Here is a 71,830-nt window from a genome sequence, read left to right as displayed (position 1 = left end):
ACCACAAGGCACTACAGAGGGTAGTTCCTATGGCCCAGTATATCACCGGCGCTAAGCTTCTTGCCATCCAAGGACCTCTATACCAGGCGACGTCAAAAAAAAGACTCCAGCCACCCTAGTCATAGACTGTTCTCTCTTCTACCGCACAGCAAGCGGTACCAGAGCGCCAAGTCTAGATTCAAGAGGCATCTAAATAGCTTGTACCCCCAAGTCATAAGACTCCTAAACAGCTAATCAAATTGCTACCCAGACTATTTGCATTGCCCCCCCCCCTCCCGGAACGCTGCTGCTACTCTGTTTATTATCTATGCATAGCCAATTTAATAACTATACCTACATGTACATATTACCTCGACACCGTTGCCCCTGCACATTGAAATTGACTCTGTACCGGTACCCCCCGCTATTTTTATTTACTACTGCTCTTTAATTATTTGTTATTCTTATCTCTTATTTTCATTAAACTGCATTGTTGGTTAAGGGCTTGTATGTAAGCATTGCACTGTATTCTGCGCATGTGACAAATACAATTTGTGTTGGTCATCTACATGTCGCTAGCTATACAGCTATCACAGTGAGGTATCTAGCTATAAGTCAACCCTAATCAATCAAATGGATAGGTGTAAACAATTATGGTAACTCCAACTGCCCTTAACTAGGTGTCACTAGGTGACAGAGAGACCCATACAGAAAGAGGTAGAGGAAGAAAGTGACAGAGGGGGAGAGAGTGGTGGAAGAGAGATGGAGAAAGAGAAACAGCAGTGCAAATTTACTTTGCCTAACAAGTTGGAAGACAAGTCTACCACATGAACCTACATGGGAAGGATGGCCAGCCACACAGGAGGGTGATTTTCACTAAGGAGAAGGAGGCCATGCTGACAGAGATGCATGTTGGACATTTTATTATGAAATATATTTGCATTTATTTCTGTTATCAATCAAGGTGAGACTGAACATCAACAAGGTGCAGGATAAGCAGAAGGAGAGCTACCGGAGGAGAATCGAGAAGGGGACCAAGTGCTTCGACATCCGGGCGAATGGCTTGGTTTGGTTGAAGGACGAAAGGAAGTCGAGACCTGGGAAATCTTGCTGCTCTTTCGCTCCTAGCTGGGGTCATCATCCGTCAGGATTGATGAAATATAAAAAAATCTCATAACCATTTGAATTTGCGCACAAAATAACCTGAAGCTAGTTTTAGTTTTCCTAGCATTTTTCTCTCTTTATGTCTTCATAAGGGTTACCTCGGTGGAAGCCAACTATCTTCTCCAGTTGGAGCAGTTGGACACTTCCAACTGTTCCGTCACACTCCTGGTTAGACTATTTTACAGTTGATCATGCTCAAGCTCTTTTGCAGGTGCAGCATCCAGAAGTAGGAGGCCTCATGGTGGGCGGCATCGCCATGCTGTCAGCAGTACCAACACTGGCCCAGGGGTTTGTCCAGATAGTCAATCTCAAGGCTAACTACTCCGTCACGGTAAGTAGTATGACTCCAGTGGTCAGAACACAACCCCAGAATTTCTCTCACAACTGACAGTTCAGTTGCCCAGTTCCTTACTGGTCCTTAACCCCTTCTCCCTAACCATTAATCTCTCCTTAACCAAATCAAATTTTTAGGTCAGGTATGGAATTGCACGTTGGTTTCTAGTTAGTGTTTACATATCTGGAGGTTCTAGATTTGTGTATGTAATATGGCAGAACTATACCAGAGTCCAATACACAGCAGGGTTGAGTCATCACCATATTGCTGCACCTATCCAAGCCCCATCAGGTCAAACCCTACAAAGATAGAGTCGGGGGTTAAAGTCCTTAATTAAAAACAAAATCCTTCTCTCGGCCTATACCTTGACATGGTGAGAGAGCTTCCAAATAAACCAGGCCCATGTTATTGAACCCCTGACTGAGACTGGCTGCCTGTCAAGGACAAGTGACTGGAAAAACTAGCTGCAGCAGTTGATCGAGCATCTCTTGATTCTGTCTGTTTCCTCTCTCCTCATCCTTTAACTCTTTCTCTTCTCCCCCTCCAAACGAAATTCTGCATGTAGTGACGTCTGATTGCCCAACAATCTGCCCACTCATCCCATCCCCTCCATCTCATTACATTATCTAAAGCTACTGTTATTGTCATTATCTGCTAATAAAGTTTGCTAGCCATATCACCCTGGGCATATAATATGTGAGATACATAGATGAACTAAAAACCACTAGCACTCAGAACAAAGAGAGCCGCAATGCCTGGACTTTGCAGTCTCCCTCTTCAAATCCCCCTTCCGAGACTGCCTGTTGAGAACAAGTGACAGGGAGAACCTCCTAACCACACAGCAGCCACCTCTTTAGTCCACACACCAGAGTGATGTATTTCAGTCTGATTGCCATGTGAGTGTACCCCCCAAAAACCTGTGAAAATAAATTAAATGACACAACTGTTTCAAACAACTATCAAATTTGATGTATTCAAATCTTAAATATTGCCAGGATGGTTTTCACAGCTGTTTCACAAGGTGTTCATCATTGTAAGTTGTACGGTATTTATTTGTTCCTCATTATTCATTGTTGTATCCTAGGACCTACAATACATACATATATATTCAACCACACAAATGTACTAATGAGCTATGCGAGATAGAACAAATAAATAATCATAATAGAGGAGTATTGAAATTAGATGATTTCAGTGTAGACAAGGGAAGGGCAGGTTACATTAAAAACATGACAGCCAGTCAAGCTGGGTATGAATCAAACACATTTGCATACGAATGGAGTGGAAATTAGCTGACTTCGTGATCTGTAAGGTAAGTCACTTTAGTGTGTCAAGCAGATGACACGTTTTCGTTGCCATTTCAGACACGTAACAACGTTTTAAGACATGGATTTCATGTAATGTTAACAAGGGACCAAAAAGTAGTTAATTAAATGTTTTCATTTTATTAGCCATACATAACTTTGAAATTGTCAAAGACATCAGCCTGGTTTGCATAGCGATGATGAAAATAAAGTAATTTAGGCTGTAATGATCTCCAAAATTCTAATCATTAGGTCATCACACCGTTGATATAGCAATGGATGCTAATAGTTTATCGAATCCCATTGTGACATAGTGGGGGACACTATTAGGTCGGGGGACATTATTTGGGACGACAGGTCCCCATGTTGTTACCTACCCATACCACCTAGGGACATCCTGTCAGGAAGTCAGGATCCAGTTGCAGAGGGAGGTGTTTAGTCCCAGGGTCCTTAGTTTAGTGATGAGCTTTAAGCCTGTCCCAGACCTGCTGTTTTCAACTCCCTAGAGACAGCAGGAGCGGTAGAGATACTCTCAATGATCGGCTATGAAAAGCCAACTGACATTTACTCCTGAGGTGCTGACTTGTTGCACCCTCGACAACTACTGTGATTATTATTATTTGACCATGCTGGTCATTTATGAACATTTGAACATCTTGGCCATGTTCTCTTATAATTTCCACCTGGCACAGCCAGAAGAGGACTGGCCACCCCTCATAGCCTGGTTCCTCTCTAGGTTTCTTCCTAGGTTTTGGCCTTTCTAGGGAGTTTTTCCTAGCCACCATGCTTCTACACCTGCATTGCTTTCTGTTTGGGGTTTTAGGCTGGGTTTTAGGCTGGGTTTCTGACAAGGTACAAATCTGTCGTTCTGCCCCTGAACAGGCAGTTAACCCACTGTTCCTAGGCCGTCATTGAAAATAAGAATGTGTTCTTAACTGACTTGCCTGGTTAAATAAAGTTAAATAAAATAAATAGCAGCTGATGTAAGAAGGGCTATATGAATACATTTAATTTGATTTAAGGACACTATGGAGTTGAACGCTGAGCTGTAGTTAATGAATAGCATTCTTACGTAGGTGTTCCTTTTGTCCAGGTGGGTAAGGGCAGTGTGGAGTGCAATATAGATTGTGTCATCTGTGGATCTTTGTGGTGGTATGCAAATTGGAGTGGACCTAGGGTTTCTGGGATAATGGTGTTGATGTGAGCCATGACCAGCCTTTCAAAGCACTTCATGGCTACCGATGTGAGTGCTACGGGTCTGTAGTAATTTAGGCAGGTTACCTTGGTGTTCTTGGGCACAGAGAATATGGTGGCCTGCTTGAAACATGTTGGTATTACAGACTCAGACAGGGAGAGGTTGAAAATGTCAGTGAGGACACTTGCCAGTTGGTCAGCACATGCTCGGGGTACACGTCCTGGTAATTCATCTGGCCATGCGGCCTTGTGAATGTTGACCTGTTTAAAGATCTTACTCACATCGGCTACGGAGAGCATGATCACACAGTCATCCGGAACAGCTGGTGCTCTCATGCATGCTTCACTGTTGCTTGCCTCAAAGAGTACTTAGAAGTCATTTAGTTTGTCTGGTAGACTTGTGTCACTAGGCAGCTTGCAACTTTGCTTCCATTTGTTGTCTGTAATAGTTTGCAAGCCCTGCCGCATTCGACGAGCATCGGAGCTGGTTTAGTAGGATTCAAACTTAGTCCTGTTAGTTCCTGTTGAAGCTTTGCCTGTTTGATGGTTCGTCGGATTTCTTATAAGTGTCCGGGGTAGAGTGAGTGGTGCAGCGGTCTAAGGCACTGCATCTCAGTGCTAGAGGCATCACTACAGACCTTGGTTCGATTCCAGGCTGTATCAGAACCGTCCGTGAGTCCCAAAGGGTGGCACACAATTGGTCCGGGTTAGGGTTTGGCCGGGGTAGGCCGTCATTTTAAATAAGAATTTGTTCTTAACTGACTTGCCTAGTTAAATAGTGTAAAAATAATAAAGAGTCCCGCTCTTTGAAATGAAAGCGGCTTCTGGTTGGGGTATGTACGTACGTTCACTGTGGGGACGACGTCATCGATGCACTTATTGATGAAGCCAGTGACTGATGTGGTGTACTCCTCAATGCCGTCGGAGGAATCCCGGAACATATTCCAGTCTGTGATAGTAAAACAGTCCTGTAGCTTAACATCGGCGTCATCTGACCATTTTCGTATTGAGCGATTCACTGGTACTCCCTTTTTTAAGTTTTTGCTTGTATACTTACTGTAGTGTGTATATTGGTTATCTTTATCCAATACACTATACACTAGAACCTTTCATGTAACTACAGATCATATAGTGTTTAATATTGATCTTACAACACATAAAGACAGCAAGTATGCTATCCAAGTGGTTTATGAGTGAGTGAATGAGTGAGTGATTGTCTTGCTTGTTGAGTAGTGAGCGCCAAATTGTACAAGGTCAAGCAGGACTAGCAGATTAAATTAGAAACGTTCCTGTTTATTCTAATTAATAAAATGTCCTTGAAATGGAAGTGTGATTTCCAATGTAATCTAATATGATGTGCTCTGGACTGTCAAGAGGGAACTCTCTCTCTGTGTCTCCCTTTCTCTCTCTGTGTCTCCCTTGCTCTCTCTGTTTCTCTCGCCCTTCTCTCTTCACCACTCTCTCACTCTCCTCTTTCTTGCCCTCTCACTCTCTCTTAGGGGACATGCATGATCTGCTGTGATGTGTGCTCAATGTTGAGATGCTGGAAATTCTAATCCAGAGACACAGCCTGTCAGTAAGGGGGACAGTCCAAGGTCCAGACAGACCCACCATATCCCTCTAATAAAAGCAGAGCTGATGCTGTGGGTTATTCCATGGAGGTGGTTATGGATGAGAAATGCATTGTGTGTAATTTATGGCATGGTTTATAGCTCATTGTTTTTAAAAACTCAGCAATAGGGCAACAATGATTTATTGTACATGCAGCCATTTTTTATAGTACTCGTATGCACTCATGCATAACGTATAGGGTTTAAACCATTTTCTATGATCACATTTTTTAAAGCCCACCATGGTAACTGCATTTATGACCTGTAGAATGAATAGTAGCTTGAAGAGTTTTATGTACCGTGTTGTTATGGAATATGTATGCGGTTAGGAACTACGGAGCAATGGCAACACCCTGTATAACAGTGGTGGGTGTTGGAGATGCTGTGTTGTCTGAATAACCCTGGCTAGGTTGATTAAGTGGGCTGGGAGTAAAATACTTCACCTTCACTCTTCATTGGACCTACAAAAACAATGAAACAGCAGACTTCACCTCGAGGCGTTCTCTGTCTCCCATTGTTTTGAAACGCTGTGTTGAAAGTCGTCAACTCACTCAACTCAGCTGTGTTGTATCTTCCATCCTGACGGGGGTTTCTTCTTTTCAAACAATGTACACTGTGATCAGTCAACAGAGAGAGAAAGAGAGAGATGAATTACCTCAGAAAGAAAGAGATAGAAAGAGAGGGATACAGAGAGAGAGAGAGAAAGAAAGAGAGAGAGGGATAGAGGGAGATGGCTAGAGAAAGAGAGATTGAGAGAGAGAGGGATAGAAAGCGAGAGAGAAAGAGACAGAGGATGAGAGAGAGAGAGAGAGAGACAGAGAGAGAGAGAGAGAGAGATGAAAATACAGAAATGGATAGAGAAAGAGAAAGAGAGAGAGAGAGAGAAAGAGAGAGAGAGAAAGAGAGAGAGAGAAAGAGAGAGAGAGAGAGAGAGAGAGAGAGAGAGAGAGAGAGAGAGAGAGAGAGAGAGAGAGAGAGGGAAAGAGAGAGAGAGGGAAGAGAGAGAGGGAAAGAGAGAGAGGGAAAGAGAGAGAGGGAAAGACAGAGACAGAGAGTGAGAGAAGGGGGAGATGGTGGCAGCTCTGATAGGCTGATAAAACATGCATTGGCACTTAATATAAACCAGAGGGCCTGGCAGCAGCAGTTAGAAGGGAGGGGGATTCAAGGTAATACATTACAAATGGACGTTATGCCAACAGCAGGGTTTAACACAGGTCTGTAAGAGATGGAAAATTGTATGTAAAAATAGAGAAAAGTAAATTGGAACAATAGATCAATATCAAATAGGGATGGTTCATTTTACAATGCAAGATGACAAACAAGTAAATAATAAAATATGTATGTAGAAGTATGTATACTCTGCACGATTAAACCTAGCCTTGATTTCCAGGCTTCATCAACAATGAGACTTGGAAGGATGGCATCGCGAGACTAGCTTAACCAAATGTCCTCATTCTCTTTGGTCTGCTATGTGTATTAAGCCAGTCATGCATGTCCTTGTGACAGTGAGAGCTAGGTCACCACTACAGAAGTCTACTGTGCTGGCGTCCAACCACACAACCTTGGCCGCATTGATCTGCATTCCTATTCCCTTAGCAACAAGCCAACAACGTTGCACGTCAATGTTGTATCCGACCAACTCATTAAATAAACATGGATATTGATTGATAGGGTCTGTTGCACATAAGGGGTATCTGAGCTCCAATTGTCACGTTTATGGAGATTAACATGTCTTTGAACAAGTATCAGCACAGCATGTGTGAAGCATACTCACTGTGACTGTAGAATTAGAATATAGACCATAGAAATTAGAATAATTCTGTGGCTGGGAGCCTGTGACAGCATTTCTGAAGAGATGACAGAGTATTGATGTGGAAAACTAATACTTGAGAATGAAAGTGTGACCTGACTTAGGGTTTCCATCAACACAGCCCTCGTCCTAACCAAGGACGAGATGAATCAAATATACCGTATTTGCCACCTTCCTCATTAGTGAACTATTTCAAGTGTTATAGCAGTAGGTCTGAGAAAACATCAGCTTGAGTGTTGAAGGGATATCAAAGTTCAGACACACTTGCACGCATACAGGCTCTCTCACACACACACACACACACACACACACACACACACACACACACACACACACACACACACACACACACACACACACACACACACACACACACACACACACACACACACACACACACACACACACACACACACACACACACACACACACACACACACACACACACACTCACACTCTCTCTAACCCTCACCCCCTCACACACTCTAACGTGCGACAATTCCCCTCAGAACATCCGCAGCCTCTTTGAAAAGAGAATTTGGCGGTTTCATAATTCTGATTTGTGCTTCATGGCATATTTACTGTATGTGATCTTCTGGGATCTATAACTTGGATGCTTCCAACAGTCAGGAAGAGGCCTAGCAGAGGATGTTCCCATTGGAAGAGCTGCTTCTAACGCTGATTGATTCATGCTGCTTCCCAAATGGCACTCCTGGTTAAAAGTACTGCACTCTATAGGGAATAGGGTGCCATTTGAGATGGAGCCTCAGAAGAGTATGTTTCCGAAGAGTAGGTAGCCTAACCCACAGATATTGATAGACTTTAATATCACATGATCTCTGGCCTCTCTACATTTCCATTATGCCTATCAAATTTTAGGTGATCATAATATTGTAGGTATTGAAACAAAATTGGCAGAGACAATCACTGAATTAGTTGCAGATTGTTATGAATTATGAATCCAACTCTCTCTGCCTCCTATCTAATGGCATCTTCGGAGAATCACTCATTAGTTCACACAAACAAACCCGGACCTGTTACGGTATTGACAATATGAAGACAAAACGTGAGTCTCTGCCCTTGCCTCAATGGTCTTTGTTTACGTGCCACAACCAGCGTTTTACATCAAAAAGGAAACAAATGTAGTTCTTTGCAAGCATAGTGGAATAGAGTCAGAGCTGTCCTCAGGAGAGATGAATGATGAAACAGCTGGGTGCCTGGTTTCTCTCCCCTCTCCTTCCTATAATGCTAATGATGTGGTTATACACATCAGGTTTGTACAAGGCTTATGATCCACTGCCAGTTACCTCATTAAACACTAGGCTACTTTACTCTACATCAGGTATTCCCAAACTGGGGTACTCGCAATATCGTCGGGGGTACGCCAAATAAAAATGTGATTCACAAAAAAAAAGTACATTTCTATTTTTCAACGGAGCTATACATTTGGGTGAGTTTTTTTTCTCGCCCGAGTAGCCACGTTTCACTGACAAAAATAAAATGAAACCATCTAGTATTCAGCGAAATAACTAAACAATGTCAAATACAGGTAGCCTAGTTAAATAATTAACATCCAATCACATTAACCGTTACTCTCTCGTGGGAATTCCACTAACAGTCCATATGTAGCCAAACGTAGCTGCTGCTCATGTTGGATGTGCGTGCAAGCAGTTGCCCATGATGCCACTTGGGTACACTGCAGCATCCACCAAGAGGCTCTTGGTGCCAAGGGAATGCCTGACAGCTTGAAATACATTTTGGACACTACAGTGAAAATGGTTAACTTTGTTAAAGCAAGGCCCCTGAACTCTTGTGTATTTTCTGCACTATGCAATAATATGGGCAGCGACCATGTAACGCTTTTACAACATATAGAAGTACGCTGGTTATCAAGGGGCAAATTATTTACATGTGTTTTTAAATTGAGAGACAAGCTTAAAGTTTTCTTTACTAACAATAATTTTCACTCGCCTGTCCGCTTGCATGATGATGAGTTTCTCACACGACTGGCCTATCTGGGTGATGTTTTTTCTCACCTGAATGATCTGAATCAAGGATTACAGGGACTCTCTGCAACTATATTCAATGCGCAGGACAAGATTGAGGCTATAATTAAGAGGTTGGAGCTCTTCTCTCTCTGCATTAACAAGGACAACACACAGGTCTTTCCATCATTGTATGATTTTTTTTGTGTGCAAATGAACTCAAGCTTACGGACAATGTCAAATGTGATACAGCGAAGCACCTGAGTGAGTTGGGTGCGCAATTACGCAGGTACTTTCCAGAAACGGATGACACAAACAACTGGATTCGTTATCCTTTTCATGCCCTGCCTCCAGTCCACTTACTGATATCTGAACAAGAGAGCCTCATCGAAATTGCAACAAGCAGTTCTGTGAAAATTGTATTTATTCCGAAGCTACTGCCAGATTTCTGGATTGGGCTGCGCTTAGAATATCCTGCCTTGGCAAATCGTGCTGCTAAGACACTGATGTCCTTTGCAACCACGTACCTATGTGGGGGTGGATTCTTGGCCCTCACTAGCTTGAAAACTAAATACAGGCACAGACTGTGTGTGGAAAATTATTTAAGACTGTTGGGTGAATTTTGACCCATTCCTCCTGACAGAGCTGGTGTAACTGAGTCAGGTTTGTAGGTCTCCTTGCCCGCACATGCTTTTTCAGTTCTGCCCACACATTTTCTATAGGATTGAGGTCAGGGCTTTGTGACGGCCACTCCATTGACTTTATTTGCACTTAAGCCATTTTGCTTGGGGTCATTGTCCATTTGGAAGACCCATTTGCGACCAAGCTTTAACTTCCTGACTGAGATGTTGAGATGTTGCTTCAATATACCCATATAATATTCATTCCTCATGATGCCATCTATTTTGTGAAGTGCACCAGTCCCTCCTGCAGCAAAGCACCCCCACATGATGCTGCCATCCCCGTGCTTCACAGTTGGGATGGTGTTCTTCAGCTTGCAAGCGTCCCCCTTTATCCTCCAAACATAACGATGGTCATTATGACCAAACAGTTATATTTTTGTTTCATCAGACCAGAGGACATTTCTCCAAAAAGCATGATCTTTGTCCCCATGTGCAGTTGCAATAATCTGTCTGTAAACAATTGTTGGACAAATGACTTGTGTCATACACAAAGTAGATGTCCTAACCAACTAGCCAAAACTATAGTTTGTTCACAAGAAATGTGTGGAATGGTTGAAAATGAGCTTTAATGACTCCAACCTAAGTGTATGTAATCTTCTGACTTGAACTGTACATGCTAGCTAGATTGTCTATTTTTATAATTGTTCACTTTGTCATTGCTCAAAAGCCCTGTTTTACAGTAATAATATCGCTGTTGTTAGACAGTCCTAAAGACAGTTAATTCTGAGTTATTGATAGATATGTCAAGCACCACTGTATATACGTCAGCACCAGAGGCGTGTGTGTTCATCGATTTCTACATGATGTGCTGTCAGGCATCTGAAGCCTGGCCAGCTCAGCAAAGGACAAATGGAACAAAAGTCATTAGTTAGTCACAGTTATAATTAATTATTTAACCTACTAACAGTAGAGTGCAGCTGTTAGTTTTAGTTCAGTATGCAGTGGTCTAGTAAACATTTATATCGGTTAATCTAGGAAAGTGGGCCGCCCACAGGGTCTTTCAGACAAAGGTGGTGCATTTTGAGAATATACTATAACATGGCAACACTTTCAGGATTCCACAGTGTGACTAGTTGTGTCAAACAGATTGTTCTAGTTGGAGAGGAAGAACAGAAATGTGTCTGCCTGCTGTCTTAGTAAAGTCCTGCATTTGTGTGAGATTTAAGTAGTGGGACTGTGGATCACACTGTAAAAACAAATCTAGTTGTTTCAACTAAATATGATTAAGTAACTGGTTCTACAGCCTTTTTTTGTTTACTCAACTTTTCAGTCAAAGTGTTACCTGAACGTAACTTTTTTAGTTGTCCCAAACTTAGCTCCAACATGAGAAAACAAACAACCCAGTCAACTTAAAATGATGTGTTTGCTCAAATTGTCTCAGATGTTCATTCAACTAAAAAAGGCTGTGGAATTAGTTGCACACACACAGTGGTATTAACAATGTTTCCAACTTACATATTTGACACTCATGATTAGAAGGGGAACGTTCATATCGAGTCATTTATATTCAACATGTCCTCAACTGGGATTTGAACTCACACCTCTTGGTTCATAGCACATCAAGCTTCTTGCTATGCCACCATGTCTGTGTCAATAATTGTCCTCACCTTTATTGCTGCACTTTATCTTCAAAGTAAATATCAGTTCTGCTAAATTACACTCCAGACAAACTATTTTATTCATCATAGTGATTCAGGAGTAATATTCCCCTCCAGACAACTATATGATAACAAGGAGGAGAGAATAGTCAGACTAACTGATCGGTTACACACGCAGCGGAGTAGCAGGGAGATTGGAATTTCATTCATCCAAGAGGTTACAAGTTCAAATCCCAGGTGAGAACGTGTTATATAATCAATAATGTTTAAATGAACATGCACACTATAAGAACGTTGAAAGTGTGTGGAACCAGTTCCACAGCCTTTTGTAGGTCAGATACCCAAATAATAATTTATAGTTGAATGAACATATGAGACAAATTGATTAAACACATTATTTTTATTTGCTGAAGTTTTCTCAAGTTGGAGCTACAGTGCTTTCATAAAGTATTCACACCTCTTGGCTATTTCCACATTGTGTTGTGTTTCAACATTTACATTTTGTGGCAGTGATCGGCACACAATACCCCATTTATGGGCAGCAGTTATAGCCTAGTGGTTGAGAACATTGGGCCAGTAACTGAAAGATTGCTGGTTCCAATCCCTGAGTTGGTAAGATGGAAAAACCTGCCGTTATGTCTTTGAGCAAGGCTGTTGACCTTCAATAACAACTTCTCCCCGGGTGCCGATGACATTGATTAAGGCAGCCCCCTGCACCTGTAATAACCAAAGGGGTTGGGTTAAATGCAGAAGACACATTTTTTAAATTTAACTAGGCAAGTCAGTTAAGAACAAATTCTTATTACAATGACAGCCTAGGAACAGTGGGTTAACTGCCTTGTTCAGGGGCAGAACAACAGATTTGTACCTTGTCAGCTCAGGGATTTGATCTAGCAAACTATTGGTTACTAGTCCAATGCTCTAACCACTAGGCTGCGTGCCGCCCACTAGGCAGTTGTGCAACTGACAAGGTATCCCATTTCCGCATAATGTCAAAGTAGAATTATGTTTTAGACATTTTTACAAATTAATATAAAATGAAAAGCTGAAATGTCTTTAGTCAATTAGTATTCGACTCCTTTGTTATGGCAAGCCTAAATAACAAGTCAGTGTCATGACGTTGCCCTCTTTGGGGATAGCGAGTACCATCCCCCTCTCACTGCAACATCCCTCTCACTCTCTCACCCCCTACCAACAGGCTCTGTTAGACAGGTCATACATTCCTTGAGGAGTTCTCTCCTCATGGCCAGAGTATAAGAGAGTGAGTTTTCATAGAGAGAACAAAGGAACTTCTTCCACATCACAGAATTTGAGAACTGAACAATATTCATGTTCTGGAGAATGTATAAACGGTCGGTGAAGTAGCCAGCTACGAACTGGTCCGTTTGGTACAATGTTGTGAAACTCAGGAGAGACAATACAGCCACATTACCATAACTCAGTGTATACAAGTGTTTCAGTTGTGAGGCTTGCATCTAATTGTTGTATAAAATGAATGGGTAAAGATGAAACTTTTTGTGAAATGATGTAATGTGAGTTTAAACTGTTTAATGAAGGAAACTCCAATTCCCTTTGGAGTTTAAATAAATCATGGGCCCGCCCCTTGAGCACAGACATTGATCTGGCGTCGTGGGACGGCCCCATTCTGCTGTTACGAATATAACCCCCACCTACGAAAATCCTCTTCAGACTAAGCTTACCTCAATTACGAGAAGGCTAAGGTTTGAGTAGAGACCAGTACCTCATCACAGAGGGAGTTAAGGTTTGAGTAGATTGTAATAATAATTACAGATAATTTATTTCTGTAATGTCTTTTTATAAGTATTTTTATTGATGCCAAAGACACAACATCAGATAATAAGTTGCATGGACTCACTCTGTGTGCAATAATGGTGTTTAACATGATTTTTTAAATGACTACCCCATCTCTGTACCCCACACATACAATTATCTGTAAGGTCCCTCAGTCAAGCAGTGCATTTCAAGTATAGATTCAACAACAAAGACCAGGGAGGTTTTCCAATGCCTCGCCAATAAGGGCACTTATTAGTAGATGGTTAAAACATTTGTAAAGCATACTGTACATTGAATATCCCTTAGAGCATGGTGAAGTTATTAATTACACTTTATATGGGGTATCAATACACCCAGTCACTTCAAGGTTACAGGTGTCCTTCCTAACTCAGTTGACAGAGAGGAAGGAAACTGCTCAGAGTTTCAGCATGAGGCCAATGGTGATTTTAAACCAGTTAGAGAGTTAAATGTCTGTGATAGGAGAAAACTAAGGATGGACATTGTAGTTACTCCACAATACTAACCTAAATGACAGAGTGAAAGGAAGGAAACCTGTACATTTTTTTAAAAAATACTCCAAAACATGCATGCTGACAGCAACAAGGCACTAAAGTAAAACTGCAAAACGTTTGGCAAAAGAAATCCTCAATACAAATCAATATGTTTGAGGAAAATCCAACACAACACATCACTGAGTACCACTCTTCATATTTTCAAGCATGGTGGTGGCTGCATCATGTTATGAGTATGCTTGTCATTGGAAAGGACTAGGGAGTTTTTGGGATACAAATACATGAAATAGAGCTAAGCACAGGCAAAGTCCTAGAGGAAAACCTGTCTCATTCTCATTCTGAATTTTTTTCCCACTTTGACATTACAGAGTATTTTATGTGGATCGTTGACCAAAAAATGACAATTAAATCCATTTTTATCCCAATGTGTAACACAAAATAATGGGGAAAAATGGGTGTGAATACTTTCTGAAGGTACTGTAAGTTTGGGTAACACTCAGCTAACACTTGGACTGAAAAGTTGAGTAAACAAAAAAAAGGCTGTGGAACCAGTAACTTAATAATACTTAGTTGAAACAATTAGATGCAGGCTGCTGAGGTATTGGAGATGGAAATCAAACTACTTGTTTTCAAATGGAAGTAAGACTGGGAAATCAGTCCTCACGTTCAGTGGTTAGTTCAGGCTCTGTAGAAAAGGCCCATGGAGTTGGTGGAATACTCCTTTAATTCATTGCCATTTACTCAGCTGGGCCAGGGGCGCTTTAATTAGGTCAGGTGGAAATGTGCTACAGATCTCAATTCCATAAAAGGAGGAAATTGCCATCGCCTGATCTCGCTGCTTTCTCTTCCCTAAATCCATCTGATCCAGAAGTTCTGTGCGTCCATGAATCCACCACAGACTACTCAGTAAATATACCACTTTATGGTTAAAGGAATTCCTGCCTCAGTCTCATACATTCCTCTGTCACCTGACACGTGACCACCTGTTCACCTTCACTGTCAGTCATCCTACCTGTCCAGCAACCCACACAGATTCCACTAATCTTTCAGGCTCTGTGTGCCAAAGGTCAAATAGGGGTTGCTTATATTTGTCCTGCTTCGCTGCATGTACAAGTGGGTAACCTGTACGTGTGTGAGGTGTGAAATGGAAATGTATTTTTTTGCATATCCCAACTCCCCCTGAGACACCCTTGGAGTGTGGGGTTCATGGCCAGGGATCAGCCATTATTGACCGCGACCCTGGGGCTAAGTGCCTTGCTTAAGGGCAGAACGATACATTTTTTAAACTTGTAATTTTGGAGATTCAAAATATAAACCTTTTGGTTACTGGTTCAACGGCCCAACGCTCTAACTTCTGCCAATCAAGGGAGTATTTTGTTAACTTTGATGTTGATGTTCTTAATGTTAAATCACCAAGCTGTTACAATGTTCAATATTTAATATATTTGTGTGTGTGTGTGTGTGTGTGTGTGTGTGTGTGTGTGTGTGTGTGTGTGTGTGTGTGTGTGTGTGTGTGTGTGTGTGTGTGTGTGTGTGTGTAGTACTGCTGCGATCTTCATTAATGCACAATCCTGGTCTGTGCTTCAGTGCTCATTTTTGTTGACAGTCTATCACATACACAGCTCTGACAAACAGCTTAAGGCCTTGTGTGTCTTTCACGGCTTCGACCTAAACCCTGCTTGTGAGCATTGAGGTTTAGCCACCCCACTGTGAAAACCACAAAACACCCTCAGATATTTGACTGGACAGCACATAATACAACTCTCCAAAATAAATGGCTTCAAATACACATCGATAGTTGCTGTCCACATATCTGGCATTTTCTATCTGCCCACACCCAATCATGCTTATTTTTTATATATTTGTTCTTTATAGGGATGTAAGTTCTCATAATTCCAATTAGATTTCATAGAGGTTGTTTGATTCCAGTTCAGATACGGCATAACTGTGAACTAAATCAAACACTCCAACCATCTGTTGTGGTTGCGGCATGACCGGAGGGCTGCAGACAAATGAATGCACGAATCAAATGTTTTTCGCTGGCTTGAACATCAAGTGAAACAGACCCTTTTGACTGCGCTGTGAAACCACTTGAACGGTTTGTCCCGGACTTTTATTCTGATAGTCATGTACATGTCAACAGGAAGACAATTGTTATCAGTTGCAATACATTTTTGGAAAATGTATGATATACCCTCAAAAACATTATAGTCTCATCAGGGTCTACCAAAGGCAGAGAAACTTAAGAGCATCGGATACCCAATTTATTGTGATAGCTACCAGTGTGAATGAATGCAGAAGTATGGAAATATCTCTGCATATTGCAACAAACATGAAGGATCATTATAGAAATAGAATCAGATATAAAAAATATAATTTTGTTTTTAGAAATTTCTCCACCCTTTGTGATCAAAGGGATTTGAAAGAGCATGAATGATCAAAGAGAGAGCATGAATGACAAGATCGTATGTTTTCAATATGGCGACATGTGAGGATGCCAACCATGAGGATTCCTGCAAACGTTTCTGAGTCATGGATGTGTACCGTAAGAGATAACCACAAACACTCTACCTCACCTCTCGGTCTGTCACCACCATGAGTGAGGGATGCCAGAGCTGTTCCTATTCAGGTGTGCTTTCAATGACCAGTATGATAAGATCTTGATGGGGGTAGAGAGAGAGAGAGAGAGAGAGAGAGAGAGAGAGAGAGAGAGAGAGAGAGAGAGAGAGAGAGAGAGAGAGAGAGAGAGAGAGAGAGACAGAGAGAGACAACAGAAAGAAAGAGAGACAACATAGAGAGAGACAACAGAGAGAGAGAGAGAGAGACAACAGAGAAAGAGAGAGAAAGAGACAGAGAAAGACAGAGAAAATGAAAACAAGAGATGCACAACCCTAACCATACCCTGAGTCTGTTATCACCCTGGGTGGGCAGGAAGGACCCCAGAGCCAGTAGGAGGAGAGGCCCTCAGGGGCTATAGACACTCTTACAGGTCATCTGTTGTCACTGAGACCCAGTCATGAACTATTCACATATCACATATCAAACGAAACCTGGCCCAGGCTGATAGGGGGAGGCCTGGGGAAGTCCTGGACCTCACAGGGTGATGAGTGAATGAGACCCAGACCCAAAGAAATAGAGCTGCATATTGGGGTCATCTTGGGGGGAGGGGCATGTCTGCAAGCCACATTATGAAGAGTTTGTCTTTGAGTATCAATCAATCACATGTATTTATAAAGCCCTTTTTCAGCAGATGTCACAAAGTGCTACACAGAAACACAGCCTAAAACCCCAAACAGCAAGCAATGCAGATGTAGAAGCACGTAGAGGAGAGTTTGTCTTTGACAGAGGCTGGTGAAGCCGCCAGAGCTCCATTAGAAGAGGAAGACATAAGCTGACTCAATGGCAAACACAAAATAAATCACTGCATACTGTGGTGAAGTTGTTTTTACACAGCTCTGCTGTGCAATGCTGCTCCCTGCTGGTGACATGTCCATACCACGTTGAATATCAAAATAGAAGACTACGATGCAAAGTGCACAATGTGCATTTTTTAATAATCATTTTTTTCCTTCTAATATCAGCAACATTACCATTGTTTATACACAGACTCAATAAGAACCGATACAAATGCTCCAATCACTAATTAACACAGCATCAAAGTGATGTTTTAGTGAATGTAGAATGACTGTTCAGGTTCATCACTCTCCTGATTTACTGTGTTGTCAGACAGCTAGTGTATAATCAGCCTAATTACAGCCTAATTACAGACACTTTTTCTGGTCTGGAACTCGATTCCCTGTGGTGCTGTCGTGTTACCATCAGGCCTGTGATTCTGTGAATTGTAGTACACTGGATACACCATAGACAGAACTGGTTTCATCTCTATGGGATGCACATTATGTGAACAATGTACAATGGACACACATTCAGAAGAGACTCTCTCTCTCTCTCTCTATTTCTGTAGATGAGTGTACCTTGAATTCATGAGTGGCTGCCACCAAAGCTGTGTGTGGATGCATGAAGAACAGAGATGATCACAGAATCCGAGGAGCTCAAACCTGGGCTCACATACAGCTTAAAACTGACAATATCATATAGGATTGGAGTTGTACTGTAGGTGCTTTTACATCAGCTTGAATTGGAATACCTTTCATAAACCATGGTGTGTCTTTTTGTAATGGGAGTGGACATGATCCTATCAGTAATTGCTACAGTCTCATTGTACTGTACATACTGGGGCCAGAGAGAAAACCGCTGTTAAAAAGAGGTCTGTGACAGTGATTGTGTCTTTTTTAAATATTTTTTAAAACTTGACCTTTCTTTAACTAGGCAAGTCAGTTAAGAACAAATTATTTCAATGACGGCCTAGGAAAAGTGGGTTAACTGCCTGTTCAGGGGCAGAACGACAGATTTGTACCTTGTCAGCTCAGGGATTTGAACTTGCAACCTTCCAGTTACTAGCCCAACACTCTAACCACTAGGCTACCCTGCCGCCCCACTTTGACAAGGCCTTGGATAGGAAGAACAGGCATAATGCTTTGATACTCGCTTCTTGCCGCGTGTTATGCTGCTTGGACTGTGGGGGCCAGACAGCCAATAGGATGTCCCCTGAATGCTCATGAACACAGCTAATGGTGTTAGTCCTAAGGCAGACAATATACAGAGAGACAAACCTGTCAGGGCCTAGTTCACGTATGCATGGCATACAGAGTGATTTATGACACACCACACACGCCTTGCAATTTATACATCTACCATTGGTGGAAATGCGTTGCACTTGGATACTTACAGGAAAAGTAGTTTGAGATGGTACAACCTTCACAGCAGTTTGACTGTAAGGACTAAAGAACATATCTGTTGCTGTTCAATATCTAAGTGGGCAGGAAAATGTAGAGTTTTACTGGGTAGTGGGTAGGACAGGCCTATTAAATGATCAGTTAACAGCTTCAAACATCTCCTAGTGTAAACATGCCTATCGTGCATATAGATCCCGACTCAGTCCCCTGATCTCTGCAATATATGGCTTAGACAACAGATGACAGTATTTATCCGTATGAGACCAGACCTGGGAGAGAGGCGACAGAGGCATAGTTCTCTCCTAGGAATAGGTTGCAGATCTACAGAAAAAATAAACGGATATATGGAAAATCCCTTAACAGATTTGTATTACAAACGGCTGTAAAAAAATAAAAATTCAATGAAAAGCCGTGTAACAAACCAACACCCCCACCCATCCCCATCATCTAAATCTCAGCTATCTTTTCATAAGGGTATATATTCCAACGGAAATGTCGTATTACCATTTCCTCAAATGCCAATTTCACATGGTTGGAATATTTCCATGACAAGCAATTGAGGTGTTTGTAGGATTTCACCCCTCTTTTCTTTTCACTCAGTCATGTGCTTCTCCTGTGGAATATGCAGCTCAACATCAAACGACTAATCAGCTTGCAAGCATCAATACAAAAATCACACCCGAAAGCTCTACATTTTGTAATGAGTATTTAGACTTCAGGGACACTCATCTGCAACCATGCATACTAGTTAATCACTTTGCTGAGGGATTTACAGTGGGAATAATTCATATTTGATAGACCAAAAACAGCACAAGTGTGAATATTCAATATTACTCATATCACAGTGTGATCAGAGTCTGTCATGAGAATCAACCATGGATAATTTGAATGTGAAGTCATGCCAGAAGTAATAGAATTTAGAAGTCATTATAATTATATGGTCAATCCTCTGACCAGTGTATAAACCAGACTTGACCTACCATCACAGTTTCCTCTTTCAACAGTATCTAAAAGATAACTGGTCAATGCCTGTAGACCAGTTCAGTTCATCCAACCACAGATGATGATAACATAATTTGGTTCTACAGCACATCTAGGGCATTTCCATTCTATGCCTCCTATTTATGTATGAGACAGTCATGTCCTATTCTGCTAGAGGGGCATCAAGAACATACACCTGGAACTTTGTCTTCAAGGCAGGGACAACAGCATTGGTCGGAAACTGAAAAGTGAATATTGTGAATGTAGGCAGGACATAGACCACGATGGAACCCCTGGTTGCAGTGTTCTACTGTAGGCCTATGCCAGAGTAAATTACATTTACTAAAACATGAATTGTAAAGGTGTAATCTGTAATGAACCAGCGTGTGAAGAATATTGTCTCACTTTATTAATATGATCCACTAGCTTGGGCTTCCTGACCTTATGTTCCTGACTCAAGGGGTATCTAAACATGTTAAATAAATTAAGGCTGCACATTGGATTGTAGGATTGCACCATAGAGGGTTGAAGTCTACAGTATTTTAGTCTTGATTGCACTACATTTAGGCAGCTCACAGGTCACCTAAAATATTTGGATTAACCATAATCCAATGAGACTGCTTCATTCCTAGTCACATGACAGTTGACAAAAAAACCGCACTTCCTGTTTCTAGTAAAACATTTCGAGACATGTATATCCACGAAGGTATGATTTGAACGACTTGCCAACAACAAAGTATTCTGTCTTAATTCAACAGATATCTTTATGTTGGTATTTTAGGAAATTAAGAGTATATGGAGACAGCAGGCATGTACTGTCTGCATGTATGTTTGGCTTTGTAGTTTAGACACATCATGTTATTGGTTTCTGAGCAAGATGGTGAGCGATTTCAGACATGGTGAAGAAACAGCATGATTCAGTAAACAGGCATGGTATTATATCATCCTTTATTGATTAAGGCACAGAAGGGCATAGCCTTTACCAGGGATCATCAACTAGATTCACCCGCGGGACGATTTTCTTTATTGAGCTGATGGTCAGGTTGCCAGAACATAATCACAAATAATTTGTATACTGCAGATTGATAGCAAGAAGCCCAAACGCATATAATATTTGTCTAAAACATAATCATTTCAAACCTGGCTTACAATTGTATACGATCAGATATATATCTCTATTATGGTTGGGAATACTTCGGAGCAGATTTCCAAAATGAAAATGTTTTCTTTTTTTACAGTCTTATGTCCAAATAAATTCACCCGCAGGCCGCCAGTTGGGGAATCCTGGCCTAAACTGTAGCTATCTATGGTTTCTAGGGCTCTAAAATGTCTATTTGCCCTGTTCAAAAGTAGTACACTATATAGGTGTATATAGTGCCATTTGGGACGTCGCATTAGTAACATTTGCTCTAGCTTTCTTCAAATCAAAGTTTATTGGACCCGTACACAGATTAGCGGGTGCAGCAAAATTCTTATGTTACTACCTCTTAAAAATGCAGTAAAATGTCAAACAATTCAAATGTAAGGAGAGAAAAAAGAAAACGGCGGGGCAAATCTGATTAGCAAGCCAAATAGCCCTGTAGCAGTAATCAAATGCGATCTATACCTATATACACAGGATTCACACAAGATCAACTAAGAATTATATGTACAGCAGTATACAGTGCATTCGGAAAGTTTTCAGACCCCTTGACTTTTTCCATATTGTGTTATGTTACAGCCCTCTACTAAAATGGATTGAAATGAATTATTTTCCTCATCAATCTACACACAATACCCCATAATGACAAAGCGAAAAAATAAAAACAGAAATACCTTACTTCCATAAGTATTCAGATCCTTTGCTATGAGACTCGACATTGGTGCATCCTGTTTCCATTGATATCTTCCTTGAGATGTTTCTACAACTTGATTGGAATCCACCTTTGGAAAATGTAATTGATTGGACAAGATTTGGAAAGGGGCACACCTGTCATGTCCCAGAGTTGACATTGCATGTCAGAGCAAAAATCAAGCCATGAGGTCAAAGGAATTGTCCATAGAGCTCTGAGACAGGATTGTTGTCGAGGCACAAATCTGGGGAAGGGTACCAAAACATTTCTGCAGCATTGAAGGTCTCCAAGAATACAGTGGCCTCCATCATTTTTAAATGGAAGAAGTTTGGAACCACCAAGACTCTTCCTAGAGCTGGCAGCCCGGCCAAACTGAGCAATCGGGGGAGAAGGGCCTTGGTCAGGGAGGTGACCAAGTACTCGATGGTCACTTTGACAGAGCTCGAGAGTTCCTCTATGGAGATGGGAGACTTCCAGAAGGACAACCATTTCTGCAGCACTCCACCAATCAGGCCTTTACTGTAGAGTGGACAGATGGAAGCCACTCCTCAGTAAAAGGCACATGACAGCCCGCTTGGAGTTTGCCAAAGGGCACCTAAATACTCTCAGACCATGAGAAACAAAGTTCTCTTGTCTGATGAAACAGCTCGGATTTGAACCTGATGTCTGAATCTCTGGAGAGACCTGAAAATAGCTGTGCAGTGACACTCCCGATCCAACTTGACAGAGGTTGAGAGGATCTGCAGAGAATGGGAGAAACTCCTTAAATACAGGCATGCCAAGCTTATAGTGTCATACCCAAGAAGACTCAAGGCTGTAATCGCTGGCAAAGGTGTTTCAACAAAGTACTGAGTAAAGGGTCTGAATACTTATGTAAATTTGAAATAATAATACTTTTTGAATACATTTGCAAAAATGTAAAAACAACTTTTTTTGCTTTGTCATTATGGGGTATTGTGTGTAGATTGATGAGAAAAAAGGCTGTAACCTAACAAAATGTGGAAAAAGTCTAGGGGTCTGAATACTTTCTGAAGGTACTGTGTGTATATATATATTATATTTATATATATACATATATATGAGTAAGCTATGTCAAGAATCCACTGTATAAATACATACATCGTGGCAAAAAAGTATTTAGTCAACTTGCACAATTGGTGGCTGACTAAATACTTTTTTGCCCCACTGTATGCCCTGTGTATAAACAGTAACTGAAAAACAATGTACAGTAGGATAAATACATATTATGATGTGCTACGTCAGGGATAAAATATTTAAATAGACAGTGTGAAATGAGAGGTGACCAGTGGTTCAATGTGTGTGAGTGCGTGTATGTGCATTTGTTTGTGAGTATGAGGTGTGTGTTTGTGTATCAACAGTCTGATGGCCTGGTAAATAGAAACAGTTTCAATCTCTCTGTCTTAGCTTTGATGCACCTGTACTGTCCCTGTCTGTCGGACGGTAGCCGAGTGAACCGGTGGCTGAGGTCCTTAATGATCTTCTTGGCCTTTACTTTGACTTCGGGTGCCGTCGATGTACTGGAGGGCAGGCAGCGTGACCCCGGTAATGCGTTAGACTGCCCACACTACCCTCTGGAGAGCCATGATGCGGGCAGAGCAGTTGCCCTACCAGGCGGTGATGCAGCCCAACAGAATGCTCTCAATGGTGCATCTGTAGAAGTTTTTGAGAGTCTTAGGGGCCATGCTGAATTTCTTCAGCCACCACGATGTCGGTGTGCCGAGACCATTTCAGGTCCTCAGTGATGTGCACGCCGAGGAACTTGAAGTGCTTGACCCTATCCAATCTCTCGTATTGCCTCTGTCTTTGCTTCTCCAGTGTTCATTTGAAAAATGAAGTCCCCATGGATCCCACGCTGTCTAGGTTTACTGTTGTTGTTTGACGTGTGCTATGCCTTGAATGGTGACAAAAGGCCAAATTTTGTCCTGATGATGGTCGATGACTTGGGGATTGGAGACTTGGGCTGCTATGGGAACACAACCTTGCGGTAAGTCACAGTGATATAAACTGCAACAAGACTTGTTTTTAATGTTCTTTCCCATGTTTCTAAGCATGGCTTCCTGCATTACATAGACTTCTTCTCACTTGTAGCTGTGATTCCAAACAAAAATGTACATCCACGGAAGACAACGTTCTATTATATTCCTTTTATTCTGACTTCTAATTCTTGCTGTGCCTCTGTGCTCACCTTTTAAAACACAACTAAAACGCCTCCTTCCAGATGATGAGCCCAGCTGGGTGGTAATGTGCTGTGTCGTTGTGTCTGCAGGACCCCCAACATCGACATGCTGGCTCAGGAGGGGGTGAGGCTGACGCAGCACATCGCTGCGGCCCCCCTCTGTACGCCCAGCAGGGCAGCCTTCCTGACGGGCAGATACCCGATACGATCTGGTGAGGCGAGTCATAAACAACAAATCAAATGTTATATGTCACATGCGCCGAACGGGTGTAGACTTTACTGTGAAATAGTCAAAATAGTAACACAATAGCAATAAAATACTACTACAATACTACTAAAATACTACAACAACAACAACAGCAAGAGCTCAACGTGTAGCCTATCCTGCTGGGGTTTGACACAAAGCTTTGCCTAGTACTATAATTTGATCACTTAACAGATCACTAGCTTGTATTGATAGGCCTTACTAGTATTATGTGGTGTTAGGGATGCATTAGTTAGGCTATGTGGAGAGAGCAGTTCATAGGACAGGATAACTAGCATGTTGACCACAATGCAGCAGGTTAAATAGTACATCATCATTCGACTGTATAATTTTATACTTTGTTACTCTCCCCACTTTGTGATTTGATATCCGTTTTTGATCCTATTTTGTTTTGTCTTGAACAGGTATGGCCGGCCTTGGACTGTTAGGGGTTTATATCATCTCTGCTGCATCTGGCGGTCTTCCCAGTGAAGAAGTCACCTTTGCCAAGGTGGCCAAACAACTGGGCTACGAGACTGCTCTCATAGGTGAGCCAAAGTCCTCTCCTTTGTTACTACGTAAAGCGTCTTTAGGTCCATGAAAAACTCTACATATAACCCATTTATTATCGTCATGAGTATGTATCAATACTTCTCACTTTGGGAATAGGGAACACGCAGAAGCAGTGACAGTTAATTTGATTGGTTGCAGCAATGTGTCTGTTTTGTTTGAATGTCTTTAAAATTCTGACTGTATAGCTATAGCTACATGATTGATTTGATTTGAACAGTATAATAATAGCTTTCGTACTCGTATTGGCTTCTCAATGGTTGCCCAGACAACAGCCTACAGCACATTTACATGTGAGTTGACATTCAAGGTCTTGTTCTTTGATGTGCAATATGCCTCACAGGCTTTTCAGTAACCCAAGTTGACATATTATTAAATGTAATAATTGGCTTTATCGAGCTTTTTTCTCCACTGTTGAAAACACTTTGTGTTGCCTTTCAAGGTCGTTGTTTTTTTGAAGATGCCTTAAGTTGCCAGTCTATATGGTCCTGGCCACTTCTTTCCACTGTAGGAAAATGGCACCTTGGTCTTCACTGTGAGAGGAACGACGACTTCTGTCACCACCCCAGTGCTCACGGCTTCGACCACTTCTACGGTATAACCCTGACCAACCTACGTGACTGTCAGCCCGGCCAGGGCTCCATCTTTACCAATGTCCAAGCACACATACCATTCAAGGTGATGTACAGTGTACGATACATGTTTATGACATACACTATTTTGGTTTAACCTTTTTAAATTAAAATCAAAAATATATGTTCTGCTGACAATAATGACAATTCATGTTTGTCTTTAATGCAGGGTTTAATCTAAACCGCATGTACAGTGGGGCAAAAAAGTATTTAGTCAGCCACCAATTGTGCAAGTTCTCCCACTTAAAAAAATGAGAGAGGCCTGTAATTTTCATCATAGGAACACTTCAACTATGACAGACAAATTAGAGAAAAACATTGCCCCACTGTATAGAGAATCGTTCTGCTACATCTGAATTGCTTGCCGCTTGTGGTTTTAAGCTGGATTTCTGTAATAGCACTTTGTGACATCTACTGATGTAAAAAAAAAAGGGGTTTCTAAATGCATTAGATTTGTCTACAGTTTACTCTCCGATAGTCAGCACCTCTACAGACATTTTGGGATGTGCTTCAGCTCATGCTTTTTACTACAGTGTTGCGTTGAGTATTTGAACTTTTATTTATGTATCCTGGTGTAGCATGCGGTCCCGGATCTGTTTCTGCTCTTGCCAACTCCATTGCTGTCACTGTCAAGCCAAACACAGTGATAAGGAGTTGGCATGATGGCATAAACGGACTGGTAATCAGACTAGTTTTAATGTTTGTTGTATGTAGTTTGGCCTTTTAGCTATAAAGAAACTTGTCCCTCAGGGATATAGGATAGTAAAGATTCTCAACTCTACCCTACAAGACCCTGGGAGTGGGTGTGGCTACCGTGACCCTCCTGCATGCGAGGGGTGTGGTCACCGTGCGGAGGAAGTTGGTGCTGAGCGCGGTGGCGTTGGTGGGCGCGGCTGCGGCCATCTTTGGCACATTCGTCGCCACGTTCCCCTACTTCAACTGCTTTCTGATGAGGAACCGGGAAGTGGTGGAGCAGCCGTATGTCTCGGAGAACCTGACCCAGAGAATGACAGATGAAGCAGTGGACTTTTTAGAAAGGTGTGTGTTGAGTTTTTAAAATGTATGTTTCCCCTACTACGTGATAGACTGAGACGGAATAGAAGCCAAATCAAGTGTTTGTGTGTGCGTTTGATTATTGATGTTTGTTTGTGTCTTGCATGTGGGAAGAAACTCTGAAGGGCATGTAAGGAAAGTGTGTGTAAAGGTCTGGTGTCCTAGGTGACTGTGTCTGTAAAATGAAAGCATATTGTACACAGTAGTTTGCATTGTTGTCGTACAATTATTTTCTTCCATTTACACTGTGTGTGTTGACTATTTTGACAGGAACTCTGCACTACCCTTCCTGTTGTTCTTCTCCTTCATCCAAGTGCACACGGCCATGTTTGCATCGCCAGCCTTCCAGGGGACCAGTCAGCACGGTATCTATGGAGATGCTGTCCACGAAGTAGACTGGAGTGTAGGTAAGACTTGATATTTACTTTATATTGCTGTATGTCCTTCTTTTTTTATGACCAATAAGTTATAAGGTTGGAAGATTTAAAATGTCCACACTAATTATATTTGAAAGGTTGGAAGATTTGATTGACTTTTACCTAAACGTAGCAAAAAAAAGTCACTGTCAACTGTGTTTATTTGCAGCAAACTTAACATGTTTGAATATTTGTATGACCAAAACAAGATTCATCAACTGAGACATGAACTCAACAAGTTCCACAGACATGTGACTAACAGAAATTGAATAATGTGTCGCTGAACAGAATCAAAAGTAACAGTCAGTATCTGGTTTGGCCACCAGCTGCATTAAGTACTGCAGTGCATCTCCTCATGGACTGCACCAGATTTGCCAGTTCTTGCTGTGAGATGTTACCCCAGTCTTTCATCAAGGCACCTGCAAGTTCCCGGACATTTCTGAGGGGAATGGCCCTAGCCCTCACCCTCCAATCCAACAAGTCCCAGACATGCTCAATGGGATTGAGATCTGGGCTCTTCGCTGGCTATGGCAGAACACTGACATTCCTGTCTTGCAGGAAATCACTCACAGAACGAGCAGTATGGCTGGTGGCATTGTCATGCTGGAGGGTCATGTCAGGATGAGCCTGCAAGATGGGTACCACATGAGGGAGGAGGATGTCTTCCCTGTAACGCACAGTGTTGAGATTGCCTGCGATGACAACAAGCTCAGTCTGATGATGCTGTGACACACCGCCCCTGACCACAATGGACCCTCAACCTCCAAATCGATCCTGCTCCAGAGTACAGGCCTCGGTGTAATGCTCATTCCTTCGACGATAAACGCGAATCCAACCATCACACCTGGTGAGACAAAACCGTGACTCGTCAGTGAAGAGCACTTTTTGCCAGTCCTGTCTGCTCCAGCGATGGTGAGTTTGTGCCCATAGGTGACATTGTTACCGGTAATGTCTGGTGAGGGCCTACAAGCCCTAAGTCCAGTCTCTCTCAGCCTATTGCGGACAGTCTGAGCACTGGTGGAGGGATTGTGCTTTCCCAGTGTAACTCGGGCAGTTGTTGTTGCCATCCTGTACCTGTCCTGCAGGTGTGATGTTCAGATGTACCGATCCTGTGCAGGTGTTGTTACACGTGGTCTGCTACTGCGAGAACTATGAACTGTCTGTCCTGTCTCCTTGTCTTAGGCGTCTCACAGTACAGACATTGCAATTTATTGCCCTGGCCACATCTGCAGTCCTCACGCCTCCTTGCAGCATGCCTAAGGCACGTTCACACAGATGAGCAGGGACCCTGGGCATCTTTCTTTTGGTGTTTTTCAGAGTCAGTAGAAAGGCCTCTTTAGTGTCCTAAGTTTTCATAACTGTGACCTTAATTGCCTATCGTCTGTAAGCTGTTAGTGTCTTAACGACCATTCCACAGGTGCATGTTCATTAATTGTTTATGGTTCATTGAACAAGCCTTGGAAACAGTGTTTAAATGGTTTACAATGAAGATCTGTGAAGTTATTTGAATTTTTACGAATTATCTTTGAAAGAAGGCTCCTGAAAAAGGGACGTTTCTTTTTTTGCTGAGTTTATTATGTCATGTTTCATAACATCTGTTCTTAGGTCAGCTCATGCAGACTCTGGACCGTTTGAACCTGAGGGAGAACACACTGGTGTACCTGACCTCAGACCAGGGTGCACACCTTGAGGAGATCTCAGTCCGAGGGGAGGTGCACAGAGGCTGGAACGGGATATACAAAGGTACGGTCTGTTACAGCTACAGAAGAACAGGTCAACAGAGACCGAACAGCCAGATGTCGAATTTTCGGTTAAAACATTTTTTTTTAATAGGAGAAAAAATACTCAACCTAGAAGTGCATGTGCAGAGAGGCTTTAGCTTGCATCTGCAGTGGTTTAGTAGGGTATATTAATAAGAATGTAAATGGGAAGTCAGAGCCAGTCAATGTATAGAATAATAGATCACTAGATAAATAGCTCAGATTATCTAAATATCCTAAGAGACGAGATGTTTCCATGAAAGGTTCTGGCAAGCCTTATATTTTGGGTCGAGTGATAAAGGACTTCCCATATTCTCAGTCCTCACAAAGTGCTTCGATCTGTCTCTGAGCAGCCGGGAAATCCACCAATTGGGAGGGGGGGATCCGAGTTCCAGGACTGCTCCGTTGGACTGGGATGTTACCTGCAGGGAAAGACATTGATGAACCCACCAGCAACATGGACATCTTCCCTACTGTGGTGAAGCTAGCCGGAGGGACGGCACTGGGGGACAGGTGAGTGCTGTGAATTTGCTGAGGTCTGAGGGGTTTCGTTTGTTCATTGACTACTATTGCTATGGGTAAGCCCAAAGCACTTGGTAGGTTTTCTAGCAGCCTCGTCTGTCAGTCAAAACTACAGCGTTTGGAATCTAGGTCACCATAGAAATGATATGCACTCTGTGCTCTGAATCACCCCCTAGCTAGAGACATTATATTCACAATAGGTGTCACAAGGGACCTGCTAGAAAAAAAAATCTCAGCTAATGAAAAATCTCTCAAAACGGATCAGGCAGATCTAAACCTTTGATCAAAGGTTTTCATGGCCCTTTGAGGTCTCGCTGCCTACCCAAAGGATCATTCCTACAGTGTGCTCCATGTCTGTGTCTCAGAGATAATCATCTATTGTGTTGTTTGTGTGTGTCTTCTCTTCCTAGAGTGATAGACGGTCATGACCTCATGCCCCTGCTGCAGGGGAAAGTTGAGAGATCAAAGCACGAGTTTCTCTTCCATTACTGTAACGCCTACCTCAACGCTGTCAGGTGGCAGCCTCCCAACAGTAAGTCCACATTTCCAATGTAATAGTTTTAAGAATGCAATTGAATTAGCAGTAGCAGTGCTGCTAATAATGATTTGAGTAATAATTCCAATGGTTTTTGTAAGCAAGTAAACTTGAAACGTAAACTACTATGGTGGTTGTAATTCATTGTAAATCTTTAAGGTTATTCAATATGGAAGTTGTTCATTTTCACTCCGGACTTCTACCCCGAGAACGGGACAGCCTGCATGCATACCCATGCCTGTTTCTGCACCACATCCTACGTGACCTACCACGACCCCCCTTTGCTCTTTGACCTCTCCCGCGACCCCTCGGAGACCACACCCCTGACCCCAGACACGGAACCTGCCTTCCACTCGGTCCTGGAGAAGATCCTGGCCGCGGTGTCTCTCCATAAGGAGTCCATCACCCCCGTTCAGGACCAGCTCGCCCCGGGACACGTCCTATGGAAGCCCTGGTTGCAGTCCTGCTGCTCCTCCCTGTCCCAGCTCTGCAGGTGTGAGAGAGATGGTGGGAGACACGGCCACCGGAGCACTGCGGCGGCAGAGGCAGACTCTCCACAGGACCAGCACATCATTGCTTAACACTAGGGGAGGGTAACGTAGGAATCCAGAACCAATCTTTTAGTGGGTATGTAAACAATCTGTTTAAATGTTTGATTTAACCTGGTAGGCCATTTGAGAACAAGTTCTCATTTACAACTGCGACCTGGCATTTTAACTGGGCTTGTGGGTAGAAGTGACTTGTAAAGTAGATCCGTGTGTATGTGACTTCACTGGGTGAGCTGTAATAACAGACATTTTAGTATTTGGCCTCTCAGCAACACATCCCGTATAATATCCAGTAAATTGCATTGCCTACGCTTGCTCCCTGAGGGGTTTATGCAGATGCTGCTATTTGGACTAAAATGTATTTTAAAGCACTTTTTGACAAATGTATTTGTAAAAAGAGCAATATGAATCAAAGGTGATTGTTGACGCCAGTCCTTAAATATATAAAGTAACCAGTATATATAGAGGAGAAACCTAGCACATTGTACAGGAGAGGAGAGCAACTCGATGCACTGATTAGCACAAGGTCCACCTCAAGTTGGGGCATTTCGGGTCTTATTCTCCGGGGCACTACAATAACCCTGTGTTACCCTTGCAGGGTACCGATGATCATTTAATCACTGTTCATTATTTAGACTCTACGGGGTCTCTGTAAAAGGCATCTGCACATCCAAGAAGCAATGAAACTGAGTGGACAACCGACATGAAAAGACATGGCTGTATTAGCAAATAGAGCTGTATTAAGATGTTCAGTAGAGCTGCCGTGTCTAATGCCAGCAGTCAGTACAGAGTCACTGAGTCACACACGGCTCATCCCCCTGTGGCCACAGCCAGCAGCAAATCTTCATCACCCAGACTAGCTTTAAGCTTAGCTCTTCATTTGATCTCAGGTTTTCAGTGATATTTATTTTAATATGTATCTTATTCTCCCTTTAACTCCTATATCCGTCATCCTATTTGTCATAAACTACCATTAGCAAATCTCTGAATATTAAGGAGTACTCCCTCTCCCCTGTTCAGTCATTTATATGATGGATGGTGATTTATTTTTGCGTGTTCCCACACACCCACTATGCGTTGCATTTTATACCATGTGTTATTTTTGTTACCACGTGTTAATTTGTTTCAACACATTTTTCTAATGTAAACGAATAATGATCTGATTTGTGTGGGGTACCAGCTACAACAACACTACTGTTGCTACCAATAACTACCAGAACCAACTACAGAACTACTGCGACGATCACTAGAACTGTATTCTACTTGACTGGTATTCTGACAATGTGTATAAATCTAATTATTTTCCTCCATCCATGGCCCTGTGATCAGTGGCTGATCATTATTTGATCCATCCACAACAGAGTTTGGCAGTGATAGAAGCCAGCTGTTTATCTCGTCTTTCACTCGGGGCTGCGTCCCAAATGGCACCCTATTCCCTACACAGTGCACCACTTTTGACCAGTGGCCAGGGCTCTGGTCAAAAGTAGTGCACTATTTAGAGTGCCATTTGGGATGCAACCGCCGTGTGTTGGCTTGGCCGCTGGTCCATCACATCCAGCCCAGCCTCTCTGCTCTCGGACGCCAGAGAAGTGGAGCGCAGCACAGCGCTGCATGGACAGGCCTGCCAATGCACATGTGCACCTTAGAGATATGGCACCCTATTTATCTTAGACCTGGGCCCATACAGTTGAAGTGGGAAGTTTACATACACTTAGGTTGGAGTCATTAAAACTAGTTTTTACAACCACTCCACAAATATCTTGTTAACAAACTACAGTTTTGGCAAGTCGGTTAGAACATCTACTTTCTGCATGACACAAGTCATTTATCCAATTGTTTACAGACAGATTATTTCACTTATAATTGACTGTATCACAATTCCAGTGGGTCAGAAGTTTGCATACACTAAGTTGACTGTGCCTTTTAAACAGCTTGGAAAATTCCAGAAAATTATGTCATGGCTTTAGAAGCTTGTGATAGGCTAATTGACATCGATTGAGTCAGTTGGAGGTGTACCTGTGGATGTATTTCAAGGTCTACCTTCAAACTCAGTATCTCTTTGCTTGACAGAAATCAGTCCTCAGAAAAAAAAACAATGTAGAACTTCACAAGTCTGGTTCATCCTTTGGAGCAATTTCTAAACACCTGAAGGTACCACGTTCATCTGTACAAACAATAGTATGCAAGTATAAACACCATGGGACCACGCAGCCATCATAACGCTCAGGAAGGAGACGTGTTCTGTCTCCTAGAGATGAATGTACTTTGGTGCGAAAAGTGCAAATCAATCCCAGAACAACAGCAAAGAACTTTGTGAAGATGCTGGAGGAAACAGGTACAGAAGTATCTATATCCACAGTAAAACACGTCCTATATCGACATAACCTGAAAGGCCACTGCTCATTAAACCACCATAAAAAAGCCAGACTACGGTTTGCAGCTGCACATGGGGATAAAGATCGTACTTTCTGGAGAAATATCCTCTGATGAAACAAAAATAGAACTGTTTGGCCATAATGACCATCATCATGTTTGGAGGAAAAAGGGGGAGGCTTGCAAGCCGAAGAACACCATCCCAACCGTGAAGCATGGGGTTGGCAGCATCATGTTGTGGGAGTGCTTTGCTGCAGAAGGGACTGGTGCACTTCACAAAATAGATGGCATCATGAGGAAAGGAAAATTATGTGGATATATTGAAACAACATCTCAAGACATCAGTCAGGAAGTAAAGCTTGGTCGCGAATGGGTCTTCCAAATGGACAATGACCCCAAGCATACTTCCAAAGTTGTGGCAAAATGGTATAAGGACAACAAAGTCAAGGTATTAGAGTGACCATCACAACGCCCTGACCTCAATCCTATAGAAAATTTGTGGGCAGAACTGAAAAAGCGTGAGCGAGCAAGGAGGCCTTACAAACCTGACTCAGTTACACCAGCTCTGTCAGGAGGATTGGGCCAAAATTCACCCAACTTATTGTGGGAAGCATGTGGAAGGCTACATAAAACGTTTGACCCAAGCTAAACAATTTAAAGGCAATGCTACCAAATACAAATGGAGTGTATGTAAACTTCTGACCCACTTGGAATGTGATTAAATAAGTAAAAGCTTAAATAAATCATTCTCTCTACTATTATTCTGACATTTCACATTCTTAAAATAAAGTGGTGATCCTAACTGACCTAAGACAGGGATTTTTTACTAGGATTAAATGTCAGGAATTGTGAAAACTGAGTTTAAATATATTTGGCTAAGGTGTACGTAAACTTCCGACTTCAATTGTATGTGTCTGGTCAAAAGTTGCCCACTATATAGGACCATAGGGTGTCAAAAGTCCTAGGTTCAGGATCGGGACAAGGGGAGGATGTTTTTCTTGGTACAAGTGCAACAGCAATGTCTGGTAGGACATCTGATGATCATATTACTTACTTTGCTTTTTCATTTGTTATCCAAATGAATGTAGCTGCTGGACTTTTAAGGACCTCTCACCATCGAGTGATTGCGACATAAATGCAAGGGTTTGCAATCATAATGCAAAGCCTTTATCCAATCAACTGCACACACACGTAACTGTTTCCAGGTGTGTGCTTTTTAGACGGAGGAGAACATACTGCAGTAGGCAGTGGAATAATGAAATGTACAGATGCTTCTTTTAGTTGGTACGTTCCCTGTAGAATAGCCCCTCTGGTCTTCTAGTGTTATTTAGAGTTTTCCTCCGAGAGAGAGAGAGAAAACCTCAATAATATTAAACCAGAAGCCAGGGAATCTATGTCCCCAGGTGTTAATTACAACTGTGGACAAAAATTTGGCTCATTATTAGCAACAGCAGGGAGGCTGGATAGTGGTAGGAAAACACCATGGTTACTTCACTTTAGTGTGTGGATGGTAAATCCTGCTTACTTACAGGACTGTGTGGCCTAGCTGGTGGTGTACAACTGATGTGCAATTCATTTGACACACTCATTTTGATACAACAGACGTTTCTATGAAATCACGGAAATGTTTACATAGTCATTGTGTGGTTTCTGATCAAGCTAAATCTCAGCTTTTACTGTACAGATCTGCTGATGAGTGTGCAGTGCCAAACATATTTATTTCAACTCATCCAAAGTCTTTTTGGACAATTATGCTTTTATCAGTCACATTGGGATTGTAGTTATGATAATTCAGCCTTGTGTTAATAGACAGATATGGTTCCTTGTTTTGGGGTTAGATTATTTCAGCAATTGCTACTAGATTTGAAGGCAGTGAGTAATTTAAACAGCACATTTTGCCTTGGTATCCTCAGAAGATCTGGAGGGAGGTGTGTGTGAGTTCAACCACCGGGGGGGGGGGGGGGGGGTGATCTTGAACACAGTGCACGTCGATACCCTAGGACCGGAGGAAATTAAATGGTTCCTCAGAAGGAGAGAAGAACGTGCAGAGTTCAAACAACCATTTCTATGGTAACATCAAAGGGGTACTCCATCCTTGTCCTGGAGGAGCTGAAGGACCTCTGCTAGGTTAGCGTGACTCCACTGCCTGTTATATTATGTACTTCTGTGAAGTGCCTTACTGATTTCCCCACCGCCTGCCACTGCTGGCACAGAGGTAATGGATCGCTGCTGGAAATTGGTGAGGCGTGTTCAAAGACTGATTTTCCACAAGGAAGTCCATCAAGGCCAGTTACCTCACATGGGAGATATAGTTACATGCTGATATTCCAACGTCTCCTCAGATTATATAGTTCTTACTGTTGATTTGTATGGGCTACAGTGGATTTGCAGTGAATGTGCAAAGAAAAACTTATACATTTGACTTACATTGTCTATGTCTTATCACAAAATCTAAAATCATGTGAATGCACCACATTTAAAAGTAGTAAAAACACTAAAAACAAAATTCTCAATTGAAATTGCAACCCTACTAGATCCAGTTCTCTTTCTTCAGAAACACCACTGCATCGTCATGACCCTCTACAATACTGGTTCATCCTTTCCTCTAAAGGAGGGAATAAGGACTGGTTTAACCTGATGATGTTCTCCTTGGAAAACTGAGGGATAAAAACAACACAAAACATTAATAAAAATGTCCGCAAAATCGAACCAATTTAAATACTGCAAAAGAACTGTGTTCAGGCAGCCACTAAATTACAGTTCTGCATCATGCAAAATGATGTGCAAAACCATTCCCTGAATGCTATACACACACTTGTCTATGTGTACTGTCTGTATCCCTGTGAACATGTACATTTACATTACATTTAAGTCATTTAGCAGACGCTCTTTTCCAGAGCGACTTACAAATTGGACGTAATAACCATTACGTCCATGTTGGCCAGTTTGAGGGGGAGGTTCATGAGCCCTCTGTGTTTTGGGCAGAAAGGATAACATGAAGGATAACATCCATGGGTTGAGTTTGAGATACAGCTAAAGTTATTACCTGTCCTTGTCATTCCACCGGTTTGATTCCAGCATAGACAGGCACAAAACGACTGGCTAAGAGTGCCTTAAATTAAAAGAAGCAAAGGAATTAGGTCAGACCAAATCCAAAAATATGTAGTGAAAGAGATTTTGAAATGTTCCTTGACCCAAACATATTCCAAATTATGAAAACAATGGCCGTTCTCCTCATAAACATTTACGACAACATTTTGTGTTAAAGCCAAGGTTTATAGTAAGATACAGTGATATAATCTGCTCAGGCTTGTGGCAGGCTAGCTTTATGAGGTCCTCCCTGGAGGCTAAACTGGATAGGATGGTGTTCTTGCCACTTTTTGAATGCGTTATTGAGATGTGAAGGCGATTGCCTGCTTTAATGTGGGCATTGCCAGGCAGAAACTCCTCGATGTCTTCCCTGGGGAGAACAAAGGGACAGATGCTTTTTTTGTCATGTTTTTAATAATTAATTTAACAACACTGTACGGCTCTATAATAAAGCATGCACTTATTACACAATCTGTTGGCTGTGTAATGCAAGCACTTAATGAAGACACAAATGCGACCATTGTTCAGTTCTATAGCCTTAGGTTGAATTTACTCCCACACATGAATAGCTCCATTTATTACAAAGAAGGTGTTACAAAAGAAAGAAAATGTACATAACACCCAGTTATCTAGGTGTTAAAGAAATACACGGAGTGTACAAAACATTACGAGCATTTATTCTCATTCAACCCAACCAACTGGGTGTCTGTTTTTTTCTGCCTGTCTGTGTGCATATGCATCTGAGTATGACTGTTCTGTACACTGAGTATACAACACATTAAGAACACCTGCTCTTTCCATGACACAAGACTGGCCAGGTGAATCCAGGTGAAAGCTAGGATCCCTTATTATGAAGGTGTTCCTAATCTTGGTATACTCAGCGTGTAGCTCTCTCAGAGTTAGTAAGTGACTACCTGAGTGTAAGCATGAAGTTATATCCAGGACTCACAGCTCCAAGCCTCTGGCATCTTTGGCAAATCTGAAGGTAAATTCTTTGGCAATGGATAAAGACCAAATGTATCAACCAGCAGTAGGCCTAAACGCAACAAAAAAAATGTACAAGGAATAGAAGAATAGGCTAATGATGAGGAAGACCGTATCTTACCTCTAGTTTGTCTGGAGCAGTGATCATCACTGCAGCCACCAGAGCTCCAGCACATGCCCCGAGAGAGCCCAGCAGCTTGTCTCCATGTCTCAGTATGGCTCCACATGGTAGATACCCAGGAATCCACACGCAGCAAACGAAAGGTTCACCACTGGCACTGTCATCTCTATAAAGAGAACATAGCTAGCATTATTCATTGAATAAACTATGAAGTTAATGGACAAACATAGCTAATGTAACTTCGCCAGTGAAATATTGTGTAAAAAGCCTAATCAAATCCATATTAGCACAGTGGGATTTTGGAGCTAGATAAACCTGATGTGGGCAACTGTAGTAGGCGAGGCTAAACAACATAGCCAGGCTTATTCACTCGTTACAGAGGCAGTCAAACTAATACTGTAAACTACAACAAGTATGTCCCTGCGCGTTAAAAACAAGCGTAGCATTCAAGGTTAATCTACACATACATACAAAAGTACTACCTTACTGTTTATGGTGGCAATACGGTTTTAGAAACAATTGCAGTAAACTAAAACGGCTTGTTCTGCACTTCTTTATTAATATTGATGACAATGTAAAGAAGTGCTGGATTAGTGATGGGTCGTTCGCGAACGAGTCGGCTCTTGTAGGTGAATGTTGGGAGCTGGCTCGCATATCAGAAGAGCCGAATCTATTTATAATAATATCTCAAAATTAATAGAAATGAATAATCAAAAGATTTAGATGAATAGAATGAACTAATTCAAAGAATGAAAAAAAAAAATTAAACAATATAGGCCTTAATGCTCAAGCGCGCACATTCGTTCTGGCTGTTTGCTCAGACTAACAGCCTCACCTGTTGTTTCTGTCAATCAGACACGCAGTGTCAACCAATGAACCAAAGATGCGTGAGGGAGAGCTGAGCCAACTCACTAACAGTCACACACTTAGCAGCCGAGGAGAGAGGAAGGACAGCTGTGAAAACAACAGCTGGAAAATGAGTTGGAAGCACAGTAGCATTTGGATGCATTTTAGTAATGTAGACAATGTTAGAGCACAGTGTAGAATTTGCCAAAATAAAGTCGGTTCTACCACAACCTACACCGGCGTATGCGAACTGTGCTCCCAACTGTGAAGCTAGCTGTAGTGGAGCTTCGAGAAACTAGTGGGCCTGCTAGTGATAGTGGTGGAGCCAGCACCTCCACACGTGGAGATGTATCCACTCAGTCAAGTAGGCCTACTCCACGACCCACAGCAACGCAGTCGTCTATGGCACAGTTCATGCCAAAGTCTATGTCTGTAGCAAAACAAGGACAAATTGATATTACATTGGCTAAAATGATTGCCACTGATTTCCAGCCATTTTCGATCGTGGAGGACAGAGGTTTTAGAAATTATAGTAATAGTCTAAGTCCAATGTACACAATTCCAAGCAGGAAAACCCTTTCAAAATCCCTTATTCCACAACTGTAAGAGAGCACACAGGCTTCAGTGTGGGAAAGTCCAAAAAGCTTCTGCAGTTTGCCTTACGACTGACTGCTGAACATTAAGGGTAACCACTTCTTACATGTCAGTTACATGTCACTTCATTGAAGATCTTTTGATTTCTAGCTGTCTTCTGGACTGCTTTGAGTTCAGCGACAGACACACCTCAGAGAAATTGGCAGAGGAACTGTTGAGAGTGGCCAGAGAATGGCAAGTAGATGGAAAAGTGGTATGTTGTGTTAGCGACAATGCAGCTAACATAACCAAAGTCATGAACATTTTAAAATGTCTTGCCCACACAATCAACCTGATTGTAAGAGATGCTCTGAAGGTGATGAAGCCCACTGTGAACAAAGTGAAAGCAGCTGTGGAATACTTCCACTGAAAAACTAAAGTCTACACAACGCCAGATGGGGATGCCTGAGCTGAGGCTTTAACAAGGCTGTACTACAAGTTGAAATTCAACATTTTATATGTTGAAGCGGTGTCTTGAGTCAAAGGATGCCATCATCTCTACCCTGGCCGTTGTCAATGCACCTGTTGCTGCTCTGACCCAAGAGGAATGGGAGGTGGTGGAGGAGGTGTGCAGAGTCCTGGAACCCTTTGAGCAGGTCACTGTGGAGATCAGTGGAGAGAGGAACAGTAAGCAGTTATTACTACATCATTATTTCATCCAGTATTATATATGTATATGAGCAGTAGATGAGAATGTAGTATCAGTAGACAGAACATGAACCTGAACTAATAAGTCACTGTTCTCTCCTTTCAGCGATGTGACAGCCTCAAAAATGATACTCCTGTGTCAGGGTCTGCAGTGAATCACAGCCAGTCGCCAGAGAGAAGCAAATGTAACCACAGGACATGTGACAGAGTTGATGGACACCCTATGTTCATCAATGGACAGGAAGTTCCACAGAATGGAATATAATCACGTGCCATCAGAAACCGCTGCACTTGACCCCAGGTTTAAGAAGTTAGCCTTCGGTGATGCCAGAGTGATTGATGAGTCTCTTCAAAGAATAACCTCAGCAGCAGGGAGGGACGGCACCAGCAGTCAGCTGGCTCAGGCACCAGGGCAACAGGAAGAAGAGGGATCAGATGGAGGAGAAACACCAGCAGTAGTGCCACAACCGTCTGCTGTTTGGATGCTGTTTGACGAGAGAGCAACTGGGGATGCAGCACGAAGGAATCCCTCAGCAGATGCCATAATGGAGGTCCGATCCTAATAGAAGGAGCCCCTCCTCCAAAGATCTGCAGATCCTCTGAGCTGGTGTAAGAACAAGGCCTCTGTCTACCCTCGGCTTACTAAAGTCATGACAGGGAGTCTCTGCATAGTGGCCACATCCGTTCCCTCTGAGAGGGTCTTCTCGAAAACTAAACCGCATCAGCCCCTCGAAAGTGAGGCAGCTTGCATTTCTGAATGCAAATGTCTCAAAAGCTAAATATGGTCAGCAATTGCTGTGTGCTGCTGGTTATAACATGGCACTAAAGAAGAGAGAGAAAAGAGGGACTAGTTTAATGTTTTAAGTGGGATTTGGCAGTTTTGCACATTGTTATTTATTTTTCTTTGATATGGTGCAATATTCTATTATTATGTTGTTCAGAACATATTCGTTTTGAATGGTTATATTTATATGCACTTTGTTTAAATACATTAAAAAAGTTATACTTTAAATGTACGTGTAATAGCATCCTTCTTTTATACATTTATTTCCATTTGTGGGATGCTGCAGTTTTGCAAATTGTTATTTATTTTTCTTTGATATGGTGCAATATTCCATTATGCTGTTCAGATTGTATTCGTTTTGAATGGTTTGATTTACAAAACTATCTGTTGAATTACGGTGAAATTGACTAAACCTGTAAGAAAACATTGGAATAGATGGACTGGTTTGTATTTGTGCAATGAAATGTCTAATGAACAAATTATACTTTGACATCTATAGCAGCAGCTGAGATACAATAATGCATATTTTTTTCGGAGATGTCCCATTATCTTCCAGCACATGTGTTCTGGCTTCCCCATACTCAGGCAAACATGCTGGGGGCTTGGGCCCGTTGCGAGCCACCCATATACACCATATGACTTTAAAAAGTTAAACACTCTTAAAACTCTAGCCCCACATTGGACAAATAATAATAAACATAAAACAGTTTTTTTCCATATAAACATTGTCTGTTTCATGTAGGCTTTCCCTGGCGTGATGTTTTGATAACTCTGTAAATCTCTCTGACAAGTTGACTTTTATCAAAATATTTGTCTCTATTTTACTCTGATTCGAAAATGCTAATTAGCATCAAAGTAGACATCATGCAAGACTACAAATCCCTCCAAGCTCCGGCACATTATCGCTGACACCTTTGCTGTCAGCTAGCTAGCTACAAGCTACCTTGATCCAAAACGAGATATATTGAACATTTTCATGTATTTGTTGTCTCACTTATGCATTTCAGTGGAGGCTGCTGAGGGGAGGACGGCTCGTAATAATGGCTGGAACGGAGCAAATGGAATGGCATCAAACACATGGAAACCATAGAAACCAGGCAAACCAGGCGTTTGATACCATTCCACGAATTATGCTCCAGTCATTACCACGAGCCCTTCCTCCCCAATTAAGTTGCCATCAACCTCCTGTGATGCATTTGGTCTTGTGTCTTGTACAGAATACTATCCTAGTAGCAGTCAGATATTTACTTTGTGCCATGAAAACTAGGCAATTTTTCCCCTACCTGTCCAGGTTCTCAGCACATCCTTTGACATCATTCTGTCTCAGTTGCAGTTTTCAAATTATGGTCTGAGAATCACAACGTTAAAGACGAGTGATCACAGCATTTCCACAGATTGAGCCATACACAATACAACTCAAAGGAAAACTCCACCCAAAAATTATATTTTAGTATTTGTTTCATTAGTCCATTGTTGACATAGTCCCAAAATGTTTTGCTTCTCAGCAATCAAGTTTAAGATATGTAACTTTCAAAATACAGAAATCATCCCTGTTTGATGCATTTTGCATCATATGATACTGCGTTTTTAATGTACAATATGTTCATACGATATCTGGTTGACTAACAAAATCAATGGTGGCCTCCTGGAGGTCAGGGCTCCCCCAAAACATTTAGGGAGGTGTCCTTCGTGCCAGGTCAGTAATTCAGCCATGATTACTACAAGGTTTAGAAAGCTGGCTAGACTAATTTACCTACCAATCTATACAATGGTAGCTCAAATGGGCTTATTGAGTGACTGTCAGTGACTGACATAAGAGGAAGAGTACTGATGCAGTATCAATTTTCAAAAATTGCAACCGTGTGTATTCTACTATACAGTAAGTTGAGACCCCGACTGAGTTCCCACATACATTTATTAATATTTTTAAAGTATCATATATTTGTCTAATGGTAAGTCTCCCACTGGCTGGAGTTCCGGTCATGTGTGTCAGTGGACAGGGTGAGGGAGACCTAGTCTCCTTTGTACTATTGGACTGACTGACCCAACTATACTGAACACAAATATAAACGCAACATGCAACAATTTCAACGATTTTACTGAGTTACATTTCATATTTGGAAATCAGTTTATTGAAATAAATTCATTAGGCCCTAATCTATGGATTTCACATGACTGGGGGGTGCAGCCATGGGTGGGACCCACCCGTGGGACCCACCCAGTGGGACCCACCCACTGGGGAGCCAGCCCTAGCCAATCAGAATGAACCCCCCCTTCCCAGACAATTCCGCAGGTGATGAAGCCGGATGTGGAGGTCCTGGGCTGGCGTGGTCTGCGGTTGTGAGGCCGGTTGTACGTACTGCTAAATTCTCTAAAACGACATTGGTGGGAAAATTAACATTCAATTCTCCGGCAACAGTTTTGCTGGACATTCCTGCAGTCAGCATGTCAATTGTACACTCCCTCAAAACTTGACATATCTGTGGCATTGTGTTGTGTGGCAAAACTGCACATTTTAGGGTGGCCTTTTATTGTCAACAGCACAAGGTGCACCTGTGTATTGATCCATCTGTTTAACCAGCTTCTTGATATGTCACACCTGCTAGGTGGATGGATTATTTTGGCAAAGGAGAAATGCTCCCTAACGGGGATGTTAACACATTTGTGCACAACATTTTAGAGAAATAAGCTTTTTGTGTGTATGGAACATTTCTGGTATCTTTTATTTCAGCTCATGAAACCAACACTTTACATGTCGCATTTATATTTTGGTTCAGTATACTGTATATTATACACACTCTCACTAATTACAATGATGAGCCTCCAAACCTTTAGAGGTGAACACCTGTATTATTAGTCTTCTTCAACCCATGGCTCTTTTGCCTGCTGTGACAAGTCATTTTGTTTTATGAAGAATGAAGCCAGTGTCCCCCATTTGGAAGAATGGGGCATGTGTGGTTTAATTGTTGTGGCCTGACTAGATTGCAGTTTGATGGCTCAACATCTTAAATGTGCCAGACAGGATCCTGCAGAAGGAGAACACATTGGACCGATTAATCGTCTGTCTTGTCTGCTGCCCTGCCAACGATGCCCACATATGGAGCCTCCTGTAAAGTACATGTAAGGTAGTAGGATGGAGGACTGTTGGGACCGAGTTAAAACAGCACAGGGGACCGACCCCATGAAGACTATTGTCCTCTGAAATGACAAAAATGTACGTTTTATTATCTCGGATTAATTGCACATTTTGTTGTCTGAAGCAAAGAAATGATTTAAATTTGTTATTTTAATAATGTCTACATCCTAATTTATAGCAGTATTTTCAACCAGAATTCTGTTAGAGAGCCCAGTTTATCCCCATAAGGGTCCATCCACGTACATAACCTTATCATGTAATGACTTCAATAATAAACTAGTTGTGTGTATATACGCTTATATTATTAGCTAGAGCTAGATATTCTCTGTCTGTATCTCTCTATGCTTTAAGCCTGGTCCCAAGAGCTCAATTCTTCCTGTGCAACCACTCCAAACAGTCAGCACTTATTTCCCAAGGCCCCAGAATACCAGAACAATAGGAATTCTCCCCAGTCGCACACATACTCCTTACCGGCTTGTCAGCACAAATTCCCTGCTCCTTTAGTCTTGCTTATATATATATATAATGTGCGTTAGACAGGTTACGCTCTCTAGAGAAAAACACTGGCTCTATCGTATCGTTCAGAAGTAGGTGTGTGTCTGTGTGTGTGTGGGTGGGTGATGGACTGTTTAAATAATGAAGTGGAGATAATGTATTAGCGGTGGGTGAAGTGTGGAGATGTCGTTAATAACACGGGTGAGGCGGGTAAACGTCTTTCTTCGCGGTTTAAACGCAGACGAGGCCGAATCAGGTCTGACTAACTCAATAGTTCCCAGCTCCACCATCTCTTTGATAAGCCCAACCAGTGTTGTTGAGTCTCATCATGTCAATGCTCCATGACACACTCTCCTTATGAGACGACATGTAACTTTAAAAACATTCCCTTATTCAATATGGCCCACTGTATGATCTTAAGGCAGACGTTGGAAGCCCGGCACCAATAACTGCCCATGGCAATGTACAATATGATAACTCTTGGTTTACATGTGGATTCAATGAGACCAATATAGCTATGAGTGTAAGTTGCATAAAATCTGAATCATATGAACCCCTCAAGCATGATAGCCTCTGTATACCCACTTACAACACAACACGTAAAAGTAAGGTGAAAAGCTTCAAGTGCCTCGGGGTACACATCACTGATGATCTCGAAATGGTCCTCCCACACAGTCAGGCAACAGCGCCTCTTTAACCTCGGGAAGCTGAAGAAATTTGACTTGGCCCCTAAGACCCTCACAAATTTTCCAGTTGCACAATTGAGAGGCTGTATCCCCACCTCATATGGCAACTGCACCGCCCGCAACTGCAGGGCTCTCCAGAGGCTCTCCAGTGGTGTGGTCTGCATAACGCATCACGGGTGGCACACTGCCTGCCCTCCAGGACACCTACAGCACCCGATGTCACAGGAAGGCCAAAAAGATCATCAAGGACATCAACCACCCAAGCTACGGCCTGTTCACCCCGCTATCATCCAGAACGGAAGGTCAGCACAGGGGCATCAAAGCTGGGACTGAGTGACTGAAAAACAGCTTCTATCTCAAGGATATCACAGTATTTTAGTCAATGACACTCCGACATTGCTCATCCTAATATTTATATATTTCTTAATTCATTCTTTTATTTTTAGATGTGTGTATTGTTAGATAATACTGCACTGTTGGTGCTAGGAACACAAGCATTTCACGACACCTGCAATAACGTCTGCAAAATATGTGTATGTGACCAATAACATTTGACTTGAGATGGTGCAATTGCAGTTTTCATTTTTCCTCCAATTTCTCATCTGCCCCTAAAGTAAAATTATTGCAATATCTTTCTCAAGGACAAAACGAGCTAAATTAAGTAGTCCAATTTCAGATATAAAGCTTATGGAACGAGGACATAATTATAATTAAGACAAGAAACTATTCGACAAAAGAATTATGTGGAGGAAAGAAAAGCTGTAAGAGCATCCTCTTCCTCTGTGCTGTGAAATGGAATGATGGCTGAATGGTGCTCAGACTGAAACCAGGACTTTGTCCCAAATGGCACCCTTATTGCTTAGATGGTACCCTGCTTTTGACCAAGCCCAATAGGGCTCTGTTCAAATGTTGTGTACTACATAGGGGATAGGTTGCCATTTAGGACGCAGACCAGAGGTAATTAGAGTTCTCAGGGCTTGTGCTTACAGATAAAGCCAGGAGCTTTATGTTTGGAGGGAGGAGGGTGCCTTATTTCTCTCTCTCCCCGGCCGGCCGGCCGCTGCTCATGAGTGTAACTGCCGCTGCAAAGACAGAGCAAGGTCATGTTGATAAAATAAATCTGCTAAAAGATCAAATACTTCCTGTAGATCGAAGGGGAAATGCAATTCATGAGCTGGGGGGGAATGGAAAGAGGAGTGGAGGGCAGGGATGGACAGAGAGATGGAAGGACAGAGAGGTGGAAGGACAGAGAGATGGAAGGACCTAGAAAAAAAAGACCATTAGATGAGACAGATGAAGGGGTAAAGGTGAGGCGCCTTTCAGACAGGCCGTTATTAGCTACCTGCACTGTATAAAAAGAGAATGAATATTCTAATGATATCACAATCAATATGTCTCTGTCTGCACATGGTGTTCGACTCACTAAAATCGCTCTGTCCTAATAAGACTGCTGCATCACTTATTTATGTAGTTAATTTAGCATTGAAGTGATTTGATTGTTCAGCATGTAGAACTGAACAATATATCAGATGAACGACAATGCTGTACACTGTAGAAGAACATTACTGTTGCCGTATATTCAGTCGTAAACAAAGCAGAAGACAAAATAACTATTTGTTCTCAATCCACAGCACAAATGTAAACGTCATCAGACCCAATTAGAGCTGCATGTGGGTCAAAATAGCAGACAAATATAGCCATTAAAAATCCACCAAGACTAAAGGTAAGAACAAAGCTATGGGTGGAACTGTGAATGGCATCATGACGTCAGAAAACTAGGCTTATATTAGACATAGCACAGAGATGGCCTGTCTCAATATTGTTCAGACTGCCAGGTCACCCGTGATACAAGTCAGCATTAGCCACTTGGGGCATCAGTTAGCGCTGTTACCTTCAAGTAGGTTTGAATTTTGCAAGGGCGTTGGCAGTGGCGAATGAGTGTAAGCAGTGGCGGATTTAGGTATAGGCGACACGGGGCGCCAGCGCCAAAACATGTGGAATGGTGACATTGTGACAAATTATTTAATGCCTAAACTTAACCCCAAGCACTTTGAGATTTGGAACAACCTCAACATTTGAAATGATGAGAAACATGACTGAATGTCTAATTCTGACGTAAGACTATGAGAGCCGTCATATGCCGTCTTGTAAGTACAGCCCTACTGACAACAATAAGAAAGATACAGAGGCCTAACAGTTACAAATTGCAGACAATTTCTGACTACTCACTGTGTTCCTTCCCAAGATAAAATGATGACAAAACTATTTAAAGGGGCAAAAAAATTGGATATCCCTCAGAAAGGAGAGGGGGAAATAACAGTAGTTGTGATTCTGAGAACGGATGCTCGGTCTGGGAGAAAGTGTTCCATCTCACATTTAGGCCGGGGCCAAGTTGAAACTCAATCACTCTCTGGAATGGGAGAAGTTTCAAAGAAAGAAAGGGAGGAGAAAAGGAGGTAAAACATTTCTGTGTACTGAATCAAGTGTCTGCGTTTTTGTGCAGACCCGTGAACAAATATGAACCTATGTGACAAAGTAAAAAAATATATACACTTATTCATTTCTTGTGCTCTAATTAGTGTTTTTGCCTTATGACATTCCATCAAAAACACAGATACTGTACATTCAGTAGATTGGATTTGATAAACATGTCCATAAACATACAGTACTGAACACCATCATGAGGTTCAGTTTTTATTTTTGCACACAGCCACACTTTATTCTGTTCTTAATGCTGTAGCTGCATCATGTTGGCATTGACCTGTGGTCAACTTAGTGTTTTGTGATTGATTTTCTATTTTGCTTTTCTGTCACACAATGGCTGTTAAAGTATACTGCCGTTCACAGTCGAATCATGTGCAATTCACCCACATTTCGACCTTATCTTTGTAGGTCGACCGGAGCGCACTGTTTCTATACAGAATACATTGCTCAATGAAAGGCTTTCAGTATCTGACGTGATATTGAGGAGTACTTTACAACCAGCTAAAAGTGATTTTGCTGCCTTTATTCAGTAGGCAATTCAATAACTCCGATTTTTACTTAAATCATTAGGTGCCCATTCTGGTCTGTCTATAAACCCCTTTCACTTTACTCATATTATAAACAAAATAAAAATCATTACTTTAAATACATAATTTAGCCTGTGATTGATTTAACAGGTTTTTCAGAATGTATTTTTCAGGCTTAGCCTTTTGAAGATGAACTCATGAGCATCAAATAGAAAATGCCACTAAATGATGCAGAACTTAAACCTCAAGTCTTTTTGCAAGCATCTGTCCTCACTGTGGCATTTGGCCTAATGAAATATTAATATTTTGTTCCAAAAATAAAAACAGGATCCATTACAACATTCAGAAGATATCAAGGTTTGGCATCTCAAGTCCTGGGACAAAAATATGTTGGACCAGTTTGTGGTTTAAATATCTTAGTAGCTTAGGCTCAACAACATTACACGGATACACGTCATTGAAATATTGCGCTCCGTCTTAAGTGAAGTCAGTAGCTACGTTCATTCCTCATTCTGATATGACATAGTTTACCCTGACCATGTGACCTCACTAGGAAATACAATCGGAACCCTAGTTATATCCTAGTACACAAGAGGAGGACACCGGTTTAGATTTCTAGCTATTTGAACGTAACTTACACTGACTGCATACAGGGTGGTTCAACAAAGGACACAGTAAGAGGCTCGATTTAAAGTGCTTAAGCATATTTACCATTTTAAAATGCACAACTGCTGTATTATTCTGTCAATTACACAGCTGCCTCATTTTGTCTTCTGATGTCTTTCTATTTATACACCGACACATTAGAGACAGGCTCATCCTCCTCGGGACCTCGCTGTAGTATAGCTTGTAATCCAATTGGTATGTGTGTGTCTTAGCTTCTGCCCACTTTTCCTATTTCCGCATTATAGGATAAGTCCCTGTATGGGGACATGCTCCCATAATAGGTTGAAGATGACTTCCTTAGATCTGAATCAGACCAAGTGACCATATTCATCCATTTTGTCTGTTTAAAAGAAGACAAGAACATGATAGTAAGGTTATCAAGAAGCACCTTTGCTGAAACGTATGTAAGTACTTCTCCTCTGAACATCTTTGTCCTTCAGTTTAAATTGTCTTCAGAGGAACAGTATTTTAGAATCAAGTTACAAACAGAAGAGCGGCACTAATCAGATAACTGATTGTGTTGTAGCTACATCCCTCTGGCTACATCCCTCTGGCTACATCCCTCTGGCTACATCACCCTGGCTACATCCCTCTGGCTACATCCCTCTGGCTACATCACCCTGGCTACATCCCTCTGGCTACATCCCTCTGGCTACATCCCTCTGGCTACCTCCCTCTGGCTACCTCCCCCTGGCTACATCCCCCTGGCTACATCCCTCTGACTACATCCCTCTGGCTACATCCCCCTGGCTACATCCCCCTGGCTACATCCCTCTGGCTACATCCCCCTGGCTACATCCCTCTGGCTACATCCCCTGGCTACATCCCTCTGGCTACATCCTCTGGGTACATCCCTCTGGCTACATCCTCTGGCTACATCCCCTGGCTACATCCCTCTGGCTACATCCCCTGGCTACATCCCTGGCTACATCCCTCTGGCTACATCCCTCTGGCTACATCCCCTGGCTACATCCCTCTGGCTACATCCCCTGGCTACATCCCCTGGCTACATCCCTCTGGCTACATCCCTCTGGCTACATCCCCTGGCCATCCCTCTGGCTACATCCCTCTGGCTACATCCCCTGGCTACATCCCTCTGGCTACATCCCCCTGGCTACATCCCTCTGGCTACATCCCTCTGGCTACATCCCTCTCCCATCCCCCTGGCTACATCCCCTGGCTACATCCCTCTGGCTACATCCCTCTGGCTACATCCCCTGGCTACATCTGGCTACATCCCCTGGCTACATCCCCTGGCTACATCCCTCTGGCTACATCCCCTGGCTACATCCCTCTGACTACATCCCCTGGCTACTGGCTACATCCCCTGGCTACATCCCTCTGGCTACATCCCTCTGGCTACATCCCTCTGGCTACATCCCCTGGCTACATCCCTCTGGCTACATCCCTCTGGCTACATCCCCTGGCTACATCCCTCTGGCTACATCCCTCTGGCTACATCCCTCTGGCTACATCCCCTGGCTACATCCCCTGGCTACATCCCTCTGGCTACATCCCTCTGGCTACATCCCTCTGGCTACATCCCCTGGCTACATCCCCTGGCTACATCCCTCTGGCTACATCCCTCTGGCTACATCCCTCTGGCTACATCCCCTGGCTACATCCCTCTGGCTACATCCCTCTGGCTACATCCCTCTGGCTACATCCCCCTGGCTACATCCCTCTGGCTACATCCCTCTGGCTACATCCCTCTGGCTACATCCCCTGGCTACATCCCCTGGCTACATCCCTCTGGCTACATCCCTCTGGCTACATCCCCCTGGCTACATCCCTCTGGCTACATCCCTCTGGCTACATCCCTCTGGCTACATCCCTCTGGCTACATCCCCCTGGCTACATCCCTCTGGCTACATCCCCCTGGCTACATCCCTCTGGCTACATCCCCCTGGCTACATCCCTCTGGCTACATCCCCCTGGCTACATCCCCCTGGCTACATCCCTCTGGCTACATCCCTCTGGCTACATCCCTCTGGCGATGCCTCATCTGAAATAGCATTATAATTTAGTAACTCATTAAAGTATCCAGTTCATAGCTTTTCCTGCTTTGCATTGTCTGAAATAATGGAAATTGATAGAGGCTGGGAGTTTTGCATCTTGACAATCTTATGACAAAGCCAAAGCATTCTTAGATTGCTGTCAATTTGTTAAACATTTTTATGGCTCTGCCAATGGGATTGAACTCTGGTATTAGTATAAAACAGTTTAGGCAGAGAGCAGATTTTATTGAAAGATTTCTGGCAGTGAGACATTAATGGCTTTGAAAGGTTGGGCCAGCTGCATTTACACTTGTCTTCAACTCAAGGTCATTTTTAAGCAGTATGTTAATAAGGCTTTTATCCGAGACTCGTCAACAGAGCAGAGGGAAATCACTGTATGTGTCCCAAATGGCAATTGAGCTGGTAACCCTATGGGCCCTAGTTTAAAGTAGTGCACTATATAGGGAATAGGGTGCCATTTGGGATTCAAGCTCTCTACCAACCCAGTATAACGGAACAGCACAACATTCAGCAACTTGACTATTCGTAAAAGGTGTTATTAAGTCATGGCCATGTTTAATTGGTCCTTGTAACAGTCTTTTGTAAGGAATATCATTTGGCTTTTCAAGATTTTCTCTGACCATGAGTCTACTACAGCAGAAACGCTGATAAGAGGCATTTTGTCAAATGGAGCTCTTACCTCCTCTCTGCAAAGAAGTGTTTGTATGGCTTCTGTGTGTGTGTACACACGTGTGCTCTCACACATCTGTGTGTGTGTGTGTGTTTCCTGTGAGATATCCTCTGGTTGATTCCAGAGAGGCTGCTGAGATGGAAGTGTGGACAGAGTCAGTACCCATCTCTAACATGTGGGGGAGCAGTAGCTCCGTCCGCAGTACTGTGTGTGTGCTTTGGCATTGGTGCATTTTTTTAATATGCAGCTTCCCTACAATATATAACCCAAAGAACCTTGGACTGCTCTGAAGTAGATGTGCTTTGCTCCCTTCAACGGGTGTAATATAATCACTTACGTGAGAGATGCTACAGATATCCATCTCAGCTCTTAAGGTGATTTCGCAGTGAACGTAAAACATTCGCAAATCTCAGTTATTGATCTCTCTCTCCATGACAGAATATCTTGCTAGTGTTTTATAAAAGGGAAAACGGTTTGTAAAGGCACAAGGTTTTAGACCCCGGTTGGTTAGTTCATCAAACTTCTGACTTTGATACTGCCTAATATTGTCAGTTAATAGGAAGCTCTCTCTGTGACCGATCAATTTAGTGTTTCAGCGTCATTTGTAACCCAAGGTAGACTATATCACTTTAAAAAATGTTTTATTTAACCTTTATTCAACTAGGCAAGTCAGTTAAGAACATTCTTATTTACAACGACGGCCCACCGGGGAACAGAACCCCTTGTTCAGGGGCAGAACGACAGATTTCTTTACCTTGTCCGCTCAGGGATTCGATTGAGCAACCTTTCGGTTACTGGCCCAATGCTCTAACCACTAGGCTACCTGCCGCCCATCACATGCAAGGGCTCGTTTTACAGTGTGCATGAGGGAAGAGGCCTAATACATTTCTCACATGTTTTCCCCATCCAACTACCAGTGACAAAGGGCACGTCCCAAATGGCAACCTATTCCCAGACAAAGTGTCACAGGATTTTATCGATGCTAATGCACACACGCAGAGGAGTTATCCCGTTCTCCACAGGACAGAGAGCAATTGTAATGTGACCACTGGTCAATTGGAGTTAAGTGGTTTAGCGAAAGGCAAACCCGCATGCTACATGAGTGGGTGTGTGTGTTTGGGAGGGAGGGAGAGCGAGAAGTTTACTGTATCAGCATTTGGTTCTACAGTATCTGCAGCATCTTTCTCCTGTTGTGGTCTAGGAACCCAAAATCACAGCCAATGTGAACTATAATATCTATCCCTTGTTTAGATGAGGAAGAGTCTGTTATTTCTTACATTGGTACCCCAGGTAATCTTAGGTTTTATTACATACAGTCGGGAGGAACTACTGGGTATAAGAGCAACGTCAACTCACCATCATTACGACCAGGAATACGACTTTCCCGAAGCGGATCCTGTTTTTCCCACCACCCAGGACAATGGATCGGATCCCAGCCGGTGAACCAAAACAACGACGACGTAAAAGGGGCAGACGAAGCGGTCTTCTGGACAGGCTCCAGAGACGGGCACATCGCACACCGCTCCCGAGCATACTACTCGCCAATGTCCAGTCTCTTAACAAGATTGATGAAATCCGAGCAAGGGTAGCATTCCAGAGAGACATAAGAGACTAACGTTCATTGCTTCACAGAAACATGGCTCACTCGAGACACGCAATCGGAGTCGGTACAGCCACCTAGTTTCTTCAAGTATCGCGCCGACAGAAACTTATGAGTGTTTTCTATCCAATACTAATAATAATATGCATATATTAGCAACTGGGACTGAGGAGCAGGCCGTTTACTCTGGGCACCTTTCATCCAAGCTACTCAATACTGCCCCTGCAGCCATAAGAAGTTAAGTGGCATTGTTTAAAGTGGCTAGTGATACATTTTTTACATCAATTTTCCATTATTAAAGTGGCTGGAGTTGAGTCAGTATGTTGGCAGCAGCCACTCAATGTTAGTGGTAGCTGTTTAACAGTCTGTCTTCCATTTCCTAATAATTGCTCCCACAGTTGATTTCTTCAAACCAAGCTGCTTACCTATTGCAGATTCAGTCTTCCCAGGCTGGTGCAGTTCTACAATTTTGTTTCTGGTGTCCTTTGACATTTCTTTGGTCTTGGCCATAGTGGAGTTTGGAGTGTGACTTTTTGAGGTTGTGGACAGGTGTCTTTTATACTGATAACAAGTTCAAACAGGTGCCATTAATACAGGTAACGAGTGGAGGACAGAGGAGCCTCTTAAAGAAGAAGTTACAGGTCTGTGAGAGCCAGAAGTCTTGCCTGGATTATTTTTCTAATTTTGTCATTCATAGTTGAAGTGTACCTATGATGAAAATTACAGGCCTCTCTCATCTTTTTAAGTGGGAGAACTTGCACAATTGGTGACTCAAATCAAATCAAACTGTATTGGTCACATACACGTGATTAGCAGATGTTATTGTGGGTGTAGCAAAATGCTTGTACTTCTAGTTTCGACAGTGCATCAATATCTAACAAGTCATATCTAACAATTTCACAACAAATACCTAATAGACACAAATCTAAGTAAAGGAATTAAGAATATATAAATATATGGATGCGCAATGTCAGAGCGGCGTGTAGAATACAGCATATATGTATTAGATGAGTAATGCAAGATAGGTGAACATTATTAAAGTGACTAGTGTTCCATTTATTAAAGTGGCCAATGATTTCAAGTTTGTGATTGTAGGCAGCAGCCTCTCTGTGCTAGTGATGGCTGTTTAACAGTCTGATGGCCTTGAGATTGTCACGCCCTGACCTTAGAGATCCTTATTTATTCTCTATGTTTGGTTAGGTCAGGGTGTGACTCGGGTGGGAGAATCTGTTTTCTATTTCTTTGTTGTTTTTGCCTAGTGTGGTTCCCAATCAGAGGCAGCTGTCTATCTTTGTCTCTGATTGGGGATCATATATAAGTTGTAATTTTCCATTTGAGTTTTGTGAGGTGTTTTCCGTTTAGTATCTGTGCCTGACGGAACTGTTCGCTTTCGTTTTTGTATTCGTTATTTTTGTTTGAGTGATTCTTGACAATAAAGATCATGAACACTTTCCACGCTGCACTTTGGTCCACTCTTCCTTACGACGAGCGTTACAGAGATAGAGATTGAAAAACAGGTTCTGTCCAAGCTTTGATGTACCTGTACTGACCTCACCTTCTGGATGATAACGTTGTGAACAGGCAGTGGATCGGGTGGTTGTCCTTGATCTTTTTGGCCTTCCTGTGACATTGGGTGCTGTAGGTGTCCTGGAGGGCAGGCCCGGTGATGCGCTGTGCAGACCGCACCACCCTCTGGAGAGCCCTGCGGGCGATGCAGTTGCCGTACCAGACAGTGATACAGCCCGACAGGATGCTCTCAATTGTGCATCTGTAAAAGTGTGTGAGGATGAGCACGCACTCTTGTGGGGTACCAGTGTTGAGGATCAGCGAAGTGGAGATATTTCCTACCTTCACCAGCTAGGGGCGGCCTATCAGGAAGTCCAGGACCCAATTGCACATGGCGGTGTTCAGACCCAGAGCCTCAAGCTTAATGATGAGCTTGGAGGGTACTATGGTGTTGAATGCTGAGCAAAAGTCAATGAACAGCATTCTTACATAGGTATTCCTCTTGTCCAGATGGGATAGGGCAGTGTGATGGCGATTGCATAGTCTGTGGACCTATTGGGGCAGTAAACACATTTAAGTGGGTCTAGGGTGACAGGTAAGGTGGAGTCGATATGATCCTTGACTAGTCTCTCAAAGCACTTCATGATGACAGAAATTAGTTTTATGGGGCAATAGTCATTTAGTTGAGTTACCTTTGCATTCTTGGGTACCAGAACAATGGTGGCCATCTTGAAGCATGCGGGGACAGCAGACTGTGATAGGGAGAGATTTAATATGTCCGTAAACACACAAGCCGGCTAGTCTGCATATGCTATGAGGATGCTGTCTGGGCCGGCAGCCTTGCGAGGGTTAACACGTTTAACTGTCTTACTCATGTCGGCCACGGAGAAGGAGAGCCCACAGTCCTTGGTAGCTGGCCACGTCGGTGGCACTGTGTTATCCTCAAAGCGAGCAAAGAACACGCTTAACTTATCCATAAGCAAGACGTCAGTGTCCGTGACGTGGCTGGTTTTCCTTTTGTAGTCCTTGATTGCCTGTAGACCCTGCCACATACAGTACTTCTTGTATCTGAGCCATTGAATTGCTACTCCACATTGTCTCTATACTGATATTTTGCCTGTTTGATTGCCTTGGAGGGAATGACTACTCTGTTTGTATTCTGGTATATTCCGAGTCACCTTGCCATGGTTAAATGCGATGGTTTGCACTTTCAATTTTGCAAGAATGCTGCCATCTATCCACAGTTTCTGGTTAGGGTATGTTTTAATAGTCACATTTCCTATACACTTCTTGATGAAATCACTAACTGTGTCAGTGTAGACGTCAATATTATTCTCGGAAGCTACCTGGACCATGTCCCAGTCCGTGTGATCAAAACAATCTTGAAGCATCGATTCCGAATTGGTCAGACCAGCGTTGAATAGTCCTTAGCACGGGTACTTCCTGTTTGAGTTCCTGACTATAGGAAGGGAGAGGCAAAATGGTGTTGTGGTCAGATTTGCTGAAAGGAGGCTGAGGGAGGGCCTTGTATGCATCCCGGATGTTGGAATAGCAACGGTTGAGTGTTTCTCCAGCGTGAGTACTACAGTCAATATGCTGATAGAATTTAGGCAGGCTTTTCCTTAAATTTGCTTTAAAATCCCAAGTTCCTTGAGGGCCGTCATGGTGTCGGCTTGTGTGGGGATATACATGGCTGTGACAATAACTCAAGAGAATTTTCTTGGGATATAATACGGTCAGCATTTGATTGTGAGGTATTCTAGGGCAGGTGAACAAAAGGACTTGAGTTCCTGTATGTTATTGCAATTACACCATGAGTCGTTAATCATGAAACACACACCCCCGCCCTTCTTCTTCCTGGAGCGATTCCTGTCGGCGCGATGAAGTGAGAATCCAGTTGGCTGGACCGACTCCGACAGTATATCCCAAGAAAGCCATGCTTCCGTATGTTACAATCCCTGATGTCTCTCTGGAAAGAAACCCTTGCCCTGATCTCGTCAACCTTGTTATCCAGGGACTGAACATTAGCAAGTAATATACTCAGAAGTGGTGGGTGGTGCGCGTGCCCCATCTGTCTGACTAGAAGACCACTCCAAATTCCACTCTTCTTTGTTTTGGGTTGGCCTCTGGAATCAGTTCAATTGCCCTGGTTGGTCCGAACAAAGGTTCCACTTCGGGAAAGTTGGATTCCTGGTCGTAATGCTGTTAGTGCTGGTGAGTTACTGTCGTTCTGATATCCAATAGTTCTTTCCGGCTGTATGTAATAACACATAACATTTTCTGGGCTAACAATGTAAGAAATAATACATAAAAAAATGAATACTGGCAACTTTCCTAAGAACTAGAAGCGAGGCAGCCCTCTCTGTCGCCATCTTGAACCATCCCTTGTTTAGATGGAGAAGAAGAAGAGTCTATAGTGAGCAGAGAAAGGTTATTGTATATCTAGCTTGTCATTCTACATACTGTACTCTTTATATTTTGTGGTCTTAATGTTAAAACCAGTGTGTAGTGAGGATGAGCAGAAGAAGAGGAGTCTATGTACTCTCCTACTTTCACTTCCTCGTTGTGATCACTCCCCTGTTACATGCGTCTTGATTGGATGTTTGTTCTCATAAGTATCAGCTTCTCAGTAGCAGGATAGGTGTAATGAACACGAGGGGAGACAGAGCTGGTTTCAAGCGCAGGGCACAGCAGGTGTTTATTGCGATGGACCACAGGAGTAGGCAGGTAGCTGGGTCCAGGAGCAGGCAGAAGGTCATACACATGGGGTCCAAAAGGGCAACAGTACAGGCAGGGAAAAGGCTAGTAACATCGTCCGGGAGATCAGGCAATAGGTAGATAACAGGAAAACCGATAGGCTAAAGTACAGGCAGGGAATAGGCAAAAGGCGTCGTTAGTGAGGCGGGCAAAAACGATCATACACAGGAGGCGTAAATCACGGGGTAAAACAGAGCTCCGAAAGACGTGTGTCACAAAACAAAACAATACCTCACAGTGATGGGGTGCAAAGAACTGAACTAAATAGTGTGTGATAATGACATACAGGTAGGTGTGTGAACAGGTGATTAGAATTCAGGTGATTTGAGATCTGGAGAGTGAGCTGCATTCAGGGGATCTAGGTGTTTGAGTGTGTGATTTGGAAGCAGACGTTACAATAGGGTTGTTTAAATGAGGCAGGTAGCTATAAATATTCAGCCTCTGTCTCTGCAGTGGCCTCGTCCTCCCTACCTGTATGGTTGCAAATGATGGACTGGGGAACTGATTATACTACCACAGCACCTTCAGGCATCTTATAGTATTATGCTATACAGTGGTACAGTGTACTTCATTAGTTTCCTCAGTGTTGGAGAACACCTTATCTAATGATTTAATGCTACCCTTTTCTCCCTGTCTCTGACTCTTGTCTCTCTCCCTCTCTTTCACACACACACACACACACACACACACACACACACACACACACACACACACACACACACACACACACACACACACACACACACACACACACACACACACACACACACACACACACACACACACACACACACACACACACACACACACACACACACACACACACACACACACACACACACACACACACACACACTTATGAGTGCTGAATGTGGAATTTGTTTGAGAAATAACCATTTATAATCATGATAAATAGAATGGAAAATTAACATTAATTTGAATGTTTAATGTTCTCGTGGAAAGGTCTGGTGCAATTGCATCAGCTTAATATTTGACCAAGCAGAGTGTTTTGATCTCAATCTATCCCGCTTCCATTAGAATATAATTACGTCTGTGTATGGTGATTAAAACATCACTTGATTAACATTTACATTACATTTACATTTAACATTTAATTTGAGACTTACAAATTGGTGCATTTTATGACATCCAGTGGGACAGTTAACAATAGTGCATCTAAAACTTAGGGGGTGGGGTGAGAGGGATTACTTAACCTATCCTAGGTATTCCTTAAAGAGGTGGGGTTTCAGCTGTCTCCGGAAGGTGGTGAATGAGGGGAGTTTGTTCCACCATTGGGGGCCAGGGCAGCGAACAGTTTTGACTGGGCTGAGGCGGGAGCTGTACTTCCTCAGTGGTAGGGAGGCGAGCAGGCCAGAGGTGGATGAACGCAGTGCCCTTGTTTGGGTGTAGCTGATCAGAGCCTGGAGGTACTGAGGTGCCGTTCCCCTCACAGCTCAACCATGGTCTTATCCGAGCTTCAACTGGAAGCCAGTTAGAACGGGCTGCGGCGTTCTGGATAGTTAAATGGCACAGGCAGGGAGCCCAGTCTGCAGTAATGATTGACAAAACATCCTCTGCGGATTAGAGCATGAACTACAGGAAAAACATGAGAACGACAGGGTGTTGTCCAGGATCACACCAAGGTTCTTGGCGCTCTGGGAGGAGGACACAGTTGTCAACGTGATGGCGAGATCATGGACGGGCAGTCCTTCCCCGGGAGGAAGAGCAGCTCCGTCTTGCCGAGTTCAGCTGAGGTGGTGATCCGTCATCCAAAATCTGCCAGACATGCCGATTCGCCACCTGGTCATCAGAAGGGGAAAGGAGAAGATTAATTGTGTGTCGTCTAAGCAATGTAACCATGTGAGGTTATGACAGAGCCAAGTGAATAGAATAAGGGCCAAGAACAGAGCCCTGGGGGACACCAGGGCGTGGTGAGGAGACAGATTCTAAATGACCTTTTAAATGGAGAGGGTGATCTGATGGGTTGATCTAAAATGATCTTTTTCCTTTGAAGCAGTCTCAGTTGAATGACTATTTGAAACCTGACTGATTTGGATCAGGTCATTCAGAGAGAGATACAGTCACGTTCAAGAGTTTTGGAGAGAAAAGAAAGAAGGGAACTGGTCTTAATGACCGGAGGGATCATAGGCTCTTGATCAGGGATATGATATGAGGTGTCTCGGAAATGGTCCAAATGGATTTCATCAGTCCAGTTTTCCCAAACGAGGATCGGATGTCGTCGACCTTCTTTTCAAAATGGTTGACCAGTCATCTATGGGCGGAGGATTCAGGGAGGAGAAGGTTGCTTCCCTAGGGTTAGAGGCAGAAGCTTGGAATTTAGCGTGGTAGAAAGTGCTTTAGCAGCAGAGACAGAGGAGGAAAATGTAGAGAGGAGGGAGTGAAAGGATGCCAGGTTTGGGAGGCAACCCCCTGCCCGGAGCCCTGTTCTGAAGGCTCGCAATGGTCATTGACATGTCAAGGGATGCAGAGAGGGAGGAGAGGAGGGTTGAGGAGGCAGAATCAGGAGATAGGTGGGAGAAGGTTTGAGCGGAGGGAAGAGATGATAGGATAGCGGGGGAGAGAGAGCGAAGGTTCGATACCATCCAGTAGGGGCAGTGTGGGAGGTGTTGGATGAAGCGAGAGGGAAAAGGATACAAGGCAGTGGTCGGAGACTTGGAGGGGGCAATGAGGTTAGTGGAAGAACAGCATCTAGTAAAGATGAGGTGTATTGCCTGCCTTGTGAGTAGGGGGAAGGTGAGAGGGTGAGGTCAAAAGAGGAGAGGAGTGGAAAGAAGGAGGCAGAGAGGAAAGAGTCAAGGTGTTAAAGTCGCCCAGAACTGTGAGAGGTGAGCCGTCCTCAGGAAAGGAGCTTATCAAGGCATCAAGCTCATTGATGAACTCTCCGAGGGAACCTGGAGGGCGATAAATGATAAGGATGTTGCTGTGATGTGACAGCATGGAATTCCAGATGGGTAAGGGAGAAAGAGAATGACCACTTGGGAGAGATGAGGATCCCGGTGCCAGCTCTGTGCGAGAACACGTGGGCGGACGAAGAGAGAGCAGAAGTAGCAGTGTTGTCTGTGGTGACCAGTTTCCGCAGGGCCTCGAGGGACTGGAGGGAGGCATGGGCTATGAACTCTCCCAGATTGGCACAGAGCTACCGGAGACCTGGAACTCCACGTGTGTGTAGTGGTGGCCGCGGCCACGCGGTGAGGAGCGTTTGTATGGTCTGTGCAGGAGAGAACAGGGATAAACCGACACATAGTTGACAGGCTACAGAAGAGGCTACGCTAAATCTTATGACTAAAATGATTAAAATGATACAGTACCTGAAGTAGGCCAGCTGGCAGTGGGTGCGTTGTTGACACTACACTAATCAAGTCGTTCCGTTGAGTGTAATAGTTTCTGCAGTGTTGCTATTCGGGGGCTAGCTGGCTAGCAACATTATGACGGCTATGTGCTGTCAAACAAATGGGTTGTTGAGTTCTATACAGAAGGCGTTGGCTAGCTGTTGGCTAGCTAGCAGAGTCAACCAGCTGGCTAGCTAACCTCGGTAAATTAAGATAATCACTCTAAGACTACACACTCTAAACCTAAACAACACAACACAACACAATTAACAAAACATATGGTAATTAGAGATTGGATACATTTGAAAAATAGACACCTCTCTACAATCTAACTGTAACAACAAAAATAGTAACTCAACCCAGGGTTGCTAAATGTTTTAAATGTGTCTATGGTTGAAAATGATCTTTCCTTTGAATAATTTCTCTTCCAATTCTACAGTCACAATTTATCCTCATAGGCCTGATCTATGTATGTGTCCCAAATGGCAGCCTTTTCCCAATGAAGTGCACTACTTTTGACCAGATCCCCATATGGGCCCAAGGGAATAGGACACCATTTGAGAGGCAACCAATGTCTGCAGAGTCCCTTGAAGGCTGGATTGATTGTGTATCGTCTGACGGTGATATTTAGAAAACATTGTTAGCTCTCCCGTCCCGTCCCGTCCGGCATGCTGCTGTTGATCTCCCTTTTCATCTGCCTGAACTCTGTCTAGAGAAACCCACCAGTGTGGGTGTATGTGGCGAGCGAGACCCACTTGTGTGTGTGTAATGGCGAATATGTCCCAACAGTATGTGTGTGTGTGTGTGTGTACCCACCATTAAAACACCGCATTCAGGGCTGAATGCATCCCGATGAAGAAAAGGTCAAATCCTTGGAGCGTTTAGCCTCAGGCAGCCCTCATGCTCTCTCACATTTTTTTAATCATTGATCACATCTTGATCATGAAAAGGAAAAGCTGCAGTGATGTGTCTCAGGTCCCCTATTCCCTATATAGTGCACTGCTTTTGACCAGCGCCCAAAGGGCTCTTGTCAAAAGCAGTGCAATACATAGGGAATAGGGTTCCATTTGCGATGCAGACTTGGTAACGCTGACATGCTATAATTGTGATGGATGACCCAGCTAGACATAACTGTGTTTCAAATGTCTAGTTTTTATTGTCAGGTGCAAAAGTATAGCTTTCTTGCAAGCTCTTTGCCAACAATGCAGTAATCAATATCAGTAGTACTATAAAAAAGCTATTTTAAATGCATCAGATGCCAGGCATAATTATGAACAACATTTTGTGTGGTAAACATGACAAAGGGAATGTTTTTTTCTTTGTGCTTATTTACCATGGATGGATGGCGATGGTGAAAGACCACTTCCAATCACTGTATGCCTATAAACTACACATCTAACTCCACATAAGTAAAGTATATATTTCCTGTTGCAGTTTGATTAGTTTCAGAGACATCAAATACCTGACAGAATAACAAAAATATCACCTTCTGATACTAAACTCAGCAAAAAAAAAAGAAACGTCCACTCACTGTCAACTGTGTTTATTTTCAGCAAACTTAACATGTGTAAATATTTGTATGAACACAACAAGATTCAACAACTGAGACATAAACTGAACATTTTCCACAGACATGTGACTAACAGAAATTGAATAATGTGTCCCTGAACAAAGGGGGGGTCAAAATCAAAAGTAAGTCAGTATATGGTGTGGCCACCAGCTGCATTAAGTACTGCAGTGCATCTCCTCCTCATGGACTGCACAAGATTTGCCAGTTCTTGCTGTGAGATGTAATCCCACTCTTCCACCAAGGCACCTGCAAGTTCCCGGACATTTCTGGGGGGAATGGCCCTAGCCCTCAACCTCCGATCCAACAGGTCCCAGTTGTGCTCAATGGGATTGAAATCCGGGCTCTTCGCTGGCCATTGCAGAACACTGACATTCCTGTCTCGCAGGAAATCAAGCACAGAACGAGCAGTATGGCTGGTGGCATTGTTATGCTGGAGGGTAATTTCAGGATGAACCTGCAGGAAGGGTACCACATGAGGGAAGAGGATGTCTTCCTTGTAACGATCACTGCATTGAGATTGTCTGCAATGACAACAAGCTCAGTCCGATGATGCTGTGACACACCATCCCACACATAACGGACCCTCCATCTCCAAATCGATCCTGCTCCAGAATATAGGCCTCAGTGTAATGCTCATTTCTTCAACGATAAACGCGAATCCGACCATCACCCCGGGTGAGACAAAACTGTGACTTGTCAGTGAACAGCACTTTTTGCCAGTCTTCCCTGTTCCTGCAATGGTGGGTTTGTGCCCATAGGCGACGTTGTTGCCGGTGATGTCTGGTGAGGACCTGCCTAACAACAAGCCTACAAGTCCTCAGTTCAGCCTCTCGCAGCCTGTTGCGGACAGTCTGAGCACTGGTGGTGGGATTGTGCTTTCCTGGTGTAACTCAGGCAGTTGTTGTTGCCATCCTGTACCTGTCCCGCAGGTGTGATGTTCAGCTGTACCGATCCTGTGCAGGTGTTACAACTTTGTCTGCCACTGCGAGGACGATCAGCTGTCCGTCCTGTCTCCCTGTAACACAGTCTTAGGCATCTCACAGTACGGACATTGCAATTTATTGCCCTGGCCACATCTGCAGTCCTCATGCCTCCTTGCAGCATGCCTAAGGCACGTTAACGCAGATGAGCAGGGACCCTGGGCATCTTTCTTCTGGTGTTTTTCAGAGTCAGTAGATGGGCCTCTTTAGTGTCCTACGTTTTCATAGCTGTGACCTTAATTGCCTACCGTCTGTAAGCTGTTAGTGTCTTAACGACCGTTCCACAGGTGTATGTTCATTAATTGTTTATGGTTCATGGAACAAGCATGGGAAACAGTGTTTAACCCTTTACAATGAAGATCTGAAGTTATTTGGAGTTTTACAAACTAGCTTTGAAAGACAGGGTCTTGAAGGGGCCATTTCTTTATTTGCTGAATTTATCTTGGAGGAAGAACTGTCTGCATATAGAACATAATAGAATAAAGCCATTAAATATACTGTATCCTTATCCATATCCTTAACAATAATCTAAACCGTGATTTCTGAGTCGTAGGCCAACCCCACCGATACTATTTTTACATATCAGTCAACAGCCCATTACTGTATGAACAGAAATGTAATAACATCATCATGGGATTCTATTGGACTCAGGAACTAAATCAATGATTTTGTATCAACAGATTTACCAATGCCACATCAGGCTCCTGTATATCAAATCTCCAGTATTGTCACACTATCTCTCTCCCTCTCTCTCTCCCCCTCTCTCTCTCACCTCCTCCCCCCATGCTGATTTTCATTTCCTTTAGATTGGTCTGGCCTATAGGGAGGCAGTGTGAACTACCATGATATAAAATAGCTCTGCACCTCTAATGAAGGAATGGACAGTTAAAGGCTCTGTCTTTGAGATGGCTGGCGTTTCGGTTGATTGTCTTTCCAACCGAAAGTAATTTCTCTGAGTCATTACCCCTTCCTCTCCCTTATGTCTTGGTGGACTGGTAGACTTGATGTCTGGGGCTGCATCCCACAAATGGAGCTCTATTTCCTTCATAGTGCACTACCTCTGAAATTTGGGGCTCTGCCCGGGCCTGGCACTGTGGTCTAGTGTAGTGTGGAGCTTAATCTGCTGGATGTGAGACATTAACTCATGCAGAGTCCCTCAGGACTAGAGCTCCTCTCCCCTGACCGACGAAGTGAACACAGTGGCACTGCCCACTGCACACCAACCAACGCTACACACACGCTCTATCAGCCATCTCAGGGCAAGGTGTGTGTGTGTGTGGATATACCTGCATATGTGTGTGGGTTAAAGTGCTCTCCTGACATGGTGTGTGTTTGGATGGGAGATAGGTCAGGAGGTAGATAGGGAGGGATTCCGCTGTTAAACCATGGACATATACTTCCCGTCACGGAGGGCGATTGCAACCGACAGCTGCCTGCAGCTATGTGTTAACAGAGTGAAGGAAGAAAAAGGAGAGAAAAATAGACTTTGGAGTTTTGCACTAAGAGGTGGCATGGCCTTGGGTTGAGAACTGGAGAACTCCAAGTCAGACCCTGAAAAAAGTAACAATAGATGAACTTCATCCCATTGATTCTTCTGTATCCAGTTGGCAGCATCGGCAAGTCTTCACTCCCTTCGTTTTCTCTACAGGACAAAGATGGCATCGATGGCATTTCCCTGTGCTTTTGATATTTCTCTCTCTCTCTCTCTCGCTCTCTCTATCTCCTCTCCCCCTTCTGTCTCTGTCTCTCATTGTCTCTCTGGCTCTCTCGCTCTCTCTCTCTCTCTCTCGCTCTCACTCTCACGCCCTCTCGCTCTCTCTCTCTGTCTCTCTCTGTGTCTCTCTCTCTCTCTGTCTCTCTCTGTCTGTCTCTGTCTCTGTCTGTCTCTCTTTCTGTCTCTCTCAGTTAAATATTTGATCTGTCATCACAGCCTGTGGTTGGGGCTGTTTTGCTATGATGCTCACTAGACCATTTTCTACACCTGATCTGCATGCAAGCCTTCAGGTACAAAAGAGAAGCATTCACATGAAATTCAAATGGCAGCATATTTCCTCCATAATGCAGTGCATTACTTAAGACCAAGACTCATAGAGGTCTGGTCAAAAGTATTGCACTTTATAGTGGAAAGGGTGCCATTTGGGATGTACAAAGAGTCTGCTACACCTTTCATCCACAGACAGCATGGACTTTAGAGGTAACCAGACTAACATTGACTGACTGTTTTGAGTTCCTTTCTGATGGTTTATTAACTCTATTTCGTTCATGACAATGACAACCAATTTATTTGGAGTTAATTTCTCTATTTGTTATCACCCCACTCTATTTGCCTGTGGCCCCGAATTGACTGTCAGAATGAAAATTAACAGAGGCACTGAACTGTCCGTGGTGCTGAAAAGAGGAAGTGGGTTTGGTTTGTAGTGAACACAGCTACTAAACATGGCAACATATTGGTCCCAAATGACACCCTATTCACTATATAGAGCACTACCTCACAAAGGCATTTTGGACATTTAGAGACCTAAATTAAAACAAAACAGCTTTATATGTTTAGAGAATATCAGAATTCCTGTCATACATGAGTCTTCTTTTGCAGGGGGGAGTTTTGGCACAGCCCAAGAACATGGAATAATGTTCAAGTTATCAGTTTCCCTTGGCGGCAAAGAAATCAAAATGTCATGAGAGGCTTTTGTAAGGTTCTGTATTTATTTTCTTAGTCAACCATGTGTTCTGTTTCGTTATGTTCTTGAACGTAGCCCTGTTTCTTTATGTTCTTGAACGTAGCCTTGTCTTACATTTTTGTTCATTGTTTTCACCTGTGTTAGTTACTCACCTGGTCTCATCAGCTCCTTATTTAGTTCAGTTCATTCTGTCTGTGCCTTTGTGAGGTATAGTCCGTTTTGACTCTACTAAGCCTTTTCCTATCTCGTTTATCATAGCCTTCAGTCCTAGTTTTGATTCACCTTCCTGTTTGCCTACCTGTGTATGACCATTGCCTGCCTGTGACCACGATTCCTGCCTTCTGCGAAGGTGAAATCAACACCTGCCGCGCTCTGTGCGTGAATCTACACCTTTTTCTCTCTGAGTATTCATTTCAGCTTTGGAGGCATGTAGTCCTTCATTCCAGGCAGCTGTCTTCAGTCCCCCCTACTTATGCACCCACGGCTTCCCATGATGACAGCATGATGTGGCAATAACATCCAATGACCTTTCACATTATATTTGTGCCTTTCGCCCCCCACCAACACACCACCTCACTACCCCATATCACTGCTCTGCACAGCAATAAAACATCTATGCATCATGGATCATGTAAAGGCAACTAATCACAATAGTAATGTAAAGTTGGATGTTTTATTCACTGGCTGTGAGTTTAAACCCTGTATTAACAAACCTGATTCATGCAAACCAATTATTTTCATTATACTGTGTAAATGTGTATGTCCCAAATGGTGTCCTATTCCCTATATAGTGCACTACCTTTGACCACGGCTCATATGGCTCCTTAGGGAATACGGTGCCATTTAGGAAGTATCCTACATAAATAAAGGTTCTTAAATGGATCTTCCTCAGTTCTTAAGGCTCCTTGGAGAATTATTTCCCGATAAAGAACCTTTGAGTTAAGTGTGGGGTTCTTGATGGGGCATCTACGGTTCTTAAGAATTCTAAAAGGTTCTTGGAAGCCTGCAATTTTTCATAGCACACAGCAAATTGGCCAGTGTTAACTAGCGTTGATTTTCCAGCGTAACCTTTCTAGTATTGATTCAGGAGTTAAAATCAATCTGTAAAAAGACACATGAACAATCAGTGATGTTAAAGAACCCCAGTATTGCTGTTAATAACCAGTGTTGAACCAAAACCACTCCCATCATTATCATATTTCCCAGCATACTCTATAGCAGGTTGATGTTGAGATGTTTAAGGTACTTTTTTTCTCTCCAAATGTTGGATATCCCCACTTTGGCTGGATTCCAATACGAATTACATATCAATTTGCAAGCAAAACAATAATGTGACTTGCACGACTCCTGCCGAAGTTGGCTCCACTTCTTGTTCGGGCTGCGCTCGGCGGTCGACGTCACGGTCTTCTAGCCATCGCCGCTCCACTTTTCATTTTCCATTTGTTTTGTCTTGTTTTTCCGCACACCTGTTTTTACATCCCCTCATCATCAGTGGTTCTTAACCCAGGGGTTCGGTGAGTCAGTCTCAGGGGTTCGGCGGAGGTCAAGACACACATCCGAACTCATATGATTCGTGATGATCACGCTACATCGCTTGGCCTATATGTGCTGCAGGGAATTTGGTGCGCTCAGTAGTCGACTTGTGACTGTGGTACGTCATGTGATTTCTTTCTTAATATTTTAATCCCTTCATACTTACTATGTCGAGCAAAAAAAGAAAGTGGTCGGACGAATATGTACAATATGGATTCACATGTATAACGGAACGTGATGGGAGTCAGCGTCCTAACTGCATGATTTGCAATGCCAAGTTGAGCAATTCTAGTCTAGCACCGGCAAAACTAAGAGAACACTTCCTTAAGCTGCATGGAGATGGAAAATACAAGAACACAACGCTCGCTGAAGTCAAGGTGAAGAGAGCCAGATTCGATGAAAAGGCAACTCTGCCTGTTCTCGGCTTTGTACCCATCAACAAACCGATCCTCACAGCATCGTACGAAGTTGCTTACCTGATCGCAAAGCAGGGCAAACCACACACCATTGGTGAAACACTCATAAAACCAGCTGTGCTGAAGATGGCGAATATCATGCTGGGAAAAGAGGCTGAAGTTAAGTTATCCCAAATTCCTCTTTCAAATGACACCATCAGTGACAGAATAGAGGACATGAGCAAAGACATTTGGTGATGTGAGTGAACATGTCCTGAGTGGGGCACAGAAAGTAAAATGACTGACAATCAAACAGCAGGAGCAAGAATTTAAATGAAAAATACCCAAACTGACTGGTTATTTTTATGCGTTACACAAAGATACAAAGTACAAGGACAACTAAAGGCCTGCAATCGCTCATATGAGAGATCAACCCATTGATAGAGTGGGTGCCTTGTGCTGCATATATTCTGAATTTGGTTGCGGTAAAAACTGAACTGCTGCCTTGGAACAAATGAGTTTTTCACGTTTGTGCAGTCAGCATGTACCTTTTGCTCCAAATACACTTGGCGATGGCAAATTGTTACGTCAGGTTTACAATCAAATGAATACAGTCAAATTGAAACCCTCAAATCTCAATTATGCCAATGCTAGTCAGTCTCTTCTATTTTCACGCTCAAGGACATATCTGAGGACGAAAGTCAAACTCTGGCCAATCATAATGAGGCTCTAACACTTTATACCCGATGGATAAACTTGAGATTGCTTTTCTCTGTAACTTGTGGAAAACAATACTCCAACGTTTTCAGAATGGAAGCACTTTAGGCAGTCCAACTGGACCTGTCTAACGCTGTTCGTTTGGTGGCCTCCTTGAAAGATTTTATGGCTGAGCTCCGAGCTCAGTTTGGTAGCTTTGAGGCAAAAGGAAAGGGCATGTCACCAAGCGTTGAGTTGTCAGAGGCAGAGCCTGACTGTCGTTTATCATTGGAAGGTCAGCAGAAATCTGCCATCGGTGTGTTCACTGTTGTGATTGACACGCTTATTGCCGAGTTGAATAGGAGGTATGAGTCATACAAAGAGCTAAGCAATTCCTATGCACTCAACCTTCAGAGGAAATAGCAATCTGACTTGCAACTTGATTTTTCAGGTGAAATCGCCCAGTTTAAAGAATTTATAAGAAGTGAGAAAAACACATCTGCAAATGCACTGCTTCACATGTTGAGAGAGGAATCTACAAGCAGTGTTTCCCAATGATGACATTGCCTTGCAAATATTCTTGACTTTACCTGTAACCAATGCATCAGGGAAAAGATCCTTTTCAAAGCTGGCTCTTGTCAAACACAAGACTGAGATCAATGATGGGACAGGAAAGACAACCATTTGACTCTTATGGCTCTGGGCACATGATTTTAAGGACATACTGTATATACAGTATCAGTCAAGTTTGGACACACCTACTCGTTCCAGGGTTGTTCTTTATATTTATAGTTTTCTACATTGTAGAATAATAGTGACGACAAACACTATGAAATAACACATATGGAATCATGTAGTAACCAAAAAAAGTGTTAAACAAATCAAAATGTATTTTATTTTTTTCAAAGTAGCCACCCTTTGCCTTGATGACGGCTTTGCACAATATTGGCATTCTCCCAACCAGCTTCATGAGGTAGTCACCTGGAATGCTAACTATTGGTATCACACAAATCAGGTAAAAATGTAATTTTTCGATCACAAAATATATGAAAAACAATTAGCTCTTAAAGCTTCTCAAATCACACCACTCTCTTAACAAAAACACTTTATTCATGTTTCATATTCCATGCACAACGCATAGTATGGCAACTTCATGTAGTGGGTATACTTTCCAAGTTACAGTATTTCCTTTATATCATTTTTAGTGACATAACAAAATAACAAGCAAAATTACTTTTGTGTTCTATAGAGTAGTTGCTTTGAACGTTTTAGAGTTTCAGCGGGAAAAAGGTATGTTGAGACAAAGCACATTCCTTTGGTGACTTTGGAGAGGGAGACCTGCATCTTCTCCCTTGATTTACAACAGGACGTTAGTTGTTAATCCTCACTAGTTCTTTCCTTCCCCCTCTAAGGGTGAAGGGCGTCTGATTGAAGTTATTCATTGCAAACCTGATCTGACCTATTTGGATTTTCATGGACAGTAATCACAATGGCTACCACAGCATTTTGCAGTGATATGCCAACCCATCTGATTTGCGCTCAGTGGGATTCTCATTTGTTTTTCAACTTGACAATGACCTAACACACCTCCAGGCTGTGTAAGAGCTATTTGACCAAGAAGGAGAATGATGGAGTGCTGCATCAGATGACCTGGCCTCCACAATCACTCAACGTCAACCAAATTGAGATGGTTTGGGATGAGTTGGACCACTGAGTGAAGGAATAGCAGCCAACAAATGCTCAGCATATGTGGGAACTCCTTCAACACTGTTGGAAAAGCATTTCAGGTGACGCTTGTTGAGAGAATGTCAAGAATGTGCAAAGCTGTCATCAAGGCAAAGGGTGGCTACTTTGAAGAATCTCAAATATAAAATACATTTTGATCCCTGAACGGGACAACGAATCCAGTTTGTGTCGTTCATTTCGGGAAAGTACAGTGGTTCCTCCTTTAAAAGTTGCGAGCTTACGCCACAGGACTTAGAGGTACCGGGCAACACGGCTTCATTGCTCCAGACCACCACAAGGGGAAGTTAGAGCACTCATTATCCATTTGCGTCCCAAGGTTTTAAATGACCAATCATATCGAGTGGATCCAATGATGAATTTGATGTGAGCCATCCGTCCCTGGTGACTTTCTTCAGCAAAGATGGCTGACAAAACATAACGGTGGAAGCAAATGTAAGTAATTTTAACGTCATAATGAGTCAAGCAAAAAATGTACAATTGAGAGAAATGTTAGTTAATGTAGAGACAAACAATTGTGCATATTCTTTTGTCATAAAGTTCATTTACAAAAATCGCAATTTAGCAAGGTAGCTGACTAGCTAACATTATCCAGCTAGCTAGCTGGTGTTAGGACATGAGTATGGCATTGTAATTCATAATATTTAATGTTTTAGGGATTCCTGAGAAAACCAGCAAACCAGGCTGTCGTCTTATGAAACAGTGGATGTAAAGAATCTAGCTAGCTAAAGCATTTACTGCAAATTGAATGCACAATTGTGTAAGCGTGCCTTGCCGTGCAATGCAGCTGAAGTAACATAGCTAGCTATCTATTTACTTGCTTATTGTGTAATGGAGGATAAAAATAACTGTATACCTATGGATGTGTAGCTAGGTACAGCACACAGCATCTGTGTATGGACCCTAAAACATTAGGTTCTGAACTAATATTCATACCAATCTATGAACCTCAGCTATCATAGTTGTTGTATCAACTTCAAGTCTGAATGGCATTAACGTAGAATATAATAACTTTATTGTGCAAAGGATGCAAGTTCTACATAATGTACATGTACTGTAGTTATTACCATGCATGAGATCCCCACATTGTAGCCTGTACATTGAATATATTCACTGATCATGTGCTCTTCCCTGGCAAATAAATGTGTGGTTGTCACGCCTTGGTCTTAGTATTTTGTGTTTTCTTTATTTATTTGGTCAGGCCAGGGTGTGACATAGGTTATTGTGGTGTGTTTTTTGTCTTGGGCTCTTGTGGGGTGTCTACGTAGTCTATGGCTGCCTGAGGCGGTTCTCAATCAGAGTCAGGTGATTATCGTTGTCTCTGATTGGGAGCCATATTTAGGCAGCCATATTCTGTGAGTGTTTCGTGGGTGATTGTTCCTGTCTTTGTGTTTGCACCAGATAGAGCTGTTTCGGTTTTTGTTATTTCATTTCATTACTTTTGTAGTTTCTGTATGTATAGGTTTTCCTTCATTAAAATATCATGAATCATCATCACGCTGCATTTTGGTCCGATCCTTGTTCTACCTCTTCGTCAGAGGAGGAGATAGAAGAGAGCCGTTAAAGAATCACCCACCACACCTGGACCAAGTGGCGTGGAAACAGGCAACTGCAGCAGCAGGAGCAGCGCGACAAGAATTTCTGGACTTGGGAGGAAATCCTCGACGGGAGAGGACCCTGGGCTAAACCAGGGGAGTGTAGCCGCGCCAAGGTGCAGCGAGAGAAGAACTGGACATGGGAGGACGAACTGGACGGTGAAGGACCTTGGGCTCAGCCTGGAGAATATTGGCGCCCCAAGGAAGAACTGGAGGCGAAGAAAGCGGGAGGCGCTGGTATGAGGAGGCAGCACGGTGACGTGCATGGAAGCCTGAGAGTCAGCCCCAAAAATGTATTTGGGGGGCTCACAGGGAGTATGGCTATGCCAGGTAGGAGACCTGCGCAAACTCCCTGTGCTTACCGGGGGGCTAGAGAGACCGGGCAGGCACCGTGTTATGCTACGGAGCGCACGGTGTTTCCAGTGCGGGTGCATAGCCCGGTGCGGTTCATACCAGCTCTTCGTATTGGCCGGGCTAGAGTGGGCATCGAGCCAGGTAAGGTTGGGCAGGCCTGGTGCTCAAGAGCTCCAGTGCGCCTGCACGGTCCGGTCTATCCATAGCCACCTCCACACACCAGTCCTCCGGTGGTAGCTCCCCGCACCAGGCTTCCTGTGCGTGTTCTCGGTCCAGTTCCACCAGTGCCAGCACCACACATCAGGCCTACAGTGCGCCTCGCCTCTCCAGCGCTGTCGGAGTCTCCCGCCTGTCTAGCGCTATCAGAGCCTTTCTCCTCTACAGCGCTGCTGGAGTCTCCCGCCTGTTCAGCGCTTCCAGAGCCTTCCTCCTCTACAGCGCTGCTGGAGTCTCCCGCCTGTTCAGCGCTTCCAGAGCCTTCCTCCTCTACAGCGCTGCTGGAGTCTCCTGCCTGTTCAGCACAGCCTGAGCTGCCAGTCTGCATGGAGCAGCCAGAGCTGTCAGTCTGCATGGAGCAGCCAGAGCTGCCAGTCTGCATGGAGCAGCCAGAGCTGCCAGTCTGCATGGAGCAGCCAGAGCTGCCAGTCTGCATAGAGCAGCCAGAGCTGCCAGTCTGCATGGAGCTGCCAGTCTGCATAGAGCAGCCAGAACTGTCAGTCTGCATGGAGCAGCCAGAACTGCCAGTCTGCATGGAGCAGCCAGAGCTGCCAGTCTGCATGGAGCAGCTAGATCCGCCAGTCAGCCAGACTCTTCCAGATCTGCCAGTCAGCCAGACTCTTCCAGACCTGCCAGTCAACCA

The 71,830-nt window shown here is 43.1% G+C and overlaps 1 protein-coding gene and 1 pseudogene across 1 annotated transcript; one reads left to right on the top strand and one right to left on the bottom strand.

Moving 5' to 3' along the window:
• The first annotated feature begins 20,381 nt into the window (after window positions 1-20,381).
• On the top strand, window positions 20,382-31,363 carry sts (steroid sulfatase (microsomal), isozyme S). Its single transcript, XM_046319843.1, has 11 exons — window positions 20,382-20,450; window positions 23,413-23,581; window positions 23,864-23,985; window positions 24,443-24,565; window positions 25,099-25,265; window positions 26,010-26,257; window positions 26,543-26,679; window positions 28,294-28,431; window positions 28,802-28,961; window positions 29,381-29,502; window positions 29,665-31,363. The coding sequence occupies exons 2-11, from the start codon at window positions 23,427-23,429 to the stop codon at window positions 30,084-30,086; spliced, it is 1,794 nt and encodes a 597-aa protein (XP_046175799.1). The 5' UTR covers window positions 20,382-20,450; window positions 23,413-23,426; the 3' UTR covers window positions 30,087-31,363.
• A 3,593-nt stretch (window positions 31,364-34,956) lies between these two features.
• On the bottom strand, window positions 34,957-36,785 carry LOC124008026 (annotated as a pseudogene).
• Window positions 36,786-71,830: the final 35,045 nt, after the last annotated feature.

The sequence above is a fragment of the Oncorhynchus gorbuscha genome, linkage group LG21 (genome assembly GCF_021184085.1).
Source record: "Oncorhynchus gorbuscha isolate QuinsamMale2020 ecotype Even-year linkage group LG21, OgorEven_v1.0, whole genome shotgun sequence".
Taxonomy (NCBI): domain Eukaryota; kingdom Metazoa; phylum Chordata; class Actinopteri; order Salmoniformes; family Salmonidae; genus Oncorhynchus; species Oncorhynchus gorbuscha.
The sequence above is the reverse complement of the archived record's forward strand: the minus strand, read 5'-3'. Positions and strand labels throughout refer to the sequence as shown.

Excerpts from the sequence above, each read along its gene's own strand:
- sts (XM_046319843.1), top strand. The coding sequence starts at position 23,427 with ATGAAGTCCCCATGGATCCCACGCTGTCTAGGTTTACTGTTGTTGTTT. Across the intron at positions 23,582-23,863 it reads TATGGGAACACAACCTTGCG|GACCCCCAACATCGACATGC; the intron begins GTAAGTCACAGT and ends TTGTGTCTGCAG. Across the intron at positions 28,432-28,801 it reads CTGGAACGGGATATACAAAG|CCGGGAAATCCACCAATTGG; the intron begins GTACGGTCTGTT and ends GTCTCTGAGCAG.